Consider the following 72,089-nt stretch of genomic DNA (forward strand, 5'->3'; position numbering starts at 1 on the left):
AAACCAAGGCTGTTAAGTCTGCTGATAAGAATGCGGTGATTGACAGAGTCGAAAGCCTTGGCCAGGTCGATGAAGACGGCTGCACAGTATTGTCTTTTATCGATGGCGGTTATGATATCGTTAAGGACCTTGAGCGTGGCTGAGGTGCACCCATGGTCAGCTCTGAAACCAGATTGCATAGCGGAGAAGGTACGGTGGGATTCGAGATGGTCGGTGATCTGTTTATTAACTTGGCTTTCGAAGACTTTAGAAAGGCAGGATAGGATGGATATAGGTCTTTAACAGTTTGGGTCTAGAGTGTCACCCCCTTTGAAGAGGGGGATGACCGCGGCATCTTTCCAATCTTTAGCGATCTCAGACGATACGAAAGAGAGGTTGGACAGACTAGTTATGTATTTGTGTTTTCATGTTTTGAATGTTGTATTGTAGTAGGCCTAACCCTCACCAATTATTCTGGTGATGGAGAGAGACACCAGACAAGACACAGAGACAGCAACAGAAGAATAGGATATGATGGAGAGAGACACCAGACAAGACACAGAGACAGCAACAGAAGAATAGGATATGATGGAGAGAGACACCAGACAAGACATAGAGACAGCAACAGACGGCACAGAGAAAGTGATGGAGAGAGAAAGAGGAGGGGAGAGCACACAGCAGACTGTATCAGTAAGCTGCTATAGGGATTCTGATTACTGCATTGTGTGTGTGTGTGAGTGAGTGAGAGTGAGAGTGAGAGTGAGAGAGAGAGAGAGAGAGAGAGAGAGAGAGAGAGAGAGAGAGAGAGAGAGAGAGAGAGAGAGAGGAGAGAGAGAGAGAGAGAGAGAGAGAGAGAGAGAGAGAGAGAGAGAGAGAGAGAGAGAGAGAGAGAGAGAGAGAGAGAGAGAGAGAGAGGGTGATTTGGTACTGTGGGATTCTTTAATCAGTTTGGCTCATTAGACAGGTCAGAGTCTATGTTTGAAGTGGTGGAGTGGGTTTTGGCAATACAATTTAGATGTATTCATGGATTTAGCTGTTGAAATTCCGTCCCAGACCCCCCTACTGGCTGTAGGCTAAGCCACCAATGTCTTCAAATCCTAGGGGAGAGAGGAGCTGCTACCCCTGGGGGGAGAGAGGAGCTGCTACCCCTGGGGAGAGAGGAGCTGCTACCCCTGGGGAGAGAGGAGCTGCAACCAGGAGAGACTGTGACCCTGCTCTATAAGAGCTTAACGTTTGTTGATTGTTGTGGAACGTTTGTCAGGAGCTTCAGTGATGAAGACTGCTGCACTTGCTGATGTTTCACAATATGCCGTCTCAGTCACCAGGTCTCAACACAATAGAACACCACCATCCCTCCAATAGACTTCCAGACAGTTGTAGAATGTTTGCCAAGGCTCATTGTAAGAGCTGTAAAGAGAGAGGGACTCGGAGAGAGAACAGGTAGAACCTGATATGTAAATGAGCAGAGCAAACGAATGCAACTTTCGACGACCGAATGATCATTCAGACTCTGTTTCTATTGAGAGATAAAAGGTAAGACGACGATTGTCATGTGAATTAATATAGTTGATGATATTGTCATGTGTATTAATATAGTTGATGGTATTGTTATGTGTATTAATATAGTTGATGATATTGTTATGTGTATTCATATAGTTGATGGTATTGTTATGTGTATTAATATAGTTGATGGTATTGTTATGTGTATTAATATAGTTGATGATATTGTTGTGTGTATTAATATAGTTGATGATATTGTTATGTGTATTATTCATATAGTTGATGATATTGTTGTGTGTATTAATATAGTTGATGATATTGTTATGTGTATTATTCATATAGTTGATGATATTGTTGTGTGTATTAATATAGTTGATGATATTGTTATGTGTATTAATATAGTTGATGATATTGTTGTGTGTATTAATATAGTTGATGATATTGTTGTGTGTATTAATATAGTTGATGATATTGTTGTGTGTATTCATATAGTTAATTATATTTTTGGTGGACAGTGTTATAATAGTCCTACTCTCCTTAAAATGTTTTTGATATAAATTAGATCCGTGGGGTGAATTCGTTCTGTGCCCATCTGTGTGCCCCAGGGTGATCGCTCCTACACTATCTACAATCTAAAAGGGTTCTTTGGCTGTCCCCATAGGAGAACCCTTTGTAGAACCCTTTTTTTGGTACTAGGTAGAACCCTTTTGGGTTCCGTGGAGAACCCTTTCCACAGAGGGTTCTACATGGAAGCCAGAAGGGTTCTACCTGGAACCCAAAAGCGTTCTCCTATGGGGACGGCCGGAGGACCCGTTTGGAACCCTTTATTCTAAGAGTGTACTGTATCATAGGTCTATAGACTTGTCTTCTCAAAACAGGCTTAAAACACAACAAGTAACAAACAAACATGTTCTCTTTATAATCTACAGTTAACTCCTTTCACTCAGGAAGGTATGTTGTGTGAAAGAGAGACTAATAAATATTGTTCGAGAGACTAACAACAACTTACACTTCCTCAAAACAGTTTGTGCGTATTCATTAGTGCCCAGCGTAGCAAAACGTTTGGCAACAGAAACCGTTTAGGTGCAGTTGCTGTTTGAGGTGAAGAAACATTTGCTTTGAGAAGCTCCACAACTCATTAGTGGTGGTGCATTAAGACAATCAGAAATACTATCAGACATCCCCAAATGGGCACATTTATAGGCCTACATTTGCACACAGGCCAGGTAGACTAGTCCTACTTCTATATGTGTAACCAGGTAGACTAGTCCTACTTCTATATGTGTAACCAGGTAGACTAGTCCTACTTCTATATGTGTAACCAGGTAGACTAGTCCTACTTCTATATGTGTAACCAGGTAGACTAGTCCTACTTCTATATGTGTAACCAGGTAGACTAGTCCTACTTCTATATGTGTAACCAGGTAGACTAGTCCTACTTCTATATGTGTAACCAGGTAGACTAGTCCTACTTCTATATGTGTAACCAGGTAGACTAGTCCTACTTCTATATGGGTAACCAGGTAGACTAATCCTACTTCTATATGTGTAACCAGGTAGACTAGTCCTACTTCTATATGTGTAACCAGGTAGACTAGTCCTACTTCTATATGTGTAACCAGGTAGACTAATCCTACTTCTATATGTGTAACCAGGTAGACTAGTCCTACTTCTATATGTGTAACCAGGTAGACTAGTCCTACTTCTATATGTGTAACCAGGTAGACTAGTCCTACTTCTATATGGGTAATTAGGTGTGTGTCCTTACTCAACATTGACAGGAGTGTTTCAAACAAAAGACAATTAATAAATTGACAACAATCTTGCGGGGTCAGGTCTGGGTGGTCTGCCAGGGGCCGTTTCATTTAGTATCTGTTTGGGTCAGTTGGGGAATGATTGTATTTCCCCATAGTATGTTGTACCGAAGTTGACCGACTGAAAGGGAGTGTAACTTTATGACTATAATTACTGTTCCCTGAAGGAAAATAAATAAATCCTAAATCATTTCAGTTTGCTAAATCCAGTGGTTCTAACCAAGAGTCACCCAAATGGTCATTAATGTGGTTCTTCAATAATTACACATAATACTGTAGCTGTTTAGTTACAGTCACATGTTCAACTATCATCAGCTGATCCAGGAAATCATTTTCTGAATGACAAACATCATGACATGCAACAACAACCAAAGTGCTTCTTCATTCATTACTCTGGTAAAGACAGTTATGCCGTGCTCCACGTTGGATCCAACATCCCTAACAAATTGATGTTTATAATGTGTTATTGTCTGCTTGATTTACAGTAGGGTCTCGTTAGTCTGTTTGGACACAGAGATACTTAGCTCATAATGTGTAGAGAACTGTTCCTTGATGGATAGGCTATTGTTCAACACACAGAGCTATTTTCCTTTATTCAGGACATTTAGAATGACAACACATTACAGAGTAGCCTAGTGGGATTATTCACAAAATTATCTGGTGATCAGGTTATGAAATGTCATGACAAATACATTTTAGTTTCCATGTTTCACCTGAAATATTAAATGATTTATAGTCCTAGGTCTATGTTGTTGTTAGGTGAAGTTATGGGTCCTACAGTAGGTCTATGTTGTTGTTAGGTGAAGTTATGGGTCCTACAGTAGGTCTATGTTGTTGTTAGGTGAAGTTATGGGTCCTACAGTAGGTCTATGTTGTTGTTAGGTGAAGTTATAGGTCCTACAGTAGGTCTATGTTATTGTTAGGTGAAGTTATGGGTCCTACAGTAGGTCTATGTTGTTGTTAGGTGAAGTTATGGGCCAATTTGGCAAACAGTGTACAAACCCTCATTGTCAGGCTGATGAAAAAGCCAAAGAGCATTTTACTGGTTGAAGTGTTTTTTTAAGTACAAAGCGGTTGATTTGCGATGATGACACAAACATTATATTAAGCAGGAGATTCAAGCGAGCCTTACAATTATAATCCAAAGTAGTGTGAAATGAACTCATTAGCAACCTGGTAATGGAGGTTACTCCCCTGAGCAAAAATCTTTTCTCACCAGCAAACATAGAAAAGGGCCTCCAATCTTAGATGTTACTACTAATGTGAAAACAAGACAAAATATGACTATTGTTGCTCATTTTAAGACAAATGTCAAGTAATCATTACATTCATTACAGATGTCAATTGTTGTTCAACATCATGGCTACGCTGTTGGCATCACCTTTTACAGTGGATTTCTGCTGTTGTGGGCCTTTAACCATCTGTATGACTTTGTCATTCACACAGGAGAGAGACATGACTATAGTGGATCCTCTGGGGAGCCTCAACAACCTCATGATGCTGATAAGGCAGAGAAGAGTCTCTCCAGATCAGAACTCCTCAAGAAACACCAGCAGAGACCCACAGGGAAGAGAACTCACCGCTGCTCTGACTGTGGGAAGAGATTCACCTCATCAGCAGGCATTAAAATTCACCAGAGAACACACACAGGAGAGAAACCTTTTAGCTGTGATCAATGTGGGAAGAGTTTTACTCAGCTAATCAACCTGATAACACACCAGAGAACACACACAGGAGAGAAACCTTTTAGCTGTGATCAATGTGGGAAGAGTTTTACTCATTCAACCAGCCTGAAATTACACCAGAGACCACACACAGGAGAGAAACCTTTTAGCTGTGATCAATGTGGGAAGAGTTTTACTCATCGAAGCAGCCTGATATCACACCAGAGAATACACACAGGAGAGAAACCGTATATCTGTGATGAGTGTGGGAAGAGTTTTACTTGCTTGCGCAATCTGACTTCACCAAAGAAGACACACAGGAGAGAAACCCTATAGCTGTACTCAATGTGGGAAGAGTTTTGTTCAATCTGGCGAACTGAAGATACACCAGAGAAGACACACAGGAGAGAAACCTTATAGCTGTACTCGATGTGGCAAGAGTTTTGTTCAATCTGGCGAACTGAAGATACACCAGAGAACACACACAGGAGAGAAATCTTATAGCTGTGGTCAATGTGGGAAGCGTTTTGGTCAATCTGGCCAGCTGACATCACACCAGAGAACACACACAGGAGAGAAATCTTATAGCTGTGATCAATGTGGGACAAGATTTGCTTGGCTAACCAGCCTAGTATCACACCAAAGAACACACACGGGAGAAAAACCTTATAGCTGTGGTCAATGTAACAAGAGATACTCCGATAAAAGACATCTGATCAAACATCAGAAAATACATGAATGAGTTGTTTCATGATATCAATGATATAATCTCACAATGTAGAATGTTTTAACATTGTAGTAGGAGTATTTTAATGATGTCACAATGTAGAACCCTAAACGTTTGCCCCCTGTTCTATTGATTTCAACATGATATGGATATTAGCCTCAGGGGGAAAATCCAGGCTCTGAAATGGAAGAGTTACTATTTATGTGATTTAACAAAAAGTGACAAACACAAAAATAGTTTTACATTTACCATGTTGGTGACCCACTGGAATCAAAATGCAACACTTCAAAATGTAGCTAGCTGTTTTCTACAAATTGTCCTCTAACCAGGGATGTACACATTACTCCCAGATTCCATGTGGATTTTGAGCTGTTAGTTTAACAGGACGTGCAACCTCATCTCCCTCCTCTCACAAAAATGATTTCAACATGATATCGATGAGTTATGACAAATAAGTGTTGCGTTCCTTTGTTTAGCGACCCCTAAATTTAAATTCATCACTCCAAAATGTAGCTGTCTGTCTTCTGCAGGTTGTCCTCTAACCAGTGAGGTAAAATATATCTCCCATTTCCATGTGTTTTTTTAGTTGTGTTAGTTTCAACATCATGTACAACCTGATTTCCCCCCTAATCGATATCAGTGATTTATTGCTACTTGTCAAAACAACAGTGTTTCTGGTGCAGTTTATAAGGAGCTTGTTTAAAAAAATACAAGTAATATGATTATTGTGGCAGATGTTTGTGTACATAGCACATTTTATGTTTAGGTTTTCAATATATCACAAACTGTTTCTGCATATTGGTTATTGATTTAGACACGTTAAAACTGTGTTTTGACATTGGGGCTATCCCACCCAGCAAAATGTCATTGAAAAGCTGTTGAAAATAAGACGATGCAACCAAATATTTCATATTTACATTTCATGTAACATTTAGTAATGATATTTATGCAACCAACTGACAATTTTTTTGTGCAATTATATTGACATTCTTGCCCTGCTTTTAGAATATCAGGGTTCATTCTCACATGGGTAGGCAGTCAAAAAGTGTTGTGTTTTGCGTTTAGCCAGTGCGTTGCCATGGATCACAATTTATTTTGACGGCTTTTCCGTATTGGAGATGAGTTTTGTTTGGGCTCGTTCCAAGGAGACGAGAGTTCTAGAAGCTAGTGGGTTTTAGGAAGACGAGAGTTCTAGAAGCTAGTGGGTTTTAGGAAGACGAGAGTTCTAGAAGCTAGTGGGTTTTAGGAAGACGAGAGTTCTAGAAGCTAGTGAGTTTTAGGAAGACGAGAGTTCTAGAAGCTAGTGGGGGAAAAATATAAGGTTCTAGAAATATGTTTCTTCGTGTTTTTAATTGTTGACAGCCAGTAGACACCATGTTTATATTGGTGAAGGTGAAGCATTGTAGTTGATTATAATGTGAAATGGAAGTTGTTTTCTGTTGATGGTGAGCAAACTTCTAAAGTGTTATTCTTTGGTTTTTCCTTTTTATGTTTTGAGGTTGGACTTTAGCACGTATAGCGCGTTAGCACGTATAGCGCGTTAGCACGTCTAGCGCGTTAGCACGTCTAGCTCGTTAGCGCGTCTAGCTCGTTAGCACGTCTAGCTCGTTAGCTCGTATAGCTCGTTAGCACGTAGGACGCACTGATTGGTGTCACCTCGTTAGTCAGTATGTGTTACACCTGTGCTGGCTTGTCCATCTCGTTAGTGGGAAGGTGTTTCACCTGAGCTGGTCCAGGTTCTATTTAAGAGTGTCTGGCCCAGTGCTCCAGTTGTCTTGATACATGTGGAGAGTCAACACCTTTAGTTGCTCCACCTTTTTGGTTTACTTCCTGTCTTTAAGTTTGGTGTGGGTTTTTCTTTTGTTTGCCTCTTCTTGGGCAGATTTAGTGGGTCTCATGGTGGGTGTCTTTTAGGTCCTAGTTGTTGTTACTAGTCAACTTTCAGTGGACACTGTGAGAGCAAAATTGCAAGATTATGTTATTATACTTTTATTGCATCAAATGGTTGTTTTATGCAACAGAATAGAGGGTTCTTAGAACTATTGTGTCTGTGTGTTCTACTGAGGATGGGCCTCTGGGAGAAAACACTGACAGGAGATTTACAATGTCTTTTGGGTGATAAAACCTAAAGAGACCGCATTCCAGAGCATGAGTTAATGTTTCTGTTCTATATGGTACCAGGGAGAGATGACCCCAGGGCCAGACCCTGGTCTCTACACAAAGAGTACTGTTTCTACAGCAGATACTGTCTGCTGAGAATTATAAGTATCTTTCATACAAATCTTAACCTTGTGACCCGTTCTATACATCTGTTGTTGGTCATGTAGGTTGAAAGGGGTGCATCTTGGCTTTAAAAGACCTTTGTACTTTTGTCTCATGGCTCTCAACGAATCATCTGGGGGTGATTCATCTCTCAACGAATCATCTGGGGGTGGTTCATCTCTCAACGAATCATCTGGGGGTGGTTCATCTCTCAACGAATCATCTGGGGGTGGTTCATCTCTCAACGAATCATCTGGGGGTGGTTCATCTCTCAACGAATCATCTGGGGGTGATTCATCTCTCAATGAATCATCTGGGGGTGATTCATCTCTCAATGAATCATCTGGGGGTGATTCATCTCTCAATGAATCATCTGGGGGTGATTCGTCTACCAGCCATCATTATCGTAGAACACTCAATCGATTCACTTTGTATGTGTGTGTTGTATTGACCTGCTGCCTTATAAGTGAATAAAGATTTCGTTTTAGAGTAACTCTGACTTGTGTGATAAGTTTGTCTCCTCATTTGATATTAAAGAAATTAACCACCACATTTGGCGATGTGAATCTTGACTTGGTGACCGCTCCTGACGACCTGGGTAAATGGTGCAGCAGGGATCCCTCTAACTTGGGATCTCAGGGAGACCACACTTCAGGAACAGAACAAATGGACCCACCTTTGTTCTGAGAGGCAGCGAGCTGAGTGGATACCACATCTCCAACCTAGTTTAAAAAAGAAAGAGGTGAGCGAAGCACGCAAAGTGGAGTTTTTAGAAAATCCTCGTAGGCTCTGAGTGTGTATTCCTGTGTGAGGGGGCACCTTGGAGGCGTAAACAGGGCCCAGTCAGTGGAGGATGATCTGAGAGTCAGTCGACTCAGACACCTATCATTGGTCGGTTGCGGGCGACCTAGAGCTGTCCTGACACTGAATTGATCACAGTGGGGATTGGTCTGTAGGGGTGAGGGGCCAGGGTGACTGTGGGTTCTGTGTGAAACACGGTACCTGGTGAAACTCTATTGGAAGAAGGACCTCATTCTGAAAAGTGTCTGTGTGACTCTCAGAAGTGGTGAATTCCAATGATTTTAAACGTGCTGCCAGGTATGCCCTGGGTTCGGTCATTTAGCGTTAAATATCTAGAATCTGTGTGAACGAGATGACAACTAGAATCTGTGTGAACGAGATGACAACTAGAATCTGTGTGAACGAGATGACAACTAGAATCTGTGTTTACTAGTTAAGACCATTTATGATATAGTACAAGATAGTAAGGTGCACCTGTAATTGTTTTAAACATGTAATTATTTTAAACCTGGACCCCATTTCATATTTTCTGATATGAGAGTTGTGTGACTGTGATATGAGAGTTGTGTGACTGTGGTATGAGAGTTGTGTGACTGTGGTATGAGAGTTGTGTGACTGTGGTATGAGAGTTGTGTGACTGTGGTATGAGAGTTGTGTGACTGTGATATGAGAGTTGTGTGACTGAGTCATAATCTGATGTTTGGATAGTAACAGAGATCTATAGTTCCTCCTAGAGATCTATAGTTCCTCCTAGAGATCTATAGTTCCTCCTAGAGATCTATAGTTCCTCCTAGAGATCTATAGTTCCTCCTAGAGATCTATAGTTCCTCCTAGAGATCTATAGTTCCTCCTAGAGATCTATAGTTCCTCACAGAGATCTATAGTTCCTCCTAGAGATCTATAGTTCCTCACAGAGATCTATAGTTCCTCCTAGAGATCTATAGTTCCTCACAGAGATCTATAGTTCCTCCTAGAGATCTATAGTTCCTCCTAGAGATCTATAGTTCCTCCTAGAGATCTATAGTTCCTCCTGAGATCTATAGTTCCTCCTAGAGATCTATAGTTCCTTTAGAGATCTGTAGTTCCTCACAGAGATCTATAGTTCCTCCTAGAGATCTATAGTTCCTCATAGAGGTCTATAGTTCCTCCTAGAGATCTATAGTTCCTCCTAGAAATCTATAGTTCCTCCTAGAGGTCTATAGTTCCTCCTAGAGGTCTATAGTTCCTCCTAGAGATCTATAGTTCCTCACAGAGATCTATAGTTCCTCCTAGAGATCTATAGTTCCTCATATAGAAATATGCTTAATCAGATGATTGACATGTGGATAATAAGCTTTATTATAACGTTATAGTTCCTTTAGAGATCTGTAGTTCCTCACAGAGATCTATAGTTCCTCCTAGAGGTCTATAGTTCCTCCTAGAGATCTATAGTTCCTCCTAGAGATCTATAGTTCCTCCTAGAGATCTATAGTTCCTCCTAGAGATCTATAGTTCCTCCTAGAGGTCTATAGTTCCACCAAGAGGTCTATAGTTCCTCCTAGAGATCTATAGTTCCTCCTAGAGATCTATAGTTCCTCACAGAGATCTATAGTTCCTCCTAGAGATCTATAGTTCCTCATATAGAAATATGCTTAATCAGATGATTGACATGTGGATAATAAGCTTTATTATAACGTTATCTTGGGGTTCCGTTCCTTCACTGCCCATCATAGAAGATCACGGGGTGGTATTGAGAGGGGGATGATATTTTAGAAAGCAGCGGAAGGTCTATAGTTCCTGTGAGGCTTGATTTTGCCGTGGTCTCTGGGAGGTTAGAGAACCGTTGAGGATCCCATGGTCATTGTCCGGGAAACAAACGTATATTTTTTGGTTCCGTTGTGAGTATGTTTGGAGAGCTGCTTCGTTGCTATGGAGAGTCCTTGAAAAAGCAAATGGAATGGTTGTCGTGACTACCTGAGAATTTCTTACGTTTTATATGGATTCTGTGAATATATGAAAATATGATGAATTGTATGTGTGTATAATGATTAGTAGAGATTTGATGAAGTAATACTGGGAATATAATTAGATACAATTTAAACAACCCATATATAGACGAACGTAGGCTTTGAGTTGGTATCTTTAATGGATCATTTGATAAAGATGAGGTTTAAGCATTATTAAACTGTCTATAAAGTCTGGGCAGTTGTCTCAGAAACTGGAGTGAATCACAGGTAAACTAACAATATTGTAGACTTGATGCTAAATACAGATTTTTCAGCTTTAGTGTGTATATCGTATCCACTTAGTTATGTTAGGAAGTTTTCCATCTTTATGACCGGCCCTGGTAACTTCACCCCAACTTCTCTGATCCCCAGAACACAGTAACTTAACAACATAAGTGTTTTACTGACATTTTTGGGAAATTTAAGGGAAAATAAAAATCCAGCCGTAGCAGAGCTCCAAGTCCCATGGGGACGTCCTCGAGGGCCTGGATGTTCTCCCCATCAAAGGCCAGCGGGATTTCACTCTCATGGTGAAATGGATTTCCACCGATGTGCAGTAAAGAAGTGAAGAGCGGTGAAATCTGTGTCAACAAAAGTAAGAAAAGATTAATACACATACAATTAACAAAGAACATAACAAATGTTCAGCTGTAGTTTTATATAAGCATGCACACCTATGTTTATGAAGAAACAGATGATTGGTGCATAGACATACCTTGTCACGGACATAAAGGCCACTCGGGTCCTCATTGAAGAGGTAGGGCAAGAGCAGAATCGCTGCTGTGGTCTCCAGTCCTAGTAAAGTAAAGCAATGATCTTACTACACTTGATAATTTTATTACCAAATACATTAGAGAAAGGGAAGGAATAAGAGCAAATCCCTCTTCTGTATTGTCCTTCAGGGACTGTCAAAATAGCAGGATGATGTCCTCACCCCTGCCTCGCCTCTCTACCTCTGATAGTCCTTGAATTCTCTTTTTGTCTATATCCATTCCATGGACTTGATTCATTTCTGAGAAGATCTGAAAAGATCATTTGCACACATTTGTATGCTAATAGATTTCAGTTTGTATTGACTGCTATGTAGGTTAAATGTACACTTCAAATGCAGCTGTCCTACAACATATCTGTACCTTCTTCTTGAAAATGTGTCAAAGTCTTACAAGCATTAATATATATATCTATATATATATATATATATATATATATATATATATATATACTTTGTAATTTGTAAGTCGCTCTGGATAAGAGCGTCTGCTAAATGACGTAAATGTAAATGTACTACATCAATATTTAAAGATAAATGTCATCGACATACAATGTAATGTAAAATAGAAGAACATATTGGAGAAAGCACTAGCCAATACAGTACTGCCATACAGTAACAGTACTGCCATACAGCCCTAATATCACATTTCAAGATATCTTTGTACACAAATTGTTCAATATTTTATCAGGCTGACTTGAAAGATTATACGCAACATTTTGCTGCGTGGCAATACTGTGTCTGGATTCTGAAGGGCATTCATACAAAAGAGGTAGTCTAGACACTGTATTAATACCATTATGCATTTGAATCCCATCTACAGCTACCATCTAAGATATTAATTTCCCTCCACAAGGGGGCGGACATGTAACGTTTCCAAAATGGTATAGTATTGTACATGTAACGTTACCAAAATGGGATAGTATTGTACATGTAACGTTTCCAAAATGGGATAGTATTGTACATGTAACGTTTCCAAAATGGGATAGTATTGTCCATGTAACGTCTCCAAAATGGGATAGTATTGTCCATGTAACGTTTCCAAAATGGGATAGTATTGTACATGTAACGTCTCCAAAATGGGATAGTATTGTCCATGAAACGTTTCCAAAATGGGATAGTATTGTACATGTAACGTTATGCCTCCTTGTGAGTGTTAGGGTTTGACCAACTATTTGTTTGCATAACCTATATAATATAACAAAGAAGCTATGCTATAATATTAAGTTTATACTCTATATGATAAGAGCATACTGCTGTGTGAGAGGAAGGGGCTCATGGGATGTTGAGTCATATGGAAAGAATGCAGATGCTGTAAATCAGGGATATGGAAGAGCTTGTTAAAAGATAAGGGCAGGATATGGGTGAAATGTATATGCGGAGGGGTGTCGGGGTTTTAGAGAACTGTGCATTGTGCAGTCACAAGATAAATCGACTGCCAAAGATAATAACTACGCCCGGCAACAGGAGGCGTCTCGAGGTTGGGACCAACCTGCACGCCAACAAAAGGATGAGTAACTTTAAACCACGCTCATCCTCCCTCTGACAGGCCAGCAGTGAGCGGGAACTATCTCTGTCAGAGTATTTAATGAAAAGCAAAGGATGTGAAACTCAGTTCTCTGTTTTGCCCTGCGAGGTGTTACAGGGAGCCCGTATATACGAACCACCTATTTACCCTTCAAGTGTTTGCATTAATTAAAGTACAAAGAAATCAGAAGTTACTATGTGCTGACTATTTTGTTCTGATACCAGATTCGAATTGACGCGACCTAACATGGTGACCCCGACGTGATCTGGTAAAGGGACTTCGCTGAGTATTGATCAGCCAATTGGACATCGCTATCGTGGAACGGTGTGCTTCACAAAGAGTCCGGACAACTAAAAACAGGTAAGCAGACACCTATTGTTATAATAACTAAAGATCTGCATATTGGCTTTAACCAAATTAATTTTGTGAAGCACCTGTTCGATGTAAGTGAACAAAATTATGAATTATTATGAGTAGATAAGAAATATTATAGAGTCATAATTGTGAGTTCCAATTCCAATTTGTAAGTCGCTCTGGATAAGAGCGTCTGCTAAATGACTTAAATGTAAATGTGACATGCAAACCTGTGGTGAATGTGTTGTTAGTACCATGGTACCATAGAGTATTGGTCCACTGGAAAGATTTGTGAATACAAAGGTGCGGTTAGGTTCAGGGAGAATACTGAAATCTTTCGGCAAGATTCGTAACTTCGAGGGTACGATTAGGTTCGAAGATATAGGGAATAATTGGTTTAGTAATTGGTATCGGCAAGATTCGTAACGTAGGGTACGATTAGGTTCGAAGATATAGGGAATAATTGGTTTAGTAATTGGTATCGGCAAGATTCGTAACGTAGGGTACGATTAGGTTCGAGGAATTACCCCGGCAAGGATCGGGAAATTTTAGATAGAATACTGGGTGACCGGCAAGATCCGTAACATTAAGGGTACGGTTGGGTTCGGCGGAGTAATTCTTAGGAAAGGAGGTGAGGTTGTAGGTGAGATAAAAGGGGGCTAATAAATTAGGAACTTAAAGGCAAGGGAAGGATAGCATAATAGAAGTTTGAAGATAAAATTATATGTCCAAATTAGGTGTAGAATAAAGGAGATATTGCAACACATAGACACATTGGGAAGTTTCCACAGGGGTAAGAGGATAATTGCGTGTGAGATGGATAAGAGGGTCAAAAGCCATATACATGTGAGACCTAATGGATCTATCAAAAGTCATGAAAGAAATTATTCTGGGATCCTAGAGGAAATTACCAATAGGACATGGACAAAGGAAAATACAGCACACACATAGAGATCAATAGCAAGTACACACAGATTGTAATTGAATCATAGTTTTTAAAAAAACACATAGAATAAAATATAATTTAAGATTCATACGAATACTCCTTCTAAAAATTCTAGAGTGGGAAAAGGAGCAGAATAACTACGATAGTAATTTAACAAACAAACACCTTAAAGGAGGTGCAGGAATTAACGGGAGATGAGCGATACATGGAGTTAAATGATATAAAATAAATATTTATTTCGGTCCAATGTGGAGATGGAAGTTTGGATGTGGAAAAGTTGGTACTAATGGTAAGAAAGATGCATAAGGTATGTGGGGACAAGACAGGGAAACAGCATGTCGAGGGTTAGACATAGCCAGGGTGTGGCTGTCTGGACTCCGCAGAAGAAGGCAAGTGTAGAAGGAGAGAGAGGCAGAGTCAACGGTCGCATGGGAAACGCTTAGACGTTTACATTAGGGCAATATTCTGGAAATTGTATCGATAGTACGTGCCTAATTGTACGACTACAGACATTGATAAATAAGGTTATTTGCGAGGAGTGTCCATCAGTTCAATAGCGCGTTGGTGGTTCTGTGGTAGAAGTCTCGCCTGCCATGCGGGAGACTCGGGTTCGCTTCTCAGCCTATGTATCAGTGGATAAAAAATGTAGGTGCTGATTGTTATTCAACTGTTGGTGTGTTTTGCCTGGAAAGGTACGGTTGTTAAGGTATAAACCAAACGTTCTGATGGCTTGTTTAGTTTAAATTGAAGAGACAGTTACCGAAATCTAATGAATTATAATGAGCGGATAGGTTTGAAGGGAGTAGTATTAAGTTGTAGTAAGTATTTTATACATTTGGCAATTTACATGTTACATTTAAGGTCATAGACATTTCATAAGTGTGAAGCCGAACGAGAGATAAAGTTGTAACATTGGTATTAATCTTGCGATAGAGGAAAGGCAGAACGCTGTTTGAAAAGAGGTAATATTTTATTCCTATGAGTATGTGGCTGGAAGCGATTCTGGTCTGAATAATGGAATCGTAAAAGTTTTGTGATAAATTCTGGTTATTGAGTCGTGGTATTGATTGTTTAGTAACACCGGTGAATTGAACATTGCATGGAAAAATATCAAGTCATTAAAGTGAATTAAAGGTGGAGTTAATTTTATTTTTACAGGGACGGTGCACATTAAACACAGTTGTGTATAATGGCAGGGTATTCCAAGCAAACAGAATGGGCCGGTTTGCAGACAAACTGAAGGGGCTTTAAGGTTTTAAGCAATCTTGGGTTAAATTAGTCAAGTAGTACGTTAAAATATGGGGTTTCATAGATTGAAGTAAAATATTGTATTCATTTAAGTTTAAAACTAATGATTGGGGGGAGTACAATGGAATTATAAGTATCATTAGGTTTTATTGTAGTCAACGTTTGGGTTTTTGAATCGGTGTAGTAGGATGAAATGCTGACCAAGTGGTTGTATTTTCTGGAAAAAGGAGCGTTTCAAATTCCTAGGGACAGGATATCTTAAAGGGGTATACACACACATGGAATCTTAGAAGTTATACACCCATGGAATCGTTTTAATTAAACACGTGAAATTCTTTTGATAGGGAATGTCCTGGGAACATGGGATACAAAATGTAGATAAAGTTCTTAGCTTTCATTTGTCTAATGTAGTAAGAAACACGGTTCTGAAAGGGTGGTATGACTTTTGACCCCTCTAGTGGCTTCCCTGTGTGGTCTGATCAGCCACATTGAAAAGCCATTTGGATGGTGAATTTAAGGTCATTTGTGATACTGACTTTAAGGAAATTTGTAGAACTGATAATTATGATGGAGTTAAAGTTCTTAGACACAATTGACAATTTGAACCAATGAGAAGACAGAATGACGATAAGGGTACAATAATTTTTCTTTGTGGAGTAGTTTAGATTAATAATTTTGATCTGATTATGTTATGTGAATATCGTTTGATAATTAGGGGTACTTTTTACATTATCTAGATACGTTTATTTTCCCTTAGGAAGTCAGCTGTGGTTGAATTCAGTGGAAGAGATTTAACACAACAAGGCTGTGGAATTAATATAATAGTATTATTATATTTTGTTGTTGAATAAGTTTAATAATGGTAGACTTATGTCAAGTATTAGGATATATTCTAAGCCAACGGACCAGCATAGTTAAATTATAAACAGGTGAGGACAGAAATAATACTGGGACAGACAGAAAATACATAATAAGAATAGAAGATAGGAAGAGAATTTAATTTGGGTTGCTTAGTTAGGATATTAATTCATGGAGAGACTATCGGCTCCATTTGGCATGTATTTTAGTTTAGATTTTAAGTTTATGTTTGGTAAATTCGCTAAGAAGAGATATGACTGTTTACACAGACAAGCACATAGGCATTTAAAACCATACAAAGCAGCACAGATAAATCTTAAATAAGACACTTGACAGAGAATTGTTACAGGGTAGCTAAGGATGAATGCCCCAGGGAGAATTGGACATGTGGAAAATGAAAGGGGGCAATCCTACAAGAGAAGGGCTGACATAAGGATAATTTGTTTAGATAGGCAGCAATATTGATACATGGCTTGAGCCATGTATAAATAGGGGGAGTATGGTAGAGCAGGTGATAGAACAGGTTAGGATAAACAAGGATAATTACTTAAACAAAAACATTTTTTGTAGAATATCCATTCCAACATTTGGAAATGGACTTAGTGAACTATTCCGATTGACATTTACATTTACATTTTAGTCATTTAGCAGACGCTCTTATCCAGAGCGACTTGCAGTAGTGAATGCATACATTTCATTTTAGATTTGAGGGGAAGAAGGGGTGTTTAACAATAATAGATAAATATAGCAAATGGGTAGAAGCGTTCCCAACTTACTTGGTGGACATGATTATGGTAACTAAAAAATGAGGTCAAGATATTATCCCTAGAGTTGGTTTACTGGGATCTCTTTAAATGATGGATGACAGTTTAGCTAATCAGGTAGAGCCTATAGAATGCCAGAGTTAGGGAGAATAGAGATACCAGAACAGGTAGACATAGACGTTGAAGTAATACTAACAGACACATGAGAAGACTGTTTGTTAACCAAACCCGTATGTCCAAGATTTTGTGTCCAACAGGTGAATTACAGGAGAAGGTGATTCACTCAATCCAACCAGGAGACTGGGTGGGTGTGGATCCAGTCCCTGAGGAGAAAAGACTGGAAGCAGCCCCGTTGGGAAGGCCCATACCAGGTGCTGTTAAACCACTGCCTTTGCCATTAGAAAAGCTGAGAGAGTCACTTGGGTCCACGTTATCCACTGCAAGAAGGTATGTACACATATGAGCACTGCTGATCACACACACAGAGTTAGGAGAAGAACCGAGTACCAACAGGGTCCGGGGGTTACCTCCTTAACGAAGATTTCCTATCCCGACCGTTCATCACTGTGTGTGCTCCTAGAGGTGTGAGTATGGGGTGGTACCTAGCAGATCGACTAAGGGCAGGAGAGGGTTGGTGGTTTTTGGGAAGAGTAGAGACTCTGAGCTGCATCATAGTCTAATCTTTCTGATACATTCAGATCCACCACCTTCCGGTACTAATCATATGACACCGTTGTCATTTATAAGAATGAAAATATAAACTATATAATACACTGATGAGTGACATACAGAATAAGGAATCAAAGAAGATCAAGATGTAGAATTTAAGGTAAACATTAAACAATTTCCTGGGAAAGAAGACAACTGTACAGGAATTGGGGTTGGCCAGATTGAAGTACTCAGCCAACCCACCTCGGTTCACCTTAACTCCTGATGAGTACCAGTGTTATAGATACAAGAATGGCACCGAGAACTCATATGATTTTAATGGCTGAAAGTAATCGTTAATGTGACTGAATTAGGTTTGAAAGATGAATAGAAAATTCTTAACCTCACAGCACCTATAACTGATGAAGGGTGGGCTAGTACCAGCAAAGGACGCATACGACAGAAATGACCACAAAGGGTGGTTAGGAACTTGCGCCCTGGGTTTATTGGTCCAACCAGACTCTTAATAGGATGGGCAATGACTTTCTACTGACATTTTACTATTTTAATTTTATTGTGTCCTGTTCTTTTTTCCCCTTTGCTTTTTTAAGTGAGTTGTATTGATCAAGCGCCAGCATTTAGTGTTCAGTTAGGACCTGGCTTTCACTAGAATGTTCTGATCCAGATTATGACTCCATCTGTGGATGACAACAGCAATCTGTAGCATGCAGGTATGATTTGAGCCACATCTAAAATGTTATACCTTTTCTATATCCATATAGAAACACTAGCTACGACCTGCCTTATTTAGCTAGCTCAATGTGAAATTCTGATTGAGTCATCAGAGGCCAGTTATAGGAGGCTAAAGAAGGCACAGGATGAGTTTTGACCAGGATGGGAGTAGCCCTGTCTAGATGGATGCTATTGGCATCCTCAGGGAAGTTCCAGATAAATACAAAGCAATGAATCAAATATGTGAAGGCTTTAACACTACATTGTTTTGGTGGTTGACAATAAATAGAAATGTGGATTGGATTAATGACATTTTTTTATAATCAACAGAGAGTCATGAATGAAAACGGGGATGCAGTAAAGAGGTTCTCTGACCAATTATCCACCACCCCCCTCATGACCTGGTAAAATAGACTGACTCTCGATATGTTACTGGCAAAAGAGGATGGTGTAGGTAGAATGATTAGGTTCATTGCTGTACGTACATTTCTGATAATATAGCTCATGTTTGGGAAATGGAAAAGTGTTGTAAGAACTGTATTATGGGCTGCTTTCACCTGTATGAGTGTGTTTGGGTTGTGTGGTTGTTGTTTGGTCCCATGTGCGAGAGGTTTAATCACCAGAACTCTAGAGAGATGGATAACGGAGCAGATGGTGAGCTACGGACCGAGTCAAAGTTCAGACCAATGAGACGACAAGTACCTACCGCCGAGCAAGGTGGAGGATTCATTCAATTATGAGGAGCCCATGATAAGATGCGACCATCTTTAGAGTTTCCTGAATTAGTTTGATTTTGTGTGAAATTTCTGAATCCAATAAAAATAGATGTGTTATAATGTCTGTGAAATATTTAGCCAATCGGGTGGATGTAATGAAAGGTTTGACTAAAAGATTTCACTCAGAAACCTTATAACCTGTTGAAATGTATTGGAAATACAGCTATAATAATGGGTTAAAAACTATATTCCAATACTGTGTGAGTAAGACACTGTTACCAGAATGAGCAGGGCAGAGTTGATAAGACGACCTTGGGAACGGAACAGGAGAAGAAGCCTCCCTAAGTTAGGGAGAGTAACAACGGCCTGGGAACGGCTAGTGGGCAGGAGATTAGAAGACAGGTGGCAAGGTTGATAAGGAATGTATGTGTACTGTGGGAAAAATACAGCCGCCTAAAGCTGGGTTGAGTTCTTTACTGATGTGTGTGTAACAGAGATTTGTTAACTATACTCGCACTGCACTGACAGGTATGGCTGAGCAACTAGAGGCTACCACTAGAACCGCTAGACAAAATAGATTGGAGTTGGATATGATATTGGCTAATAATGGGGGGTGTATAAAACGTTTGGTGAACAATGCTGTACTTTTATCCCTAATAACACTAGCCCTGATGGTAGCATTACCAAAGCTCTACTGGGACTTGACAAGCCATCTGCTGAAATGAAGGGTGTAGCGGGGGAATACGAGGGGAATTGGCTGAATACCTTTTTTGGTAAGTACACATCTATGGTGGTTACTGGATTTCTGACCCTAGTGCTTGTGTTCCTATTATTGTTGTGTTGTGTTGCCTGTATAATCCCTTGCTTGAGAAAATATCTTACAGAAGTTGTCCGAGCAACCGGAATGATCCTTGGTTTGCTGTTGGGGAAGTGGTTGAATAAAGCTTATCCAAAATGTTCTCATATGTATTGAATGTAGTGGCAGGTGGATGTGAAGATTTTAAGTACTGGGACAAAAAGTCTGTCCCATACATGTTAGGTGTAGCCACTGTCGCAAAAAGGTCTTCTTTTTATACGTTTTTTAAATAATATGTTCTGAATTTATCCTGTGTACTATTTGTCTTTCCTTATGTGAAGGTTTGAAGTTCCTGGGTGGCTGGTAGTCAACCTAGTACAGGTTAGGTGTAGCTGGAGGACTGAAGGTTTTTGTTATTGTTATTGCCTATTAATAAAAGTGTTTGTATTGTATTTTAGTGAGTGACACCCTAGCGGGTGTCAAAAGGGGGAATCCTACATTTATCTGAAATGTCGTATTGTGGAATGTTCTTCGGGTGTGAAAAGGGGGATTGTTGGGTTTTATTTCACTTATTAGATGTGATGCATTACCATTTACAGTAGATGTAGGCCTAAGTATGAACGGACTGTAATGCACTAAGAGGTTTATATTGTATTAACATAGATTGAGCAACATATAATAGACATGACTAACTGGAGGGTTGCTGGCTAGTAGGAGTGTAGGCTGAGTAGACTCGTGACACACACACACAATGCCTGGTTGTGGGGCCGCTCATGGACAGGTGTATGTGAGGAACTGATAGAGGGGAGAATGACTGTGGCACAAGAACAGGCACTGTCCTTGGGTGTCTGACTCTCGGGTACACACATGAAGATAAGCTAGAAGACAACTATGCTTGGCAACAAAGATGCGTCTAGAGGCTGGGACCAGCCTGCACGCCAACGATAGGATGAGTAAGTTTAAACCACGCTCATCCTCCCTCTGACAGGCCAGCAGTGAGCGGGAACTATCTCTGTCAGAGTATTTAATGAAGAACTTATGATGTCATTTTCAGTTCTCTGTTTGCCCTGCGAGGTGTTACAGTGAACCCGTATATACGAAGATTGCATTTACCATTTATTCTGCTTGACTAATTCTATTAATAAACAGCTGAAAATATATTCAGTAGCCTAGTGGTAAATTTTGTTCTGATACCAGAATTGAATTGACGCAGCCCTAACACTAGCTCATCATCCCCAACATGTAGGATAAATTACCACTGGTCTGTATAGCTATCTCATCATCCCCAACATGTAGGATACATTACCACTGGTCTGTATAGCAAGCTCATCACCCCCAACATGTAGGATACATTACCACTGGTCTGTATAGCTAGCTCATCATCCCCAACATGTAGGATACATTACCACTGGTCTGTATAGCAAGCTCATCACCCCCAACATGTAGGATACATTACCACTGGTCTGTATAGCAAGCTCATCACCCCCAACATGTAGGATACATTACCACTGGTCTGTATAGCAAGCTCATCACCCCCAACATGTAGGATACATTACCACTGGTCTGTATAGCTAGCTCATCACCCCCAACATGTAGGATACATTACCACTGGTCTGTATAGCAAGCTCATCACCCCCAACATGTAGGATACATTACCACTGGTCTGTATAGCTATCTCATCATCCCCAACATGTAGGATACATTACCACTGGTCTGTATAGCAAGCTCATCACCCCCAACATGTAGGATACATTACCACTGGTCTGTATAGCTAGCTCATCATCCCCAACATGTAGGATAAATTACCACTGGTCTGTATAGCTAGCTAATCACCCCAACATGTAGGATAAATTACCACTGGTCTGTATAGCTAGCTCATCACCCCCAACATGTAGGATAAATTACCACTGGTCTGTATAGCTAGCTCATCACCCCCAACATGTAGGATAAATTACCACTGGTCTGTATAGCTATCTCATCATCCCCAACATGTAGGATAAATTACCACTGGTCTGTATAGCTAGCTAATCACCCCCAACATGTAGGATACATTACCACTGGTCTGTATAGCTAGCTCATCATCCCCAACATGTAGGATACATTACCACTGGTCTGTATAGCTAGCTCATCATCCCCAACATGTAGGATACATTACCACTGGTCTGTATAGCTAGCTAATCACCCCCAACATGTAGGATACATTACCACTGGTCTGTATAGCTAGCTCATCACCCCCAACATGTAGGATAAATTACCACTGGTCTGTATAGCTAGCTCATCACCCCCAACATGTAGGATACATTACCACTGGTCTGTATAGCTATCTCATCATCCCCAACATGTAGGATAAATTACCACTGGTCTGTATAGCTATCTCATCATCCCCAACATGTAGGATAAATTACCACTGGTCTGTATAGCTATCTCATCATCCCCAACATGTAGGATAAATTACCACTGGTCTGTATAGCTAGCTAATCACCCCCAACATGTAGGATAAATTACCACTGGTCTGTATAGCTAGCTAATCACCCCCAACATGTAGGATACATTACCACTGGTCTGTATAGCTAGCCCTGTGATTTGTACATAGTTACAGGCGATATTTGGGTTCTTTTCAAATTTAGAAAACCAGTTTTTGGAGCATCATATATTGATAATTTATACTCTTTATACTCCCTTTCTCTATGTTTTAGCCGGGGTCCTACTTCTGATGTTAAGGTCGTCACGGGGGTGTCAGTACTGAACAAATCCATGTTTTATTCATTTCTTCTTTAGAGTTTTCTGTGGTTTATCTCTCTTGAGGTTTCTTGTCGCTTGTAGTGTTCACAGGACAAGTCTAACACTTACTTATACTCAGGCAGACCTACCCCGGAAATGTATTTTTCATTCTGCAGATGGTCACAAGCTCACTACACACATTATTCAAACAGTTCAAATTCAGGCCTCCCCCATTCACTACAACAATAACCAACTGTTCCCAAGATCACCACACATCAATTATCAGGCCATTACTATTTACTGCAAACATTTGCTTTACTGCTGCACTATCGTGTTACAAAAGCACACCCTAAATAGCATGAGGACATCTGGACAGGATGTCCTTGAAAGGGCATAAACATAAGACACATAAATAGATCATCAATCACTTTCTGACACATACCGTCTACTATATTCTCTCTAGCTTTTAAATAATTTATTTTCAATCTTTCTTACCATTATCTGGGTACTTGCATTTCAATGCGAGTTACGCCATCATTTTTCTGTGGGATTGTACCATGTTTATTCTGGTGATAACTGGATCGCTGGCTGTCTCATGGAGTGTGTGAGGGTGTCATGGTCGGGATGGCCTGAACTCAGAGCCTGATAGAATACCAAGGAAATCACCAGTAACTTACAGCAAATTTGACCCTCCATTTTCCCTGAAACAGAAGGTAATTAACCAGGACACTTTGTCCCCAGATATAACAGAAGATAATTGAACCAGGACACTTTGTCCCCAGATATAACAGAAGATAATTGAACCAGGACACTTTGTCCCCAGATATAACAGAAGATAATTGAACCAGGACACTTTGTCCCCAGATATAACAGAAGATAATTGAACCAGGACACTTTGTCCCCAGATATAACAGAAGATAATTGAACCAGGACACTTTGTCCCCAGATATAACAGAAGATAATTGAACCAGGACAATTTGTCCCCAGATAAAACAGATACTAAGGCTGGTTTCAGTCTGAACTGGTCTTTGACCAAATGTGTAGCAGCAGTTTGTAATTGTATAGTAGAATAGCTGTGTACATAATCCTAATACTATGGACTACATTTAAACACTTAAACATTATCTTATTTTAGGGTGTGGTCAGATAGACTAGTGGTTAGAGTGTTTGTTAAGCCGTCAAGGTAAAAATCTGTCTGTGCCCTTAATTTAAGCAAGGCACTTACACCTAATTTGCTCCAGGGGCGCCGTACTACTATGGCTGACCCTGTAAAACAACACATTTCACTGCATCTATCATACTACTATGGCTGACCCTGTAAAACAACACATTTCACTGCATCTATCATACTACTATGGCTGACCCTGTAAAACAACACATTTCACTGCATCTATCATACTACTATGGCTGACCCTGTAAAACAACACATTTCACTGCATCTATCATACTACTATGACTGACCTTGTAAAACAACACACCTATCATACTACTATGGCTGACCCTGTAAAACAACACATTTCACTGAATCTATCATACTACTATGGCTGACCCTGTAAAACAACACATTTCACTGCATCTATCATACTACTATGGCTGACCCTGTAAAACAACACATTTCACTGCATCTATCATACTACTATGGCTGACCCTGTAAAACAACACATTTCACTGCATCTATCATACTACTATGGCTGACCCTGTAAAACAACACATTTCACTGCATCTATCGTACTACTATGGCTGACCTGTAAAACAACACATTTCACTGCATCTATCATACTACTATGACTGACCCTGTAAAACAACACATTTCACTGCATCTATCATACTACTATGGCTGACCCTGTAAAACAACACATTTCACTGCATCTATCATACTACTATGGCTGACCCTGTAAAACAACACATTTCACTGCATCTATCATACTACTATGGCTGACCCTGTAAAACAACACATTTCACTGCATCTATCGTACTACTATGGCTGACCTGTAAAACAACACATTTCACTGCATCTATCGTACTACTATGGCTGACCCTGTAAAACAACACATTTCACTGTATCTATCATACTACTATGGCTGACCTGTAAAACAACACATTTCACTGCATCTATCCGCTGTCTGTGACAATAAAACATTTTAAAAGCAAGCTAACATAGAAAATGACAGCATAGATTTTTTTTTAAATAATGACAACAGTTAATTTAACAATGCTGGTTATAAATCTTGTTGACATACATCCAAGGACAGCTTGACTTGCATTACACTCTCACTGCAGAAAAATATTCTCATGAAATCACATTTCATTTCTAGTTAGAGAAAAGGATTCCTGTAAACACGGCCTGCTACAAGCAGGAAACAAGTTATGGACGAACCAGAAATGTCACATGTCTGTTTGACAGTAACCCTGGATGATGAATGTGTGAACTATCTTGTCATCTCTTTGGGTAACCACAATGGAACATTCTAGTCTTCCCTGTGGCTCAGTTCTTAGAGCGTGGCGTTTGCAACGCCACGGTTGTGGGTTCGATTCCCACGGGGGGCCAGTGCGAAAAATAAAAATAATAATAAATGTATGAAATGAAAATGTATGCATTCATTACTGTAAGTTGCTCTGGATAAGAGTGTCTACTAAAATGTAAATGTAAGGACATGAACTGGCAGAACAGGTTTCAGAAAAGTATGGAGTCATTGTTTTCAGGAAGGTGTACCCATGGCCAGTGGTGTAAAGTACTTCAGTAAAAGTACTATAAAGTACTACATAAGTTGTTTTTTGGGGGGTATCTGTACTTTACTTTTGAATTTGTATTTTTGATAATTTTACATCACTACATTCCCAAAGAAAATAATGTACTTTTTAATCTATACATTTTACCTGACACCCAAAAGTACTCGTTACATTTTGAAAGCTTAGACAGGACAGGAAAATGGTCTAATTCACTTATCAAGACAACACATGGTCATCTCTACTGCCTCTGATCTGGCGGAGTCAGGAAACACAAATGCATCTTTTGTAAATTACGTCTTCGTTTTGGTATGTGCCCCCTATCCATACATTTTAAAAAACAAGATAATGGTGACACCTGATTTTCTTAATAGAAGGAATGAAACGATTTATACTTTTAATTTTACTTTTCATACTTAAGTATATATAGAACCAAATATTTGTAGACTTTTACTCAGGTATGACAATTGCGTACTTTTCCCACAACTGTCTATGATGATAGGAGAGACAGGAGGCAGACTAAGAGCAAGGGCAGCCACCTGAACTACTGCCCTAGAAATACAAGGAGCAGTCTACACAAACAGCCACCTGAACTACTGCCCTAGAAAAGACAAGGAGCAGTCTACACACACAGCCACCTGAACTACTGCCCTAGAAAAGACAAGGAGCAGTCTACACAAACAGCCACCTGAACTACTGCCCTAGAAAAGACAAGGAGCAGTCTACACACACAGCCACCTGAACTACTGCCCTAGAAAAGACAATGAGCAGTCTACACAAACAGCCACCTGAACTACTGCCCTAGAAAAGACAAGGAGCAGTCTACACACACAGCCACCTGAACTACTGCCCTAGAAAAGACAATGAGCAGTCTACACACACAGCCACCTGAACTACTGCCCTAGAAAAGACAAGGAGCAGTCTACACACACAGTGAATCTGAGAAAAATGGTTTCAAGTTTGTTTTTTAGTCCATGCATATCAACCATGACCACTGATCTGACCTATGACCCCTAAAACACAAAAGAAAAGTGTAATATCTAGAAATCTGAATGTGTTTATCCAGCTTTCTTGTTGTTTTTCTGTTTGATGGAACTAGTTGAGAGTTCTGTGTTATTTCTTATTTTATGTACCTTTATTTAACCAGGTAGGCCAGTTGAGAACAAGTTCTCATTTATAACTGCGACCTGGCCAAGATAAAGCAAAGCAGTGTGACACAAACAACACAGAGTTACACATGGGATAAATATCACGTCCTGACCAGTAAAAGGGGTTAATTGTTATTGTAGTTTGGTCAGGGCGTGGCAGGGGGGTGTTAGTTTTGTGTGTTTCGGGGTTTTGATGTATGTTCTATATTTTCTATTTCTATGTTTATTCTAGGTTTCTCTTTCTATGTTGTGTTTTTTTCAATGACCTCCAATTAGAGGCAGCTGGTGGTTGTCTCTAATTGGAGGCCATATTTAGTGTGTTCGTTTTCACTTGTGTTTGTGGGTGGTTGTTTCCGGTTTAGTCTGTGCACCTTACTGTACTGTTATCGTCGTTATTTTGTTTGAGTGTGTTTACCTTCAATAAATACGAAGATGAGCAATATACCCGCTGCATATTGGTCCGATGATTTTTCCTCTTCAGACGAAGAAGTTTATGACAATAAACAAATGTACAGTCAATAACGCAATAGAAAGGTCTATATACAATGTGTGCAAATGTAGTAAGATTAGGGAGGTAAGGCAATAAATAGGCCAGAATGGAGAAATAATTACAATTTAGCAATTAAACACTGGAGTGATAGATGTGCAGAAGATGAATGTGCAAGTAGAGATACTGGGGTGCAAAGGATAACAAAAATAACAAAATGGGGATGAGGTAGTTGGTTGGGCAATTTACAGATGGGCTATGTACAGGTGCAATGATCGGTAAGCTGCTCTGACAGCTGATGCTTAAAGTTAGTGAGGGAGATATGAGTCTCCAGCTTCAGTGATTTTTGCAGTTCGTTCCAGTCATTGGCAGCAGGGAACTGGAAGGAAAGGCGGCCAAAGGAGGAATTGGCTTTGGGGGTGATCAGTGAAATATACCTGCTGGAGCGCGTGCTACTGGTGGGTGCTGCTATTGTGACCAGTGAGCTGAGATAAGGCGTGGCTTTACCTAGCAAAGGCTTATAGATGACCTGGAGCCAGTGGGTTTGGCGACAAATATGAAGCGAGGGCCAGCCAACGAGAGCATACAGGTCGCAGTGATGGGTAGTATATGGGGCTTTGGTGACAAAACGGATGGCACTGTGATAGACTACATCCAATTTGCTGAGTAGAGTGTTGGAGGATATTTTGTAAATGACATCACCGAAGTCAAGGATCGGTGGGATAGTCAGTTCTACAAGGGTATGTTTGGCAGCATGAGTGAAGGATACTTTGTTGCAGAGTTGTATGGCATTGAAGGTCGTTTGGAGGGTTGTTAACACGGTGTCCAAAGAAGGGCCAGATGTATACAGAATGGTGTCGTCTGCGTAGAGGTGGATCAGAGAATCACCAGCAGCAAGAGCGACATAATGATGTATATAGAGAAAAGAGTTGGCCCGAGAATTGAACCCTGTTGCACCCCCATAGAGACCGCCAGAGGTCCGGACAACAGGCCCTCCGATTTCACACACTGAACTCTATCTGAAAAGTAGTTGGTGAACCAGGCGAGGCAATCATTTGAGAAACCAAGGCTGTTAAGTCTGCTGATAAGAATGCGGTGATTGACAGAGTCGAAAGCCTTGGCCAGGTCGATGAAGACGGCTGCACAGTATTGTCTTTTATCGATGGCGGTTATGATATCGTTAAGGACCTTGAGCGTGGCTGAGGTGCACCCATGGTCAGCTCTGAAACCAGATTGCATAGCGGAGAAGGTACGGTGGGATTCGAGATGGTCGGTGATCTGTTTATTAACTTGGCTTTCGAAGACTTTAGAAAGGCAGGATAGGATGGATATAGGTCTTTAACAGTTTGGGTCTAGAGTGTCACCCCCTTTGAAGAGGGGGATGACCGCGGCATCTTTCCAATCTTTAGCGATCTCAGACGATACGAAAGAGAGGTTGGACAGACTAGTTATGTATTTGTGTTTTCATGTTTTGAATGTTGTATTGTAGTAGGCCTAACCCTCACCAATTATTCTGGTGATGGAGAGAGACACCAGACAAGACACAGAGACAGCAACAGAAGAATAGGATATGATGGAGAGAGACACCAGACAAGACACAGAGACAGCAACAGAAGAATAGGATATGATGGAGAGAGACACCAGACAAGACATAGAGACAGCAACAGACGGCACAGAGAAAGTGATGGAGAGAGAAAGAGGAGGGGAGAGCACACAGCAGACTGTATCAGTAAGCTGCTATAGGGATTCTGATTACTGCATTGTGTGTGTGTGTGAGTGAGTGAGAGTGAGAGTGAGAGTGAGAGAGAGAGAGAGAGAGAGAGAGAGAGAGAGAGAGAGAGAGAGAGAGAGAGAGAGAGAGAGAGAGAGAGAGAGAGAGAGAGAGAGAGAGAGAGAGAGAGAGAGAGAGAGAGAGAGAGAGAGAGAGAGAGAGAGAGAGAGGGTGATTTGGTACTGTGGGATTCTTTAATCAGTTTGGCTCATTAGACAGGTCAGAGTCTATGTTTGAAGTGGTGGAGTGGGTTTTGGCAATACAATTTAGATGTATTCATGGATTTAGCTGTTGAAATTCCGTCCCAGACCCCCCTACTGGCTGTAGGCTAAGCCACCAATGTCTTCAAATCCTAGGGGAGAGAGGAGCTGCTACCCCTGGGGGGAGAGAGGAGCTGCTACCCCTGGGGAGAGAGGAGCTGCTACCCCTGGGGAGAGAGGAGCTGCAACCAGGAGAGACTGTGACCCTGCTCTATAAGAGCTTAACGTTTGTTGATTGTTGTGGAACGTTTGTCAGGAGCTTCAGTGATGAAGACTGCTGCACTTGCTGATGTTTCACAATATGCCGTCTCAGTCACCAGGTCTCAACACAATAGAACACCACCATCCCTCCAATAGACTTCCAGACAGTTGTAGAATGTTTGCCAAGGCTCATTGTAAGAGCTGTAAAGAGAGAGGGACTCGGAGAGAGAACAGGTAGAACCTGATATGTAAATGAGCAGAGCAAACGAATGCAACTTTCGACGACCGAATGATCATTCAGACTCTGTTTCTATTGAGAGATAAAAGGTAAGACGACGATTGTCATGTGAATTAATATAGTTGATGATATTGTCATGTGTATTAATATAGTTGATGGTATTGTTATGTGTATTAATATAGTTGATGATATTGTTATGTGTATTCATATAGTTGATGGTATTGTTATGTGTATTAATATAGTTGATGGTATTGTTATGTGTATTAATATAGTTGATGATATTGTTGTGTGTATTAATATAGTTGATGATATTGTTATGTGTATTATTCATATAGTTGATGATATTGTTGTGTGTATTAATATAGTTGATGATATTGTTATGTGTATTATTCATATAGTTGATGATATTGTTGTGTGTATTAATATAGTTGATGATATTGTTATGTGTATTAATATAGTTGATGATATTGTTGTGTGTATTAATATAGTTGATGATATTGTTGTGTGTATTAATATAGTTGATGATATTGTTGTGTGTATTCATATAGTTAATTATATTTTTGGTGGACAGTGTTATAATAGTCCTACTCTCCTTAAAATGTTTTTGATATAAATTAGATCCGTGGGGTGAATTCGTTCTGTGCCCATCTGTGTGCCCCAGGGTGATCGCTCCTACACTATCTACAATCTAAAAGGGTTCTTTGGCTGTCCCCATAGGAGAACCCTTTGTAGAACCCTTTTTTTGGTACTAGGTAGAACCCTTTTGGGTTCCGTGGAGAACCCTTTCCACAGAGGGTTCTACATGGAAGCCAGAAGGGTTCTACCTGGAACCCAAAAGCGTTCTCCTATGGGGACGGCCGGAGGACCCGTTTGGAACCCTTTATTCTAAGAGTGTACTGTATCATAGGTCTATAGACTTGTCTTCTCAAAACAGGCTTAAAACACAACAAGTAACAAACAAACATGTTCTCTTTATAATCTACAGTTAACTCCTTTCACTCAGGAAGGTATGTTGTGTGAAAGAGAGACTAATAAATATTGTTCGAGAGACTAACAACAACTTACACTTCCTCAAAACAGTTTGTGCGTATTCATTAGTGCCCAGCGTAGCAAAACGTTTGGCAACAGAAACCGTTTAGGTGCAGTTGCTGTTTGAGGTGAAGAAACATTTGCTTTGAGAAGCTCCACAACTCATTAGTGGTGGTGCATTAAGACAATCAGAAATACTATCAGACATCCCCAAATGGGCACATTTATAGGCCTACATTTGCACACAGGCCAGGTAGACTAGTCCTACTTCTATATGTGTAACCAGGTAGACTAGTCCTACTTCTATATGTGTAACCAGGTAGACTAGTCCTACTTCTATATGTGTAACCAGGTAGACTAGTCCTACTTCTATATGTGTAACCAGGTAGACTAGTCCTACTTCTATATGTGTAACCAGGTAGACTAGTCCTACTTCTATATGTGTAACCAGGTAGACTAGTCCTACTTCTATATGTGTAACCAGGTAGACTAGTCCTACTTCTATATGTGTAACCAGGTAGACTAGTCCTACTTCTATATGTGTAACCAGGTAGACTAGTCCTACTTCTATATGTGTAACCAGGTAGACTAGTCCTACTTCTATATGTGTAACCAGGTAGACTAGTCCTACTTCTATATGTGTAACCAGGTAGACTAGTCCTACTTCTATATGGGTAACCAGGTAGACTAGTCCTACTTCTATATGGGTAACCAGGTAGACTAGTCCTACTTCTATATGTGTAACCAGGTAGACTAGTCCTACTTCTATATGTGTAACCAGGTAGACTAGTCCTACTTCTATATGTGTAACCAGGTAGACTAGTCCTACTTCTATATGTGTAACCAGGTAGACTAATCCTACTTCTATATGGGTAACCAGGTAGACTAGTCCTACTTCTATATGTGTAACCAGGTAGACTAGTCCTACTTCTATATGGGTAACCAGGTAGACTAGTCCTACTGCTATATGTGTAACCAGGTAGACTAGTCCTACTTCTATATGGGTAACCAGGTAGACTAGTCCTACTTCTATATGTGTAACCAGGTAGACTAGTCCTACTTCTATATGTGTAACCAGGTAGACTAGTCCTACTTCTATATGTGTAACCAGGTAGACTAGTCCTACTTCTATATGGGTAACCAGGTAGACTAGTCCTACTTCTATATGTGTAACCAGGTAGACTAGTCCTACTTCTATATGTGTAACCAGGTAGACTAGTCCTACTTCTATATGTGTAACCAGGTAGACTAGTCCTACTTCTATATGTGTAACCAGGTAGACTAGTCCTACTTCTATATGTGTAACCAGGTAGACTAGTCCTACTTCTATATGGGTAACCAGGTAGACTAGCCCTACTTCTATATGTGTAACCAGGTAGACTAGTCCTACTTCTATATGGGTAACCAGGTAGACTAGTCCTACTTCTATATGCGTAATTAGGTGTGCGTCCTTACTCAACATTGACAGGAGTGTTTCAAGCAAAGACAATTAATAAATTGCGAGGTCGGATCTGGGTGGTCTGCCAGGGGCCGTTTCATTTAGTGTCCGTTTGGGTCGGCATGGGAATTGATTGTCTATAGTATGTTGTACCGAAGTTGACCGAATGAAAGGGAACAGTAGTTATAGTCATAACGTTACGCTTGTCATATGATGAACTTCAACTTAAATACTGGATCTTGCTGTCGGACAGTTTTTTTTAAATTCTGAAATGCACTCGAATTACGTATCATTTAGTGGCTCCTTATGTTATGCTGGGAAAACAGTTTTCGTGGGCACAGAAATACTGAATAATTTCAGAGTTTGCTAAATCCAATGGTTTTTAACTGAGATTCATCTTGTAATCCAATGGCGTGTTGTAAATGTTATGTTTTTTTCGTCTTTTTTAAAATATATTGCAATATATTTCAATCTTTTTTTTCCATTTTTAAATTAAATACACCTTCCGGCAACCCGCCTCACCCATTATAATACGGATCTGCTATTTTTTAGGCCTTATAGCTAGAACCTCCATCAGCAGCTAACCAGCTAATTAGCTGGCAGCTATTTAGTCATTGTTAACCACTGCTAGATGTCTTTACCTTTTTAGCTCAGATACCAGCCGCTTTTAGCCTGGATAATACCTGCCAGTCTGCACAGCGCGATATCAACCCTGAGCATATCGAACTGTTTTTCTCCACTACATCACCGTATTCCTGCCGTAAGCTCTGGACCATTACACCGGATAATCGCAGCTAGCTAGCTGCTACCGAGTGACCTAGCCTCAAGCTAGCCTTGAGCCAGGCCCATCTCCCGGCCTGCTCAGTGGACCCTAGGATCACTCAGCTACACAGCTGATGCCTCCCGGACTCTTCACTAAGACGACTAGAAGCCACTACATCACCGGATTCCTGCCGTAAGCTCTGGACCTTTGCACCGGAGTGGCTATAGTGGCTAACGCCCTTGTCCCGAAGCTAGCACCAGTTAGCCTCGAGCCGGGTGTATCTCCCGGCTAGCAAACAAAATTACTCCAGCTACAATACCTCTTTTGCCAATTGGCCTGGACCCTTTGTCGACACGGAGCCCCAACGATCCATCACGACTGGTCTGTCGACGCATTTCCGTCTGATGTGCCTTCAACTGGCCTTTGCCAGATGTCGGTGATGCCCTTGTCCCGAAGCTAGCACCAGTTAGCCTCGAGCCAGGCGCATCTCCCGGCTAGCGTAGTAATGACTACCTAACGGCTTCCCTGGTTCATATATTCCTGTTCACTGGACCCTATGATCACTTGGCTACATAGCTGATGCCTGCTGGACTGTTCATTAATCACGGTACTCTGTTTTGTTTATCTGTTGGCCCCAGCCTCGAACTCAGGCCCTGTGTGTAGTTAACTGACCCTCTGCCCATTCATCACCACTTTACCTGTTGTTGTTGTCTTACCCGTTGTTGTCTTAGCTAGCTCTCCCAATCAACACCTGTGATTGCTTTTTGCCTCGCTTTATGTCTCTCTAATGTCAATATGCCTTGTATACTGTTGTTTAGGGTAGTTATCATTGTTTTATTTTACTGCGGAGCCCCTAGTCCCACTGAACATGCCTCAGAGAACTCTTTTGTCCCACCTCCCACACATGCGGTGACCTCACCTAGCATAACTGGTGCCTCCAGAGATGCAACCTCTCTTATCGTCACTCAACGCCTAGGTTTACCTCCACTGTACCCGCACCCTACCATACCCCTGTCTGTACATTAGGCCTTGAATCTATACTACCCAGCATTCTGCTCCTTTTATTTTCTGTTCACAACGCACTAGATGAGCAGTTCTGATAGCCTTTAGCCGTACCCTCATCCTACTCCTCTGTTCCTCGGGTGATGTAGAGGTTAACCCAGGCCCTGTGTGTCCCCAGGCGCTCTCATTTGTTGACTTCTGTAACCGTAAAAGCCTTGGTTTCATGCATGTTAACATCAGAAGCCTCCTCCCTAAGTTTGTTTGACTCACTGCTTTAGCACACTCCGCCAACCTTGATGTCCTTGCCGTGTCTGAATCCTGCCTTTGGAAGGCCACCAAAATTCTGAAATTTCCATCCCCAACTACAACATTTTCCGTCAAGATAGAACTGCCAAAGGGGGAGGAGTTGCAATCTACTGCAGAGATGGCTTGCAAAGTTCTGTCATACTTTCCAGGTCTATGCCCAAACAGTTCGAGCTTCTAATTTTAAAAATGAATCTCTCCAGAAACAAGTCTCTCACTGTTGCCAGCTGTTATAGACCCACCTCAGCTCCCAGCTGTGCCCTGGACACCATATGTGAATCGATTGCCCCCCATCTATCTTCAGAGTTTGTTCTGTTAGGTGACCTAAACTGGGATATGCTTAACACCCCGGCCGTCCTACAATCCAAGCTAGATGGGCACCCTCATAGATATTATCCTGACCAACTTGCCCTCCAAATACACCTCTGCTGTTTTCAATCAGGATCTCAGCGATCACTGCCTCATTGCCTGCATCTGTTATGTGTTCGTGGTCAAACGACCACCCCTCATCACTGTTAAACACTCCTGCGAGCAGGCCTTTCTAATCGACCTTGCCCGGGTATCCTGGAAGGACATTGACCTCATCCCATCAGTATAGGATGCCTGGTTGTTCTTTAAAAGAAATTTCCTAAATAAGGATTTTCTTAAATTAGCATGCCCCTTTAAAAAATGTATAACTAAGAACAGATATAGCCCTTGGTTCACTCCAGACCTGACTGCCCTCGACCATTACAAAAACATCCTCTGGCGTACTGCACTAGCATCGAATAGTCTCCGCGATATGCAACTTTTCAGAGAAGTCCGGAACCAATACACACAGTCAGTTAGGAAAGCAAAGGCTTTTTCAAACAGAAATGTGCATCCCGTAGCTCTAACTCCAAAAAATTTTGGGACACTGTAAAGTCCATGGAGACTAAGAGCACCTCCTCCCAGCTGCCAATCTGCACTGAGGCTAGGAAACACTGTCACCACCGATAAATCCACAATAATGGAGAATTTCAATAAGCTTTTCTCTACGGCTGGAGATGCTTTCCTCCTGGCTACCCCAACCCCGGTCAACAGCTCCGCACCCCCCGAAGCTACTTGCCCAAGCCTCCCCAGCTTCTCCTTCATCAAAATCCAGATAGGTGATGTTCTGAAAGAGCTGTAAAACCTGGACCCGTACAAATCAGCTGGGCTAGACAAGCTGGATCCTCTTTCTAAAATTATCTGCCGCCATTGTTGCAACCCCTATTACTAGACTGTTCAACCTTTCTTTCGTATAGTTCGAGATTCCTAAAAATCAGAAAGCTTCCGTGGTCAACCCCCTCTTCAAAGGGGGTGACACTCTAGACCCAAACTGTTACAGACCTATATCCATCCTGTCCTGCCTTTCTAAAGTCTTCGAAAGCCAAGTTAATAAACAGATCACTGATTATTTCGAATCCCACCGTACCTTCTCCGCTGTGCAATCCGGTTTCCGAACTGATCATTGTTGCACCTCATCCACGCTCAAGGTACTAAACGATATCATAACCGCGATCGTTAAAAGACAGTACTGTGCAGCCGTCTTCATTGACCTGGCCTGTTGTCCGAACCTCTGGCAGTCTCTATGGGGGTACCACAGGATTCAAATCTCGGGCCGACTCTTTTCTCTGCATATATCAGCGATGTCGCTCTTGCTGCGGGTGATTCCTTGATTCACCTCTCCGCAGACGACACCATTCTGTATACATCTGGCCCTTCTTTGGAGACTGTGTTAACCTCTTGCTTCGAGATAGGATCCCGTTAACGGGATTGTTTGACAAAATAGCATGGCATGAAATTTTAAAACAACTAAATTCTAATAATTTCAATTTTTTAAAACATACAACTATTTTACACCATTTTAAAGATACACTTCTCGTTAATGCAACCACATTGTTCGATTTCAAAAAGGCTTTACAGCGAAAGCAATACATTACATTATGATAGGACACCACCAAAACAAGAAAAGCCACACAGCCATTTTCCTAGCAAGGAGATGCGTCACAAAAACCCGAAATACAGCTAAAATTAAGCACTAACCTTTGACGATCATCATCAGATGACACTCATAGTACATCATGTTACAAAATACATGTATGTTTTGTTCGATCAAGTTCATATTTATATCCAAAAACAGCATTTTACATTGGCCCGTGATGTTCAGAAAATGTTCACACACAATGTGCACACATATTACAGAAATACTCGTCATAAACGTTGACAAATTACATAACAATTATTTAAAGAATTATAGATATACTACTTTTAATGCAACCGCTGTGTCAGATTTCAAAACAACTTTACGGGGAAAGCACATTGTTCAATATTCTGAGTACAGAGCTCAGCCATCAAAGCAAGCTATACAGTTACCCGCCAAGTCATGGCGTCTGCAAAACTCCAAAATAGTGTTATAAATCTTTCCTTACCTTTGCTGATCTTCGGCAGAATGCACTTGAAGGATTCCCACTTCCACAACAAATGTTCATTTGTTCGATAAAGTCCATAATTTATGTCCAAATACCTCCGTTTTGTTGGCGCGTCCAGAACACTATTCCAAAGGCACGAGACGGGGGCGCAAATAAATAGACGAAAAGCTCAAAAGTTCCATTACAGTTTGTAGAAACATGTCAAACGATGTTTACAATCAATCTTTGGGGTATTTTTAATGTAAAAATGCGATAATTTTCCAACCGGACAATAGCGTATTCATTCCAGAAGGAAAAGAAGGAAAGGCGCGCATCACCAAGTCCCATGTCCTCAGACAGGCCACTCATTGACTGAGCTCCTGTTTTCTGCCTAGTAACAGGAGAAGGATGAAACCCCTCTGCAGGCCCCCCTGTGGCTCAGTTGGTAGAGCATGGTGTTTGCAATGCCAGCATGGTGTGTTATACATACTGGCCTTCCCCGTGGCTCAGTTGGTAGAGCATGGTGTTTGCAATGCCAGCATGGTGTGTGCAACGCCAGGGTTGTGGGTTCGATTCCCACGGGGGGCCAGTACAAAACAAATGTATGTATTCACTACTGTAAGTCGCTCTGGATAAGAGCGTCTGCTAAATGACTAAAATGTAAATGTAAATTTAAACCAGTTTCTAAAGACTGTTGACAGCCAATGGAAGCCTTAGGAAGTGCAACATGACCCCTTAGACACTGTAGTTTTGATAGGAATTCAAAAGAAAAACTACAATTCTCAGATTTCCCACCTCCTGTTTGAATTTTTCTCAGGATTTAGTAGATACAGTATGTAGATACAGTACGAGTTCTGTTATACTCACAGACATCATTCAAACAGTTTTAGAAACTTCAGAGTGTTTTCTATCCAAATCTACTAATAGTATGCATATCCTACCTTCTGAGTCTGAGTAGGAGGCAGTTTAATTTGGGTACGTTTTTCATCCGAACGTGAAAATACTGCCCCCTATCCCTAAGAGGTTTTAACAAACCTCCAAACGAGCTTCAATGCAATACAGCACTCTTTCGGTGGCCTCCAACTGCTATTAAATGCTAGTAAAACAAAATGCATGCTCTTCAACCGATCGCTGCCCGTACCAACCCGCCCGACTAGCATCACTACTCTGGACGGTTCTGACCTAGAATATGTGGACAACTACAAATACCTAGGTGTCTGGTTAGACTGTAAACTCTCCTTCCAGACTCATATTAAGCATCTCCAATCCAAAATTAAATCTAGAATCGGCTTCCTATTTCACAACAAACCCTCCTTCACTCACACTGCCAAACATACCCTCGTAAAACTGACTATCCTACCCATCCTTGACTTCGGTGATGTCAGTTTCAAAATAGCCTCCAACACTCCAATCAGCAAACTGGATGCAGTCTATCACAGTGCCAACCGTTTTGTCACCAAAGCCCCATATAGCACCCACCACTGCGACCTGTATGCTCTCGTCGGCTGGCCCTCGCTACATATTCGTCGCCAAACCCACTGGCTCCAGGTCATCTACAAGTCTTTGCTAAGGTCGCCTTAACTCAGCTCACTGGTCACCATAGCAACACCCATCCATAGCACGCACTCCAGGAGGTATATCTCACTGGTCATCCCCAAAGCCAACACCTATTTTGGCTGACTTTCCTTCCAGTTCTCTGCTGCCAATCACTGGAACGAATTGCAAAAATTGCTGACTTTGGAGACTTATATCTCCCTCACTAACTTTAAGCATCAGCTATCTGAGCAGCTTACCGATCGCTGCAGCTGTACACAGCCCATCTGTAAATAGCCCATCCAACTGCCTACCTCATCCCCATGTTTTTATATACTTCTTTTGCTCTTTTCCACCCCAGTATCTCTACTTGCACATCATCATCTGCACATCCATCACTCCAGTGTTAATTTGCTACATTGTAATTACTCTGCTACTATGGCCTATTTATTGCCTTACCTCCTTACTCCATTTGCACACACTGTATATAGATTTTTCTGTTGTGTTATTGACTGTACATTTGTTTATCCCACGTGTAACTCTGTGTTTGTGTCGAACTGCTTTGCTTTATCTTGGCCAGGTCACAGTTGTAAATGAGAACTTGTTCTCAACTGGCCTACCTGGTTAAGTAAATAACTAAAATCTTAACTTTATTGACAACACCCAAATGGATACTGTCATTAACGCGGTTCTTCAATAATTACACATAATTCTTAATGCTTTAGCAAACATATTAAACAGGACATTCAAATATCCTTACAATTATAATCCAAGGTAGTGTGAAATGAACTCATAAGCAACCTGGAAATGGATGTTACTCCCCTGAATTTTCCCCATTCACATTCAGAATACATTGTGAAAAACTAAAATCTTTGCTCACCATTTTTGCTCCAGGCAGATATAGTACATCCATAACTATCGCTTTCCTCATTAGCAGGGAGGAGTTTCTGCAATCAAATTGCCCTCGTGCTGCAATTTTAGCAAATACAGAAAGGGGCCTATATTGGAGACCAAAAGTTGTCTGGCACACTGCTTAGAGTTTCAACAACATTAATATCTTATTTCTAGCCTACAATCATCGATGTTACTACTAATGTGAAAACAAGACAAAATATGACTGTTCTTGCTCATTTTAAGGCAAATGTCAAATTTTTACATTCATTACAGATGTCAGTTGTTGTACAACATCATGGCTACGCTGTTGGCATCACCTTTTACAGTGGATTACCGCTGTTGTGGGCCTTTAACCATCTGTATGACTTTGTTGTTCACACAGGAGAGATATGGGACTATCTTGGATCCTCTGGGGAGCCTCAACAACATCATGATGCTGACGAGGCAGAGAAGAGTCTCTCCAGATCAGAACACCTCAAGAAACACCTGCAGAGATCCACAGGGAAGAGAACTCACTGCTGCTCTGACTGTGGGAAGAGGTTTGTTTCTCCAGGACATTTAAAATCACACGAGAGAATACACACGGGGGAGAAACCTTATAGCTGTGCTCAATGTGGGAAGAGATGCACCCAGTCATCAGACCTTAAAAAACATGAGAGAATACATACAGGAGAGAAACCTTATAGGTGTGATCATTGTGGGAAGAGTTTTGTTCATTCTGGGAAGCTGACTGTACACAGGAGAATACACACAGAGAAGCCTTATACCTGTGATCAGTGTGGGAAGACATTTGTTCAATCTCACCAGCTGACATTACACCAGAGAATACACACAGGAGAGAAACCCTATTGCTGTGATCAATGTGGGAAGAGTTTTACAAGATCTTGCGAACTGACATTACACCAGAGAATACACACAGGAGAGAAATCGTATAGCTGTGATCAATGTGGGAAGAGTTTTGCTGCATCTAGCAATCTGACTGTACACCAGAGAACACACACAGGAGAGAAACCTTATAGCTGTGGTCAATGTGGGAAGACATTTGTTCAATCTCACCAGCTGACATTACACCAGAGAACACACACAGGAGAGAAACCTTTTAGCTGTGATCAATGTGGGAAACGTTTTGCTTCATCTAGCAATCTGACTCTACACCAGAGAATACACACAGGAGAGAAACCCTTTAGCTGTGATCAATGTGGAAAGCGTTTTGCTGCATCTAGCAATCTGACTCTACACCAGAGAATACACACAGGAGAGAAACCCTATTGCTGTGATCAATGTGGGAAGAGTTTTACAAGATCTAGCAAACTGACATTACACCAGAGAATACACACAGGAGAGAAACCTTTTAGCTGTGATCAATGTGGGAAGAGTTTTGCTGCATCTAGCAATCTGACTCTTCACCAGAGAATACACACAGGAGAGAAATCTTATAGCTGTGATCAATGTGGGAAGAGTTTTGGTCGATTTGGGCAGCTGACTGTACACCAGCGAACACACACAGGAGAGAAACCTTATAGCTGTGATCAATGTGGGAAGACATTTGTTCAATCTCGCCAGCTGACATTACACCAGAGAACACACACAGGAGAGAAACCTTTTATCTGTGATCAATGTGGGAAGAGTTTTGCTGCATCTAACAATCTGACTCTACACCAGAGAATACACACAGGAGAGAAACCCTATAGCTGTGATCAATGTGGGAAGAGTTTTGGTCAATTTGGGCAGCTGACTGTACACCAGAGAATACACACAGGAGAGAAGCCTTATAGCTGTGATCAATGTGGGAAGAGTTTTGCTGCATCTAGCAATCTTACTCTACACCAGAGAATACACACAGGAGAGAAACCTTATAGCTGTGATCAATGTGGGAAGAGTTTTACAGAATCTGGCAGTCTGACAAGACACCAGAGAATACACACAGGAGAGAAGCCTTATAGCTGTGATCAATGTGGGAAGAGTTTTTCTGCATCTAGCAATCTGACTCAACACCAGAGAATACACACAGGAGAGAAACCTTATAGCTGTGATCAATGTGGGAAGAGTTTTACAGAATCTGGCAATCTGACAAGACACCAGAGAATACACACAGGAGAGAAACCCTATTGCTGTGATCAATGTGGGAAGAGTTTTATAAGATCTAGCAAACTGACATTACACCAGAGAATACACACAGGGGAGAAGCCTTATACATGTGATCAGTGTGGGAAGAGTTTTGCTGCATCTAACAATCTGACTCTACACCAGAGAATACACACAGGAGAGAAACCTTATAGCTGTGATCAATGTGGGAAGAGTTTTGTTCATTCTGGGAATCTGACTGTACACAAGAGAACACATAGAGGAGAGAAACCTCTTAGCTCTGCCCAGAGATAATCTGATAAAAGATCTCTGATCAAATATCAGAAAATACATGGAGTTGTTTCATGATATCAATAAATAAACTTCACAATGTAGAATGTTAACACATTGTAGTAGGACAATGTAGACACCTAAACGTTTGCCCCTTCAACAATTGATTTCAACATGATATGGATATTAGCCTTGGGGAAAATCCAGGCTCTGAAAGGGTTGTTACACTTACCACGTTGGTGACCCACTTGAATCAAAATGCAACACTTCAAAATGTAGATAGCTGTTTTCTACAAATTGTCCTCTAACCAGGGATGTACACATTATTCCCAGATTCCGTGTGGTTTTTGAGCTGTTAGTTTAACAGGACGTGCAACTTCATCTCCCTCCTGTCACACAAATGATTTTAGCATGATATCGATGAATAAGTGTTGTGTTCCTTTGTTTTGGGACCCCTACATTTAAATGCGTCACTCCAAAATGTAGCTGACTGTCTTCTGCAGGTTGTCCTCTAATCAGTGAGGTAAAATATATCTCCCATTTCCATGTGTTTTTTTAGTTGTGTTAGTTTCAACAGCACGTACAACCTGATTTCCCCCCTAATCGATATCAGTGATTTATTGCTACTTGTCAAAACAACAGTGTTTCTGGTGCTTGTACAGTTTATAAGGTGCTTGTTTAAAAAATACAAGTAATATGATTATTGTGGCAGATGTTTGTGTATATAGCACATGTTATGTTTAGGTTTTCAATTTATCACAAACTGTTTCTGCATATTGGTTATTGATTTAGACAGCCCACCAGACATTATTTCCTAAAGGACTTAATGATGAAATGCCTATGTATTTTATGTTGTGATTCTGAACTTGAATTATTTCCCTATTTAAGATAATTGTGATGCTTTTCGTACGATGTACCCAATGATTAATGAAAACTTGTCCTCATTGTGGTTTTATTTAATGCGTCTTATTTATACACTGTAGTGTTTGTGAAATGCTTGTTATGTTTGGTAGCACTTATTTATTTGTCCTTTGCCTCCAACCCCTTTCCATGCATGGAAAATATCCCACCCAGCAAAATGTAATTGAAAAGATGTTGAAAATAAGACTATGCCCAACATCCAATACACATTCAGTTTTAGTTGAAAGTGAAAGTTGAGAAGATGTAGTTTTTTTCATTGACTTGAAAACAACTTAAATTCAACGTCCTTGCAGCCTATACACATTGACTCAGTATAATAAATTGGTCTATAATCAATTGTATTAACAATCCTACATCACTCCAGCATTTATTGACAACATTCAAATTCTAATTGTCTTTATTCCACTACTGAAGAAGCATGACTCAAATCACCTCATATTTCAAACATTCAGCCTGACAAAAGATACGTGTTTTATTATTCCATGCGTCACCATTAAGTTAATTATTGCCAATACATATTAACAAAGGGGTGTACATTTGGTTTGATATTTCATATTTACAATTAATGTAACATTTAGTAATCAATGATTTATGCAACCAACTGACAATTTTTGGGTACAATTATATTGACGGAATATCAGGGATAATTTTATAATGTAATTTTATAATATCAGGGATCATTCTCAGATGTGCCAACCCAAATGTACTAGAGCATGACATTGGGGACTGGGCCCCGATCCAACAACATGCCTATCTAGTGAACCCTGAAAAGAGAGAGAAGCTCCGCAGTGAGGTGTGGAAAGTTACTATGGATATTGCAGGAGTTTCCTCTTGAAATCAGACATGTCTGTGGTGAGGACAACTTGGTTGCTGATTGTCTCAAGGGTGGGCAGTCAAAAATGTTTTGTGTTTAGCCATTGCGTTGCCATGGATCCCAATTTATTTTGACTGCACGTTTTTCCGTATTGGAGATGAGTTTTGTTTGGGCTCGTTCCAAGGAAGACGAGAGTTCTAGAAGCTAGTGAGTTTTAGGAAGACGAGAGTTCTAGAAGCTAGTGAGTTTTAGGAAGACGAGAGTTCTAGAAGCTAGTGGGTTTTAGGAAGACGAGAGTTCTAGAAGCTAGTGGGATTTAGGAAGACGAGAGTTCTAGAAGCTAGTGAGTTTTAGGAAGACGAGAGTTCTAGAAGCTAGAATTTTAGGATTCTATAGAAAGAAAAAGGATTAAAAAAATTATACGTGTAATAAATAATTATTATTTTGTTTTCTTGTTTTTATTTGTTGATTGTATATTATTATTTAGAAATACGTGTTTTTTCTTGTTTTTAATTGTTGACAGCCAGTAGACACCATGTTTATATTGTAGAAGGTGAAGCATTGTAGATGATTAAGTGAAATGGAAGTTGTAGAGATACTCTGAATGATCGGCTATGAAAAGCCAACTGACATTTACTCCTGAGGTGCTGACCTGTTGCACCCTCGACAACCACTGTGATTATTATAATTTGACCCTGCTGGTCATCTATGAACATTTGAACATCTTGGCCATGTTGTGTTCTAATCTCCACCCGGCACAGCCAGAAGAGGACTGGCCACCCCTCATAGCCTGGTTCCTCTCTACCCGGCACAGCCAGAAGAGGACTGGCCACCCCTCATAGCCTGGTTCCTCTCTACCCAGTACAGCCAGAAGAGGACTGGCCACCCCTCATAGCCTGGTTCCTCTCTAGGTTTCTTCCTAGGTTCTGGCCTTTCTAGGGAGTTTTTCCTAGCCACCGTGCTTCTACACCTGCATTGCTTGCTGTTTGGGGTTTTAGGCTGGGTTTCTGTACAGCACTTTGAGATATCAGCTGATGTAAGAAGGGCTTTATAAATACATTTGATTTGATTGATTGATTGATTGATTGTACAACTGAATGCATTCAACTGAAATGTGTCTTGGGTACATATTGGTGTCGCCTGGTTAGTCAGTATGTGTTACACCTGTGCTGGCTTGTCCATCTCGTTAGTGGGAAGGTGTTTCACCTGAGCTGGTCCAGGTTCTATTTAAGAGTGTCTGGCCCAGTGCTCCAGTTGTCTTGATACATGTGGAGAGTCAACACCTTTAGTTGCTCCACCTTTTTGGTTTGCTTCCTGTCTTTAAGTTCGATGTGGATATGTCTTTTGTTTGCCTCTTCTTGGGCAGATTTAGTGGTTCTCATGGTGGGTGTCTTTTAGGTCCCAGTTGTTGTTACTAGTCAACTTTTAGTGGACACCCCCATAGTGTCTTTCAGAGCCCCTCCTAAAAAACAAGCTTATATTTTGGGTTGGATGTTGCATCCAATTAATATTTTAATCAATGGATTTTCCTTAGAATGCTAATCTGTCTTTCAGTTGTTAATCTTATGTTTGTTGTGGTAAATATTTCTGTTTATTTTCATTGTTTTATTTTTTTTCCTGTGAAGCATCCATGTCTGAAATGTGCTGTATAAATAAAGCTTGATTTGATTTGAACATATTGCAAAACTAATGAACCCAATGACTGACCAATCAACAAACTATTGGTCCACCTTAGTATGAAAAACTATCAATCCCACGTTTCCAGCCTGCTGAAGGCGTGGTGGAGTGGTAAACACCACCCCCGGCTCTACCAGGGGCTTGAGGTGGTCTCCCACAGCTCTGCTTATGTCATGTTCTGTGGCCTTGCTGTTCCATTTCTTGACTGCACCTGCAACACAGAAACACATTTAGTCATATTATATAAACCACTCAAAGTAATGGATATGGAGCATCTATGGCCTCAGTTACACCTGGCACCTAAATGTGACTTCTGTCATCTGATCACTCCAAGTTGCATTAGGTTCAGATCTACCAGGATGGGCCTTTGACATAGTCTGGATGCAGTCAGGCCACTGAATATGCATAAGCAATGTATAGAGATGGGGTGAATGAGGGGAAAAGTACATTTGACACAAATGACCTTCATAATATCAAAGAACAAATGTGTGTCTGAGGGGAAATTAACTTCATACAGCCAAAAGGGGTGAGAAATTACACCAATATCAGTGAACAATTTGCACTAATGTAAATAAACATAGATGATGGAACATATTACCTTTTGCTGACGTGATGAACCGCTAAGGGGACATAAATATTTAACATCTAAACCATGTGTGACCTCTCACCTCTCTGGCTGTAGAAGTGTTCTTCCTAACCAGTCCCTCAACAGCTCTCTGACTGAGCTCCACCCTCACTGGGTCTTCAGAGGAGAGGAAGGCTGAGGAGGGATGGAAGGATGAATGGATCAGTCACTCAATAAAGTGTAGAGCTGCTGTCTGACAAAATCACTATTTTAGTAGTTCATTAAAGTAAATAAGGCTTTATGACTGCTGAATACCAACTATCAATCACTTAGATCATGTATTTCCAGGTAGAGATACATCCTTGGGACGTCCATAGCCCGTTGAAGTTGACATTTAAAATGGTTAAGGTAGGGGATAAGGTTAGGGTTTAGGATAGGGATGTCCCAAGGATCCCAGAAAGCATTGACCATCGTGCATTATTCTGTCTCTTTTACATAGCAGGTGTAAAATAAACACAGACAAGACAAGTAGGCACGCAGTGCATTATGGTCATTGTAGTTTAAAAATAGCATCTAATTATGTAGGGTGACCATACGTCCTCTTTTTCCCGGACATGTCCTCTTTTTGGACCAAAAAAAATGCGTGCCTACTTGTCTTGCTAACGGGTTCCCTCTAGATAACCCAATCACACAGTACATGGAAAGGTGTGGTTAACGTTTGCAAGCTTGAGCTAGATATCAACCTAGTGTGACCTTCCTGGTCCCGTCTCTCAAGTCAGTGAGTCAACACAGGAAGGAGCAATGAATGGATAGTTCATTTATTTCCAAAGCTGAAATGATGGGACACACACAGTATGGATGAATGATCAGTAGTGACGGGATATAAATAGCACTCCCACAGCAATTCTCCATAAATCTGCCCTATAATATACTAACAAAAAACTATCAAGATGTCTGTCAAAGTTATTGTGATCATATAGTGGATTTAACAATTCCTAATAATTCCTAATTTACTATAATAAAATAAATACATAGTTTCCATGTGTAATCTCATATTCACAACATCAGAATAAACTGTCATCCATTTTAGTATCAAAATATATCAAATTAACCTGAAATATTACTCGATGTCCCCCTCTGGTGGTGAAGAAGTATAATCCACCTAAACTAACAGAACCGGGCTGATAAACTGGCTGGAGTTCATGAGTTTATAAAACACATACTTTATACATGTCATAAATTACCTGCATTGATGAGACACACAGTGTGGATGAATGATCAGTAGTGACAGGATATAAATAGCACTCCTAAAGAAGATGCAGTGTGGATGAATGATCAGGATATAAATAGCACTCCTAAAGAAGATGCAGTGTGGATGAATGATCAGGATATAAATAGCACTCCTGAAGAAGATGCATTTTCCAGTTTGCTACCAACTTGATAGAGGGAACTTTAGCATAAAACCCACATGGAAAACTGAGATTCGGCAAATAACATATAAAGAGAGGCCAAACCAACAACAGAAGTTACTAAAACATAAATTGCTAATTTATGATGTAAAAGGTGGATTTTATGATGTAATGTCAACTTTATACATTTCTATCCCAGGACCACCCAATTTTCAAATTCTCCATAAATCTGCTGTGGATTACCCAGAATCCCATACCTTTATCACTGAATGTAATGTAAACACACGAGCAGCAGTCTAAGGTCCTGCATCTCAGTGGTAGAGGCATCACTACAGACCCGGGATCAAAACTACAGACACGGGTCTGTTATTGTAAATAAGAATTTGTCCTTAGCTGGTTTGCCTTGTTAAATAAAGGTTAAATAAATGTTTTAAATGTAACTTCATTACACCGTTACACTGGCATACAAACTCGGTAGCATAGAGTTGATAATACATATGACGTTGGGAAATAGTGCATTGTGGGTAGTTTAGAAGATTTCCAGAAATAAGTTCATACATTTGTAATAATGCAAAAACATAACTGTTTGTCCTTATAGGGAACCAGATCGTGACTACAACTAGCTTACTAAGTCTTTAACCACACTGTGTTGTTACACTGGTGAGTAAAAAAATCTTCCTACAATCAAACTTGTCTGAAAATAAAGTATACATTTTACTCAACTGCGTTACCCACTCCAGTCAGCAGATGGCGGTCTGGGAATTTAAGGTAATGCTGTTGGTGTGACGTATAATGTAGTGGACGGAACTCTTCTTTCAACAGCAGCAACAGTTATTCAGCCACCTCGGTAGCTTGCTAGACAAAATAGCCGAACCAATAAAGCTCTTTAGATGCTTTAGTGTATATTAGCCACTGTGTTTTAAACCCACTTCTGTCGTCTAGTTAGTTATCCGTTTTAATTTCATATTTACGGTGTTTTTGTTATTGATCAGCTAGCGGGCTGGTTAAGTTAGCATTAGCCTAGCTAACATCCCCGACCATGTGCTCACTAAGCTACTCTCCTCCTGCTAAAGAAGAGGTCTGCTGGACGGAGAAAGAGGGACTGTGGCTGAACGTTTTCGTGAAAGAGGAGAAGGAAGAGGAGGCTGTTTCAATACAAAAACAAGTAGAGGGTGAGGCTGTAACTGTGAAAGAAGAAGAGAAAGACGTTTCAGTGAAAGAAGAGGAAGTCGCGTTCAGAGTGAAAGAGGAGAAAGACGTTTCAGTGAAAGAAGAGGAAGACCCGTTCAGAGTGAAAGAGGAGGAGGATGCTACTGTAAAAGACGAGGAGGAAGAGAAAGAGGAGGATGCAGTTTATGGGGTGAAAGAGGAGGAGGGGGAGATGACTGTCACATTGGAAGAAGATGAAGAGGAGGAAACTGGACATCTGGGCCCGGTTTCCCAAACGCATCTTAAGGCGTCCAATGGTTCTAACGGTGAACTTAGCCATAAGATGGTTTTGAGAAACCGTTCCCTGATTAACACTAGTAAGTACTGTCTTAAATACAGAGGCACAAACTCTGCAGTTGTTGAACTGATGTTTGGTGTTAAAGGGGAAATATGCAATAGCTACATCCATATTTAGACTTTTTACATTATTTATTTATAGCCATTGATTCTTGAAGAATATAACACATGCCTCATGAGCTTAGTTCAACTGTTGTACCCCATCATAACCCTAAATAAGCTTTTTTTACTCCAATGTTTAGAAACAATGTAAATCAACACTGTATAGCCTCAACATGGTTAAAACTATAATGTTGATATCATGGATGGTCAGTCCTTGCATCCGCAGGTCTGTCTATGAATTTGAGAGTAGTTACATTTCTCCAGCCCCATAATCATCTTATTACCAAACTAGTGGTGGAATGACAGCTTTGTTATTGTTTCAACTGCAGATTGGTTGATAGATGTGTGGCTATTTTATAGGGATAACCTAGGATTTAAATAGCAAACAATTATCAGCCCAGAGGCTGATATAAGGTGTTGGCTTGACAGTCGCTGGACCTGAGTCCAGCTTAGGGCTACCCCCTGAATTGACTACACTATAAATACAAGGACTGGCCATCCATAAGGTCAAAATGATAGTTTTAACCAGATTTCACAGCTATACAGTGCTTGTTTACAAACAGTGGCGTTATACAAGCTTATGTTTTGGTTTCTGGTGGGGTAATACAGTTTGAGGCATTTATAATTTATATTCTTCAAGAATCAATGGTTATATAGTAAATGGGTCTTTCTATAACTGCCAGTGAAGATTTCCTGTGGGGGTCAAATTGTTAACCAGGTAGGCTAGTTGAGAACAAGTTCTCATTTGCAACTGCAACTGCGACCTGGCCAAGATAAAGCGTAGCAATTCGACACATACAACAACACATGGAATAAACAAAACATACAGTCAATAATACAGTAGAACAAAAGAAAACAAAAGGTCTATATACAGTGAGTGGAAATGAGGTAAGTTAAGGCAATAAATAGACCATGGTGGTCAAATAATTACAATAAAGCAATTAAACACTGGAATGGTAGATGTGCAGAAGACGAATGTGCAAGTAGAGATACTGGGGTGCAAAGGAGCAAGATAAATAAATACAGTATGGGGATGAGGTAGGTAGATAGATGGGCTGTTTACAGATGGGCTATGTACAGGTGCAGTGATCTGTGAGCTGCTCTGACAGCTGGTGCTTAAAGCTAGTGAGGGAGATATGAGTCTCCAGCTTCAGAGATTTTTGCAGTTCGTTCCAGTCATTGGCAGCAGAGAACTGTAAGGAAAGACGACCAAAGGAGGTGTTGGCTTTGGGGGTGACCAGTGAGATATACCTGCTGGAGCGCATGCTACGAGTGGGTGGTGCTATGGTGACCAGTGAGTTGAGATAAGACGGGGCTTTACCTAGCAGAGACTTGTAGATAACCTGTAGCCAGTGGGTTTGGCGACGAGTATGAAACGAGGGCCAACCAACGAGAGCGTACAGGTCGCAATGGTGGGTGGTATATGGGACTTTGGTGACAAAACGGATGGCACTGTGATAGACTGCATCCAGTTTGTTGAGTAGAGATTTGGAGGCTATTTTATAGATGACATCACCGAAGTCGAGGATCGGTAGGATGGTCAGTTTTACGAGGGTATGAAGGATGCTTTGTTGAGATATAGGAAGCCGATTCTAGATTTAATTTTGGATTGAAGATGCTTAATGTGAGTCTGGAAGGAGAGTTTACAGTCTAACCAGACACCCAGGTATTTGTAGTTGTCCACGTATTCTAAGTCAGAGCCGTTCAAAGTAGTGATGCTGGACGGGCGAGCAGGTGCGGGCAGTGATCGATTGAATAGCATGCATTTAGTTTTACCTGCGTTTAAGAGCAGTTGGAGGCCACGGAAGGAGAGTTGTATGGCATTGAAGCTCGTTTGGAGGTTAGTTAACTTCTCTAGGGCCAGTGGGACGATTTCGTCCCACCTACGTAACAGCCAGTGGCGCGTTATTCAAATACCTTAGAAATGCTATTACTTCAATTTCTCAAACATATGACTATTTTACACCATTTTAAAGACAAGACTCTTGTTAATCTAACCACACTGTCCGATTTCAAAAAGGCTTTACAACGAAAGCAAAACATTAGATTATGTCAGCAGAGTACCCAGCCAGAAATAATCAGACACCCATTTTTCAAGCTAGCATATAATGTCACATAAACCCAAAAGACAGCTAAATGCAGCACTAACCTTTGATGATCTTCATCAGATGACAACCCTAGGACATTATGTTATACAATACATGCATGTTTTGTTCAATCAAGTTCATATTTATATCAAAAAACAGCTTTTTACATTAGCATGTGACGTTCAGAACTAGCATACCCCCCGCAAACTTCCGGTGAATTTACTAAAAATGTACTAAATTACTCACGATAAACGTTCACAAAAAGCATAACAATTATTTTAAGAATTATAGATACAGAACTCCTCTATGCACTCGATATGTCCGATTTTAAAATAGCTTTTCGGTGAAAGCACATTTTGCAATATTCTAAGTAGATAGCCCGGCATCACAGGGCTAGCTATTTAGACACCCAGCAAGTTTAGCACTCACCAAACTCAGATTTACTATAAGAAAAATGTTATTACCTTTGCTGTTCTTCGTCAGAATGCACTCCCAGGACTTCTACTTCAATAACAAATGTTGGTTTGGTCCCAAATAATCCATAGTTATATCCAAATAGCGGCGTTTTGTTCGTGCGTTCAAGACACTATCTGAAAGGGTAAATAAGGGTTACGCGCCCGACGCGTTTTGTGACAAAAAAATTCTAAATATTCCATTACCGTACTTCGAAGCATGTCAACCGCTGTTTAAAATCAATTTTTATGCAATTTTTCTCGTAAAAAAGCGATAATATTCCGACAGGGAAAGCGTGTTTACGTTCAAAGAGAGAGAAAGTAAAAGCATGGGATCCCCTCGTGCACGAGCCTCAGTCTGATGGCCCTCTGATCGACTTCCATCCAAACGCGCTAAAGTTTTTCAGCCAGCGGCTGGAATTACATCATTCAGCTTTTTCCCGGGTTCTGAGAGCCTATGGGAGCCGTAGGAAGTGTCACGTTACAGCAAATATCCTAAATTTTCTTTAAACAGAGCCAAGAAGCCCAAGGAATGGTCAGAGAGGGTACTTCCTGTTTGGAATCTTCTCAGGTTTTTGCCTGCCATATGAGTTCTGTTATACTCACAGACACCATTCAAACAGTTTTAGAAACTGTAGGGTGTTTTCTATCCAAAGCCAATAATTATATGCATATTCTAGTTTCTGGGCAGTAGTAATAACCAGATTAAATCGGGTACGTTTTTTATCCGGCCGTGTAAATACTGCCCCCTAGCCCTAACAGGTTAACACAGTGTCCAAAGAGGGGCCAGAAGTATACAGAATGGTGTCATCTGCGTAGAGGTGGATCAGAGACTCACCAGCAGCAAGAGCGACATCATTGATGTATACAGAGAAGAGAGTCGGCCTGAGAATTGAACCCTGTGGCACCCCCATAGACTGCCAGAGGCCCGGACAACAGGCCCTCCGATTTGACACACTGAACTCTATCAGAGAAGTAGTAGGTAAACCAGGCGAGGCAATCATTTGAGAAACCAAGGCTGTCGAGTTTGCCAATAAGAATGTGGTGATTGACAGAGTCGAAAGCCTTGGCCAGGTCGATGAATACGGCTGCACAGTAATGTCTCTTATCGATGGCGGTTATGATGTCGTTGATGTAGTTAGTATGCCAAAAGTTCCCGGATGTCGTACTAAATTCGCCAAAATATGACGTATACACGCAGTACTTTAGGGCCCATAATGCAATTCTTCAGGAAATGGACGTAGCTTCACATCATTTTCAGATTTGAAGAAAATGGCGGAAAATATGCAGCCGAAGTCCAACGAGAGCCGATACAAATTCATTGCTTTAACTAATTATGACAAATGTTAAGAACATGTTAAGCAATGTAATAAAGACATTTCTTTTCAAGTAAGTTACCTTACACGATATTTTGGCTGACAATTTGCTTGCATGTTATTACAGCAGTATGTACCGGCATGTTAAAACCTCTCTGGGGTAGGTGGGACGCTACCGTCACACCTCGCCAACAGCCATTGAAATAGCAGGGCGCCAAATTCAAAACAACAAAAATCTCATAATTCAAATTTCTCACACATACAAGTATTATACACCATTGTAAAGGTACACTTCTCATTAATCCAACCACAGTGTCCGATTTCAAAAACACTTTACGGCGAAAGATTATGTTAGGACACCACCTAGACAAGAAAAACCACACAGCCATTTTCCAAGCAAGGAGAGGCGTCACAAAAACCAGAAATATAGCTAAAATTAATCACTAACCTTTGATGATCTTCATCAGATGGCACTCATAGGACTTCATGTTACACAATATATGTATGTTTTGCTCGATAAAGTTCATATTTATATCCAAAAACCCCATTTTACATTGGTATGTAATGTTCAGAAATGTTTTGCCTCCAAAACCCCCGATGAATGAGCACATCAATTTACAGAAATACTCATCATAAACGTTGATAAAATATACAACTGTTATGCATAGAATTAAAGATATACTTCTCCTTAATGCAACCGCTGTGTCAGATTTCAAAAAAGCTTTACGGCGAAAGCACACTTTGCAATAATCTGAGTACAGCGCTCAGACACCAAAACAAGCCATACAGATACCCGCCATGTTGTGGAGTCAACAGAAGTCAGAAATACCATTATAAATATTCACTTACCTTTGATGATTTTCATCGGAATGCACTCCCAGGAATCCCAGTTCCACAATACATGTACGTTTTGTTCGATAAAGTTCATGTTTATGTCCAAATACCTCCATTTTGTTCGCGCGTTAGGTTCACTATTCCAAATGCAGAAGGCGCGCGCACTAAAGTCCAGACGAAAAGTCAAAAAAGTTATATTACAGTTTGTAGAAACACGTCAAACGATGTGTAGAATCAATCTTTAGGATGTTTTTATCATAAATCTTCAAAAATATTCCAACCGGATAATTCCTTTGTCTTCATAAAGGAAAGAGAACTGAGCTTGTGCTCATGGCTGCGTGCGTAACTAAAATAATGGCTGACGGCCAGACACCTGACTCAATCAGCTCTTATTCTCTCCCCATTCACAGTAGAAGCCTGAAACAACATTCTAAAGACTGTTGACATCTAGTGGAAGCCTTAGGAAGTGCAATATGACCCCATAGACACTGTATATTGGATGTATATTGTGTGTTAGATAGGCAATCACTTGAAAAACTACAAACCTCAGATTTCCACACTTCCTGGTTGGATTTTTCTAAGGTTTTGCCTGACATATGAGTTCTGTTATACTCACAGACATTATTCAAACCGTTTTAGACACTTCAGTGTTTTCTATCCAAATCTACTAATTATATGCATATTCTAGCTTTTGGGCCTGAGTAGCAGGCAGTTTACTCTGGGCATGCTTTTCATCCGGACATGAAAATACTGCCCCCTACCCCGATGAAGTTAAGCATTTCCAATCCAAAATGAAATCTAGAATCAGCTTCATATTTCGCAACAAAGCCTCCTTCACTCACGCTGCCAAACATACCCTCGTTAAACTGACTTTCTTGCCGATCCTTGACTTCGGCGATGTCATTTTCAAAATAGCCTCCAACACTCTACTCAGCAAACTGGATGCAGTCTATCACAGTGCCATCCGTTTTGTCACCAAATCCCCATATACCACCCACCACTGCGACCTGTATGCTCTCGTTGGCTGGCCTTCTCTACATATTCGTCGCCAAACCCACTGGCTCCAGGTCATCTATAGGTCTTTGCTAGGCCACCTTCACTCAGCTCACAGGTCACCATAGCAACACCCACCCATAGCACGCACTCAAAGAGGTATATCTCACTGGTCATCACCAAAGCCAACACCTACTTTGGACACATTTCTTTCCAGTTCTCTGCTGCCAATGACTTGAACGAATTGCAAAAATCGCTGAAGTTGGAGACATATATCTTCCTCACTAACTTTAAGCATCAGCTATCTGAGCAGCTTACCGATCGCTGCAGCTGTACACAGTCCATCTGTAAATAGTCCATCCAACTGCCTACCTCATCCCCATGTTTTTATTTACTTTTTTGCTCTTTTGCACACCAGTATTTCTACTTGCACATCATCATCTGCACATCTATCACTCCAGTGTTCATTTGTTAAATTGTAATTACTTCGCTACTATGGCCTATTTATTGCCTTACCTCCGTACTCCATTTGCACACACTGTATATAGATATTTGCACACACTGTATATAGATTTTTCTATTGTGTTATTGACTGTACGTTTGTTTATTCCATGTGTAACTCTGTATTGTTTGTGTCGCACTGCTTTGCTTTATCTTGGCCAGGTCGCAGTTGTAAATGAGAACTTGTTCTCAACTGGCCTACCTGCTTAAATAAAGGTGAAAAACAAAATGTAATTAAAAATACATTTAAAAAATCATAACTTTATTGACAACACCCAAATGGATACGGTCATTAACTCGGTTCTTAATAATGTAGCAAACATTATATTAAGCAGGACATTCAAGCGAGCTTTACAATTATAATCCAAAGTAGCGTGAAATGCACTCATAAGCAACCTGGAAATGGAAGTTACTTCCCTGAGTTTTTCCCCGTTCACATTCAGAATACATTGTGAAAAACGAAAATCTTTGCTCACCATTTTTGCTCCAGGCAGATATACTACATCCATAACTATCGGTTTCCTCATTAGCAGATATACTACATCCATAACTAGTGGTTTCCTCATTAGCAGATACACTACATCCATAACTATCGGTTTCCTCATTAGCAGGGAGGAGTTTCTACAACCAAATTGCATGTGCATCGCCCTCGTGCCGCAATTTTAGCAAACACAGAAAGGGGCCTATATTGGAGACCAAAAGTCGTCTGGCACACTGCTTAGAGTTTCAACAACATGAATAACTTATTTCTAGCCTACAATCTTAGATGTTACTACTAATGTGAAAACAAGACAAAATATGACTGTTCTTGCTCATTTTAAGACAATTGTTAAATCATTTTAACATTCATTACAGATATCAATTGTTGTATAACATCATGGCTACGCTGTTGGCATCACCTTTTACAGTGGATTACCGCTGTTGTGGGCCTTTAAATCATCTGTCTGACTTTGTTGTTCACACAGGAGAGATACTTCACTATCTTGGATCCTCTGGGGAGCCTCAACAACCTCGTGATGCTGACGAGGCAGAGAAGAGTCTCTCCAGATCAGAACACCTCAATAAACACCTGCAGACATCCACAGGGAAGAGAACTCACTGCTGCTCTGACTGTGGGAAGAGATTCACCTCATCAGGCATTAAAATTCATCAGAGAATCCACACAGGAGAGACATCTTATAGCTGTGGTCAATGTGGGAAGAGTTTTGTTCAATCTGGCCAGCTGACATTACACCAGAGAACACACACAGGAGAGAAATCTTATATCTGTGATCAATGTGGGAAGAGTTTTAGTAAGTCTGGCTCTCTGACTTTACACCAGAGAACACACACAGGAGAGAAACCATATAGCTGTGGTCAATGTGGGAAAAGTTTTGCTGCACCTAGCACTCTCACTCGACACCAGAGAACGCACACAGGAGAGAAACCTTATAGCTGTGATCAGTGTGGGAAGCGTTTTGGTCGATCTGGAGATCTGACAGTGCACCAGAGAACACACACAGGAGAGAAACCTTATAGCTGTGATCAATGTGGGAAGAGTTTTAGTAAGTCTGGCTCTCTGACTTTACACCAGAGAACCCACACAGGAGAGAAATCTTATAGCTGTGGTCAATGTGGGAAGAGGTTTACTCAGTCAACCAGCCTGATATCACACCAGAGAACACACACAGGAGAGAAACCTTATAGCTGTGATCAATGTGGGAAGGGTTTTAGTATGTCTGGCTCTCTGACTTTACACCAGAGAACACACACAGGAGAGAAACCTTATAGCTGTGGTCAATGTGGGAAGAGTTTTGCTGCATCTAGCACGCTGACTCTACACCAGAGAATACACACAGGAGAGAAACCTTATAGCTGTGATCAGTGTGGGAAGAGTTATGGTCGATCTGGAGAGCTGACAGTGCACCAGAGAATACACACAGGAGAGAAACCTTATAGCTGTGATCAATGTGGGAAGAGTTTTAGTAAGTCTGGCTCTCTGACTTTACACCAGAGAACACACACAGGAGAGAAATCTTTTAGCTGTGATCAGTGTGGAAAGAGTTATGGTCGATCTGGAGAGCTGACAGTGCACCAGAGAATACACACAGGAGAGAAACCTTATAGCTGTGATCAATGTGGGAAGAGTTTTAGTAAGTCTGGCTCTCTGACTTTACACCAGAGAACACACACAGGAGAGAAACCTTTTAGCTGTGATCAGTGTGGGAAGAGTTTTGGTCGATCTGGAGAGCTGACAGTGCACCAGAGAATACACACAGGAGAGAAACCTTATAGCTGTGATCAATGTGGGAAGAGTTTTGGTCGATCTGGAGAGCTGACAGTGCACCAGAGAATACACACAGGAGAGAAACCTTTTAGCTGTAATCATTGTGGGAAGAGTTTTGGTCGATCTGGAGAGCTGACAGTACACAAGAGAACACACACAGCCTTATAGCTGTGACCAGAGATAATCTGATAAAAGACCTCTGATCAAATATCAGAAAATACATGAAGGAGTTGTTAAATGATATCAATATATTTTAATGATGTCACAATGTAGAATGTTTTAACATTGTAGTAGGAGTATTTTAATGATGTCACAATGTAGAACCCTAAACGTTTGTCCCCTGTTCTATTGATTTCAACATGATATGGATATTAGCCTCAGGGGGAAAATCCAGGCTCTGAAATGGAAGAGTTACTATTTATGTGATTTAACAAAAAGTGACTAACAAAAAAAGAGCTGTGTTACATTTACAGCATTGGTGACCCACTTGAATCAAAATGTAGCCAGCTGTTTTCTACCAGTTGTCCTCTAACCAGGGATGTACACATTATTCCCAGATTCCGTGTGGTTTTTGAGCTGTTAGTTTTAACAGGACGTGCAACCTCATCTCCCTCCTCTCGCACAATTGATTTCAACATGATATCGATGAGTGATGACAAATAAGTGTTATGTTCCTTTGTTTAGTGACCCCTACATTTAAATGCATCACTCCAAAATGTAGCTGACTGTCTTCTGCAGGTTGTCCTCTAACCAGTGAGGTAAAATATATCTCCATTTCCATGTGTTTTGTTGTGTTAGTTTCAGGAGCAGGTTCAACCTGATTTCCCCCCAAATGGATATAAGATTTGTGTTTTGTGTTTAGGCAGTGCGTTGCCATGGATCAGAATTTATTTTGACTGCACGTTTTTCCGTATTGGAGATGAGTTTTGTTTGGGCTCGTTCCAAGGGGACGAGAGTTCTAGAAGCTAGTGGGTTTTAGGAAGATGAGAGTTCTAGAATCTAGTGAGTTTTAGGAAGAGGAGAGTTCTAGAATCTAGTGAGTTTTAGGAAGATGAGTGTTCTAGAAGCTAGTGAGTTTTAGGAAGACGAGAGTTCTAGAAGCTAGTGGGATTTAGAAAGACGAGAGTTCTAGAAGCTAGTGAGTTTTAGGAAGACGAGAGTTCTAGAAGCTAGTGAGTTGTAGGAAGACGAGAGTTCTAGAAGCTAGTGGGATTTAGGATTCTATAGAAAGAAAAAGGAGAAACAAATAATCCTATTGTATATTATTATTTAGAAATACGTGTTTTTTTCTTGTTTTTAATTGTTGACAGCCAGTAGACACCATGTTTATATTGTAGAAGGTGAATCATTGTGGTTGATTATAATGTGAAATGGAAGTTGTTTTCTGTTGGTGGTGAGCAAACTTGTCCAAAAGAAATATAGGATATATTTGTTGTCTTAAGGTGTTACAGGCTTTGGTTTTTCCATTTATGTTTTGAGGTTGGACTTTAGCACGTCTAGCTCGTTAGCACGTCTAGCTCGTTAGCACGTCTAGCTCGTTAGCATGTCTAGCCCGTTAGCCCGTCTAGCTCGTTAGCACGTCTAGCACGTCTAGCCCGTCTAGCTCGTTAGCACGTCTAGCACGTCTAGCTCGTTGGGCGCACTGATTGGTGTCACCTCGTTAGTCAGTATGTGTTACACCTGTGCTGGCTTGTCCATCTCGTTAGTGGGAAGGTGTTTCACCTGAGCTGGTCCAGGTTCTATTTAAGAGTGTCTGGCCCAGTGCTCCAGTTGTCTTGATACATGTGGAGAGTCAACACCTTTAGTTGCTCCACCTTTTTGGTTTACTTCCTGTCTTTAAGTTTGGTGTGGGATTTTCTTTTGTTTTACTCTTCTTGGGCAGATTTAGTGGGTCTCATGGTGGGTGTCTTTTAGGTCCCAGTTGTTGTTACCAGTCAACTTTCAGTGGACACTGAGAGAGCAAAACTGCAACATTGTTATAATACTTTTATTGCATCAAATGGTTGTTTTATGCAACTGAATAGAGGGTTCTTAGAACTATTGTGTCTGTGTGTTCTACTGAGGATGGGCCTCTGGGAGAAAACACTGACAGGAGATTTACAATGTCTTTTGGGTGATAAAACCTAAAGAGACTGCATTCCAGAACATGAGTTAATGTTTCTGTTCTATATGGTACCAGGGAGAGATGACCTCAGGGCCAGACCCTGGTCTCTACATAAAGAGTACTGTTTTTACAGCAGATACTGTCTGCTGAGAATTATAAGTATCTTTCATACAAATCTTAACCTTGTGACCCGTTCTATACATCTGTTGTTGGTCATGTAGGTTGAAAGGGGTGTATCTTGGCTGTAAAAGACCTTTGTACTTTTGTATCGTGGCTCTCAACGAATCATCTGGGGGTGATTCATCTCTCAACGAATCATCTGGGGGTGATTCATCTCTCAACGAATCATCTGGGGGTGATTTGTCGACCAGCCATCATTTTCGTAGAACACTCAATTGATTCACTTTATATGTGTGTTGTATTGACCTGCTCCCGTATTAATAAGTGAATAAAGATTTAGTTTTAGAATAACGCTGACTTGTGTGATAAGTTTGTTTCCTCAATTGATATTAAAGAAATTAACCTCCACATTTGGCGATGGGGATGTGAATCTTGACCTGACTCCTGACGACCTGGGTCAATGACCTGACTCCTGACGACCTGGGTAAATGACCTGGCTCCTGATGACCTGGGTAAATGACCTGATGACCTGGGTAAATGACCTGGCTCCTGATGACCTGGGTAAATGACCTGGCTCCTGATGACCTGGGTAAATGACCTGACTCCTGACGACCTGGGTAAATGACCTGACTCCTGACGACCTGGGTAAATGACCTGACTCCTGATGACCTGGGTAAATGACCTGACTCCTGATGACCTGGGTAAATGACCTGACTCCTGATGACCTGGGTAAATGACCTGACTCCTGACGACCTGGGTAAATGACCTGTCTCCTGATGACCTGGGTAAATGACCTGGCTCCTGATGACCTGGGTAAATGACCTGACTCCTGACGACCTGGGTAAATGACCTGACTCCTGATGACCTGGGTAAATGACCTGTCTCCTGACGACCTGGGTAAATGACCTGACTCCTGATGACCTGGGTAAATGACCTGACTCCTGATGACCTGGGTAAATGACCTGGCTCCTGACGACCTGGGTAAATGACCTGGCTCCTGACGACCTGGATAAATTACCTGACTCCTGACGACCTGGGTAAATGGTGCACGAGGGATCCCTCTAACTTGGGATCTCAGGGAGACTTCGGGAACGGAGCAGATGAACCCACCTTTGATCTGAGTGGATACCACAACTCAAACCTAATTTTAAAAAAAGAATGAGGTGAGCGAAACACGCAAAGTGGAGATTTTAGAAAATCCTCGTAGGCTCTGTGTGTATTCCTGTGTGGAGGTGTGAACTGGATGAAAACTAGAATCTGTGTTTACTAGTTAAGACCATTTATGATATAGTATAAGATAGTAAGGTGCACCTGTAATTGTTTTAAACCTGGACCCCATTTTAGAAGTATTGAGAGATGTAAATGTATGACTTACATTATCCTAGGAACTAACCATGAGATAGAAATGTGAAAATATTCCTGCAGGTTAAAATATTGTTGAAAAACAACTAATTGATTAGGTATGTTTGGGAATAGCATTGTGTGACTGTGATATGAGAGTTGTGTGACTGTGATAGAGTTGTGTGACTGGTATGAGAGTTGTGTGACTGTGATATGAGAGTTGTGACTGTGATATGAGAGTTGTGTGACTGTGATATGAGAGTTGTGTGACTGTGATATGAGAGTTGTGTGACTGTGATATGGGAGTTGTGTGACTGATATGAGAGTTGTGTGACTGTGATATGAGTCTTAATCTGACGTTTGGATAGTAACATAGAAATATGCTTAATCAGATGATTGAAATGTGGATAATAAGCGGGATGATATTTTAGAAAGCAGTGGAAGGTCTATAGTTCCTGGGAGGCTTGATTTTGCCGTGGTCTCTGGGAGGTTAGAGAACCGTTGAGGATCCCATGGTCATTGTTCGGGAAACAAAAGTTAATTTTTTGTTCTGCTGGGAGTATGTTTGGAGAGTCCTTGAAAAAGCAAATGGAATGGTTGTTGTGAGTACCTGAGAATTTCTTACGTTTTATATGGATTCTGTGAATATATGAAAATATGATGAATTGTATGCGTGTATAATGATTACTAGAGATTTGATGAAGTAATACTGGGAATATAATTAGATTCAATTTAAACAATCCATATGTAGACGAACGTAGGTTTTGAGTTGGTATCTTTAATGGATCATTTGATAAAGATGAGTTTTAAGCATTATTAAACTGTCTACAAAGTCTGGGCAGTTGTCTCAGAAACTGATGGGAGTGTGTCCACTTTAGGTTAAGTTACCCTAACGATGTAACTATAAAACGCTAATTGGATTTTCTCCATCCAGGTACTACATTTGAAATAAAACTGCCCTTAAGGCCTGTGGGGGGGGGGGGGGGGGGGGGGGTTCTTCCCAGTATGAGAGGAGTTGCTAGATTTATTGAATAAACCTTTTTCCATAAAGTTAGAGTGAACCAAGGTGGCTGACTAGCTGTTGATGCTGAACAAGCGTCCTGTCCACTAGATTATACGTCACAGTGGCAGAATCACCTGAAAGACGCACATCGCCATCTGCTGACTGGAGTTGGTATCGCAGTTGAGAAAATACTTTCAGACAAAAAGCTCAAAAGCGACTGCCACTAAAAACCAACGACTCCCTTTGAAAACGGATGATGTGGCATCATAAACATTTATTATAGTGTAAAAATGTACTACAAGTGTAGACAAATAGAATAACTTTGGTCATACCTACTCAGCACGTGACGTCCAAGGATGTTGAATTATGGTCGATATCAGGTCTGTCTGTTGTGGCCGCTATTTCGCCCTAAAATAATCATCCCAATTTGGGCTGTGTATAACTATGTAAATGTCTCTCGGACAAGGTGACTTTTATCAATATACACTCTAAAAAGTAAAGGTTCCTGGAGTATCCTTTAGGGGTTCTTCAAATTGAAACTGTGGGGGAACCCCTAAAAGTTATTTGAAGAACCTTTTGTGGGAACCTCTAAGTTCTTTGAAGAACCCCTTATCATGGTTCCTCAAAGAACCTTTTGGGGTTCATTTTTTAAACTCCCTGTCCACCCTCCCTCCATTATAAAAACATATTTTAATATTAATAATAGCAATATTGACAGTATTGATTTAAATAATTCATTGTTTATTTAGTGGCACCACAAATGTAAATTCATATTAACAAAACACATTACAAAATTGCAACATTTCTGCAGGCATGTCAGACCATAATACATTTACTTTGTATAGTGCTTTTCATGACATTTTTTTTACATTTTACATTTGAGTTATTTAGCAGACGCTCTTATCCAGAGCGACTTACAGTAGTGAATGCATACATTTCATTTCATGCATTTTTGTTGTTGTTGTACTGGCCCCCCGTGGGAATCAAACCCACAACCCTGGCGTTGCAAACACCATCCTCTACCAACTGAGCCACAGGGGAATACATGACATGACATTTAAAAAATACAACTAATGATGTACAATAAAAACAACATTAAAGATGAATCATAGGTAAACTAACAATATTGTAGACTTGATGCTAAATACAGATTTCTTCAGCTTTAGTGTGTATTTTCACGTCCTGACCAGTAAAAGGGGTTATTTGTTATTGTAGTTTGGTCAGGGCGTGGCAGGGGGTGTTTGTTTTGTGTGTTTTGGGGGTTTTGGGTGATGTTCTATGTTATTCTATTTCTATGTTTAATCTAGGTTGTCTATGTTGGAACTATTTGGGGTTGGTCTCTAATTGGAGGCAGATGAATCTTGTTGCCTCTGATTAGAGACCATATTTAAGTAGGGGGTTTTCTCATTGTGTTTTGTGGGTGATTATTTTCTGTTTAGTGTTTAGTGTACCTGACAGTACTGTTTGGCTGTCGTTTTTCTTGTTTTGTTTAAATGTTCGAATAAATATTTAAATATGAGCACTCAACCCGCTGCGCCTTGGTCTACTCCCTTCGACGGCCGTTACAGAACCACCCACCACAAGAAGACCAAGCAGCGTGGACTGGAGCACCGGGGAGAAGGATCGACATGGAAGGAGGAACGATGATTCTGGGAGGACAAATTAAGGGAGCTACAGGAGCCTGAGAGGCAGCCCCCCCAAAAAATGGGGGGGGGGGGGCACACAGGGAGTTGGGGTAAGTCAGGTTGGAGACCTGAGCCAACTCCTCGTGCTTATTATGGGGAGCGACGGATCAAGCAGGCACCCTGTTATGCTGAGTTACGCACTGTGTCGCCAGTGCGCAGCTATAGCCCGGTGCGGTCGATACGGGCTCCTCAGCATTGCCGTGCTAGAGTTGGCACTCAGCCAGGGAGAAGTGCGCCGGCACAGCACATCTGGCCACCAGTGCGTCTCCTAGGTCCAGCCTACCCTGCGCCTGCTCTACGCACGGCAGCCATCATTCCCCAGCACAGCCCAGTTCGCCCTGTGCCAGCGCTCTGCCCGTGCCGGGCTATAGTGACCATCCAGCCAGGACGGTGTGTGCCAGCCCTGAGCTCCAGATCTCCGGTACGCCTCCATAGCCCAGTACGTCCTGTTCCTGCTCCTCGCACTAGCCCTGAGGTGCGTGTCACTAGTCTGGCGCCTCCAAAGCCAGTCCCACGCATCAGGCCTCCAGTGCGCCTGCCCAGTCCAGTATGTCCTGTTCCTGCTCCTCGCACTAGCCCGGCGCCTCCAAAGCCATTCCCACGCATCAGGCCTCCAGTGCGCCTGCTCAGTCCAGTACGTCCTGTTTCTGCTCCTCGCACTAGCCCTGTGGTGCGTGTTACTAGTCTGGCGCCTCCAAAGCCAGCCCCACGCATCAGGCCTCCAGTGCGCATTCCCCGTCCAGAGCTTCCGGCGACAGTTCCCCGTCCAGAGCTTCCGGCGACAGTTCCCCGTCCAGAGCTTCCGGCGATAGTTCCCTGTTCGGAGCTTCCGGCAACAGTTCCCCGCCCGGAGCTTCCGGCGACAGTTTACAGTCCGGAGCCGGCAGAGACGGCCTACAGTCCGGAGCCGGCAGAGACGGCCTACAGTCCGGAGCCTGCAGAGACGGCCTACAGTCCGGAGCCGGCAGAGACGGCCTACAGTCCGGAGCCGGCAGAGACGGCCTACAGTCCGGAGCCTGCAGAGATGGCCTACAGTCCGGAGCCTGCAGAGACGGCCTACAGTCCGGAGCCGGCAGAGATGCTCCCCAGCCAGGTGTCTGCAGCGACGCTCCCCAGCCTAGAGTCTACGGAACGGGAGCTACGCCAAGAGCCACATCCGTGGGGGGAGGATTGGGATGGGGGGGTGTAGCACAGGAACCGTCGGTGGCCACCCTCCCTTTCCTCCCTTTAGGTTTGGGGTTGTTTTTGTGTTTTTTTTTAGTTTGAGGTGCATTTCGGGGTCTGCACCTTTGGGGGGGGGGGGGGGGGGGGGGTACTGTCACGTCCTGACCAGTAAAAGGGGTTATTTGTTATTGTAGTTTGGTCAGGGCGTGGCAGGGAGTGTTTGTTTTGTGTGTTTTGGGTGATGTTCTATGTTTGTATTGACTGCTATGTAGGTTAAATGTACACTTCAAATGCAGCTGTCCTACAACATATCTGTACCTTCTTGATCACCAATTGCATTGTGTCCATGTTCTGTCCTATAAGAGTTTCAAAGGAAGAGAAAATGTGTCAAAGAATAGTCTTACAAGCATTAAAACATATATATATTAAATAAATATTGAAAGATAAATATTGAAAGATAAATGTCATCAACATACAATGTAATGCAAAATAGAAGAACATATTGGAGAAAGCACTAGCCAATACAGTACTGCCATACAGTAACAGTACTGCCATACAGTAACAGTACTGCCATTCAGGCCTAATATCACATTTCAAGATATCTTTGTACACAAATTGTTCAATATTTTATCAGGCTGACTTGAAAGATTATACTCAACATTTTGCTGCGTGGCAATACTGTGTTTGGATTCTGAAGGGCATTCATACAAAAGAGGTAGTCTAGACACTGTATTAATACCATTATGCATTTGAATCCCATCTACAGCTACCATCTAAGATATTAATTTCCCTCCACAAGGGGGCGGACATGTAACGTTTCCAAAATGGGATAGTATTGTACATGTAACGTTTCCAAAATGGAATAGTATTGTACATGTAACGTTTCCAAAATGGGATAGTATTGTCCATGTAACGTTTCCAAAATGGGATAGTATTGTACATGTAACGTTTCCAAAATGGGATAGTATTGTACATGTAACGTTTCCAAAATGGGATAGTATTGTACATGCAATGTTTCCAAAATGGGATAGTATTGTACATGTAACGTTTCCAAAATGGGATAGTATTGTACATGTAACGTTTCCAAAATGGGATAGTATTGTACATGCAATGTTTCCAAAATGGGATAGTATTGTACATGTAACGTTTCCAAAATGGGATAGTATTGTACATGTAACGTTTCCAAAATGGGATAGTATTGTACATGTAACGTTTCCAAAATGGGATAGTATTGTACATGCAATGTTTCCAAAATGGGATAGTATTGTACATGTAACGTTTCCAAAATGGGATAGTATTGTCCATGTAACGTTTCCTGAATGGGATAGTATTGTCCATGTAACGTTTCCAAAATGGGATAGTATTGTACATGTAACGTTTCCAAAATGGGATAGTATTGTACATGTAACGTTTCCAAAATGGGATAGTATTGTACATGTAATGTTTCCAAAATGGGATAGTATTGTCCATGTAACGTTTCCAAAATGGGATAGTATTGTACATGTAATGTTTCCAAAATGGGATAGTATTGTACATGTAACGTTTCCAAAATGGGATAGTATTGTACATGTAACGTTTCCAAAATGGGATAGTATTGTCCATGTAACGTTATGCCCCCTTGTGAGTTAATAGTATTGCATGCTGTAGCAGGCTATATAAAGAGGAAGACCTCCATTGACGATTTAGTTCGTTGTAACATCTCGTCTGGACAGGTCACCGTCCTTAGTTAGTTAGTTAGTTAGTTAGTTAGTTAGTTAGTTAGTTAACGAAGCTAACGTTAGCTAGTTCATTATCACAAAAGTGAGAACTGCTCTAGATTGGAAACTTACGTTAATGAGTGTAAAGCCATGTTGGCTTTATGGAAACGATATACAATATATGGGAAAGAATATAGTTGAGGAAATAATCCAAACCTAGTTGTGCCTAGTTAGGACATAACGTTAGCTAGCTAGCTAACGGTACTGTACTGTAGCTCATACAACGCCGACGGTCAAACCCGGCTTTCTAATATTTACGTTCATTAACTATAGTAACGTTATGGAAGATATTCACAGAAAACCATCATTGTCTTCGTTATTCATTATTAGTATGTTATATTATTATAATAAATTATTTCGAGACATATTCAGAGCCAAACATCAACACAACTTTACCTTTTTAACTGTTGTCGCATCCAAACTTGTCACCATCGTTTTCAGTTGTAATTGCGAAGTTCCCGGAAGAAGTCCAGCAACAACGGAGGTTCCTCGATGAACCCACCTTCTAACAAGTTCTTTGAAGACACCTACCACACCCACCACCACCACAACTACAAAACCAACCATCACCAAACCTACCTACCACAACTACCACCCCTATCTACCACAACTACCACCCCTATCTACCACAACTACCACCCCTATCTACCACAACTACCACCCCTATCTACCACAACTACCACACCTACCTACCACAACTACCACACCTATCTACCACAACTACCACACCTACCACCACCACAACTACAAAACCAACCATCACCAAACCTACCTACAACAACTACCACACCTACATACCACAACTACCACCCCTACCTACCACAACTACCACACCTATCTACCACAACTACCACACCTACCACCACCACAACTACAAAACCAACCAACCATCACCAAACCTACCTACAACAACTACCACACCTACATACCACAACTACCACCCCTATCTACCACAACTACCACACCTACCTACCACAACTGTCACACCTACATCACACCTAACATAACCACACCTACCATCACTATACCTACAAATACACCTACCATCTCACCTACCATCACCATACCTACCATCCACACACCTACCATCACCACACTTATCACACCTACAATCACCACACCTATCCCACCTACCATCACCACAAATACAATACCATAATTACTTCACCACATCTACCATCAGACCTACCATAACCACAACTACCGTGTTTTTCATGGTGATTAATTTTTACATATAGCCTGCAGTAACGTCAAGTAATGAAATGCGATTGTGTTATTTGAAATCGTAAACAAAACCAAATGATTATTTTTGCGATAGCATATATGAAATGTTTTACACTGTTAGAATGTTGCAGTCAAAATGACTGCTCATCAGCTTGATGGGGGGGTCTTGAGGCCCAGCGGTTCCAGTGTTAACAGAGATCCTGAATCAGGAAGCTTGACTCTGAATCATGTGCAGTGTGACCACTGAGACTGAAGCCAACTCAATATGACTCCTGAGATCGACAGTTAATCAATTATAGTGTCTGTGAAAACAAACTCACGATAAACGTTCACAAAAAACATAACAATTATTTTAAGAATTATAGATACAGAACTCCTCTATGCACTCGCTATGTCCGATTTTAAAATAGCTTTTCGGTGAAAGCACATTTTGCAATATTCTAAGTAGATAGCCCGGCATCACAGGGCTAGCTATTTAGACACCCACCAAGTTTAGCCCTCACCAAAGTCAGATTTACTATAAGAAAAATTTTATTACCTTTGCTGTTCTTCGTCAGAATGCAGTCCCAGGACTTCTACTTCGATAACAAATGTTGGTTTGGTTCAAAATCATCCATAGTTATGTTCAAATATCCTCTGTTTTGTTTGTGCGTTCAAGACACTATCCGAATGGTAAAGAAGGGTGACGCGCACGACGCATTTCGTGACAAAAAATGTCTAAATATTCCATTACCGTACTTTGAAGCATGTCAACCGCTGTTTAAAATCAATTTTTTATGCCATTTTTCTCGTAAAAAAGCGATAATATTCCGACCGGGAAAGCGTGTTTAGGTTCAAAGAGAGAGAAAATAAAAACATGGGGTCGACTCGTGCATGCGCCTCAGTCCCATTGTCCTCTGATAGAGCACTTACCAAAGGCGCTAATGTGTTTCAGCCTGGGGCTGGAATTACATCATTCAGCTTTTTCCCGCCTTCTGAGAGCCTATGGGAGCCGTAGGAAGTGTCACGTTACAGCAAAGATCCTCAGTTTTCAATAAACAGAGTCAAGAAGCCCAAGGAATGGTCAGAGTGGGCACTTCCTGTACAGAATCTTCTCAGGTTTTTGCCTGCCATATGAGTTCTGTTATACTCACAGACACCATTCAAACAGTTTTAGAAACTTTAGGGTGTTTTCTATCCAAAGCCAATAATTATATGCATATTCTAGTTACTGGGCAGGAGTAGTAACCAGATTAAATCGGGTACGTTTTTTATCCAGCCGTGAAAATACAGGTTAATAATTCTACAAGTTTTCTGTGATCAGAAGCCTGATTCTACTCACTGTGGTAGTGTGGAAGTGTTGAGCTGTATTATTTGGCCTGTGGTCCTGTTGTCCCCAGTCCCAGTGGTGAAGATAATGTCTTAATTGAGCTTCTTGTCTGTGACTGAGATACGTAATCTGCACATTTACTAAAACGTCAGCTCTCATCTCTCCCAATGTTCTCAGTGTCAAACGATGAAGGCCGGGAAGTTTTTTTTCATGATTGCAACCCAGGTCATTTTAGTCGGCTGGCCCTCGCTACATATTCGTCGCCAGACCCACTGGCTCCAGGTCATCTACAAGTCTATGCTAGGTAAAGCTCCGCCTTATCTCAGCTCACTGGTCACGATAACAACACCCACCAGTAGCACGCGCTCCAGCAGGTACATCTCACTGGTCATCCCCAAAGCCAACACCTCCTTTGGCCGCATTTCCTTCCAGTTCTCTGCTGCCAGTGAATGGAACGAATTGCAAAAATCACTGGTTGGAGACTCATATCTCCCTCACTAACTTTACACATCAGCTATCTGAGCAGCTAACCGATCGCTGCAGCTGTACATAGTCCATCTGTAAATATCCCACCCAATCTACCTACCTCATCCCCATATTGTTTTTATTTACTTTGCTGCTCTTTTGCACTCCAGTATCTCTACTTACACATCATCATCTGCTCATCTATCACTCCAGTGTTAATCTGCTAAATTGTGATTACTTTGCTACTACGGCCTATTTATTGCCTTACCTCCTCAAGCCATTTGCACACACTGTATATAGACTTTCTTTTTTCTTTTGTGTTGACTGTACGCTTGTTTATTCCATGTAACTCTGTGTTGTTGTTTCTGTCGCACTGCTTTGCTTTATCTTTGCCAGGTCGCAGTTGTAAATGAGAACTTGTTCTCAACTGGCCACCTGGTTAAATAAAGGTGAAAAAAAAGATCCTATATCATAATGAATCAGATTACATGGAGAGGGGGAACCTGATCCTAGATCATAATGAATCAGATTACATGGAGAGGGGGGGACCTGATCCTAGATCATAATGAATCAGATTACATGGAGAGGGGGGACCTGATCCTAGATCATAATGAATCAGATTACATGGAGAGGGTGGACCTGATCCTAGATCATAATGAATCTGATTACATGGAAAGGGGGGACCTGATCCTAGATCATAATGAATCAGATTACACGGAGAGGGGGACCTGATCCTATATCATAATGAATCAGATTACATGGAGAGGGGGGACCTGATCCTAGATAATAATGAATCAGATTACATGGAGAGGGGGACCTGATCCTAGATCATAATGAATCAGATTACATGGAGAGGAGGGACCTGATCCTAGATCATAATGAATCAGATTACCTTCCCTATACTCCACTCCTCTCCCCTATCTTCCCTATAACCCCCCCCCCCCCCCCCCCCCTATTATGTTGGACCATCATGTTTATTTGTTTGAATCTTGTCTTTGTTTGTGATCAGGTCAGAAGAGAATGACTCCACAACCCAAGAGGCCATGGAGCAGCTGTGATCAGGTTAGAAGAGAATGACTCCTCAACCCAAGAGGTCCTGGAGCAGCTGTGATCAGGTTAGAAGAGAATGACTCCTCCACCCAAGAGGTCCTGGAGCAGCTGTGATCAGGTCAGAAGAGAATGACTCCTCAACCCAAGAGGCCCTGGAGCAGCTGTGATCAGGTTAGAAGAGAATGACTCCTCAACCCAAGAGGCCCTGGAGCAGCTGTGAGAGAGCAGCAGTGTGGAAGCATTTGGGGAAATTTAAAGAAGGTTTCCTGGAAAAGAGGATTGACTGTTATGTAAAGGGTCAGAGCCCCTGAGTGGACAAAATATTAAGGATACCTTCCTAATATTGAGTTACGCCTGGTCAGTTTGTCATGGAAAGAAAAGTGTCCTTAATGTTTTGTGTTAATTACATAATAATTATACATTTATGGATTGTTTTATGTAGCCTATTGTTTTCTTTTTATTCAACCTGCCATCTACCCACCTGGGGACTGAGGGTTATGAGAGAACCCCCACATCACTAGCTTCTCTTTATTCAACCTACCATCTACCCACCTGGGGACTGAGGGTTATGAAAGAACCCCCACATCACTAGTTTGCATGTTCTGCAGCCTTGTAAAGATAAGGAGGGGACGACTGGGAGGCAGGTTGGCATTTATTGTCATGAATCTTGTTCTGGAGGCAGGTTGGCATTTATTGTCATGAATCTTGCCCTGGAGGCAGGTTGGCATTTATTGTCATGAATCTTGCCCTGGAGGCAGTTCATCAAAGTGGTTACTAGCTGGCACAGGCACAAAGTAATACAATCCGATTTTAATCCTAACCTCAACCCTAACCACACTGCTAATCCTTCCCTTAAATTAAGACCATAAAACAAAATTATTTTCCACAGCCAATTCTGACTTTGCAGCTGACATATCTAGAGGAAATCGCACAGTTCTGCCTCCAGGTCAAGATTCATGACAAACGTCAACATGAGACAGGGAGAGGCAATGTAAAAATCAATAACAAAATTGTTTTCACAATTAACATGCTTTTTCTTGTTTCAAGTATGTTTTATTATGAAAAGTACAATATAACCATGTATACTTGTACAACTATGGAGCGTATGTCCACATATAATTGTACAATTTGTTTTTCCAACATAAAAGACAAGAAATGATCACATTGGTATTTTAACGGTGTTATTGTAAGAGTTTAAATGTTTAAACAGAGGATACATCTAAAACAGGATAAAACAAGTGCAGTATGTTGTGAGAATGTTACTTTAACGTCGACTCATAACATCACACTATAACTTCATGGGAGTCTTGTGGAAAGACTGCATGTTGTTTTGGGTGGATTGAGTGACGTCTTCAACATTTTGCAGAATATTCCGGTAATATTTTCACCTCTTGTCGGCTGCAGACATTCATAAGGAGTTCCAGTAGTTTATTTGCCATTTGCAGGTATTAAAAGTAATACATACATTGTAATTCCTTGTTGGAGCTGTCTCACATACAGGACAGTACATACCAGAGGAGGCTGCTGAGGGGAGGACGGCTCATAATAATGTCTGGAACAGAGTGAATGAAATGGAACACATGGAAACCACGTGTTTGATACCATTCCACTTATTCCACTCCAGCCATTACAAGCCTGTCCTCCCTAAATAAGGTCCCACCAACCTCCTGTGGTACAAACACAAACAGTAAAATATATCATAAAAAATGCAAAGTGGTAAAAGATCAGAAAATATTACAAGCCTGTCATGTGTGAGTGTTCAGTGTGTGTTTGTCCATTGTGTGTGTTCAGTGTGTGTGTGTTCAGTGTGTGTGTGTTCAGTGTGTGTGTGTCCAGTGAGTGTGTGTGTGTGTCCAGTGAGTGTGTGTGTGTGTCCAGTGAGTGTGTGTGTGTGTAAGTGTGTGTGTGTCAGTGTGTGTGTGTCAGTGTTTATGTGTGTCAGTGTGTGTGTCCAGAGTGTGTGTGTGTCCAGTGAGTGTGTGTGTCCAATGTGTGTGTATCCAGTGTGTTTGTCAAGCATGTGTGTGTCAAGCGTGTGTGTGTGTGTGTGTC

At 41.1% G+C, this 72,089-nt stretch overlaps 1 protein-coding gene and 1 long non-coding RNA gene across 2 annotated transcripts; both read left to right on the forward strand.

Annotated features, from left to right (window-relative positions):
* The first annotated feature begins 12,660 nt into the window (after positions 1 to 12,660).
* On the forward strand, positions 12,661 to 21,251 carry LOC145875792 (uncharacterized). Its single transcript, XR_014391338.1, has 2 exons — positions 12,661 to 19,296; positions 19,962 to 21,251. It is a non-coding gene; the product is annotated as an uncharacterized LOC145875792 (long non-coding RNA).
* Positions 21,252 to 36,998: 15,747 nt separating this feature from the next.
* On the forward strand, positions 36,999 to 44,286 carry LOC145875782 (uncharacterized). Its single transcript, XM_082971596.1, has 2 exons — positions 36,999 to 37,035; positions 39,400 to 44,286. Exons 1-2 carry the CDS (start codon positions 36,999 to 37,001, stop codon positions 41,394 to 41,396), a joined length of 2,034 nt encoding a protein of 677 aa, XP_082827722.1. The 3' UTR covers positions 41,397 to 44,286.
* The last annotated feature ends 27,803 nt before the right edge of the window (positions 44,287 to 72,089 follow it).

Source organism: Salmo salar, unplaced genomic scaffold (assembly GCF_965601325.2).
Source record: "Salmo salar unplaced genomic scaffold, fSalSal1 ptg000357l, whole genome shotgun sequence".
NCBI lineage: Eukaryota > Metazoa > Chordata > Actinopteri > Salmoniformes > Salmonidae > Salmo > Salmo salar.

Bases quoted from the DNA above. Each gene is read 5' to 3' on its own strand.
- LOC145875782 (XM_082971596.1), top strand. From the start codon at position 36,999: ATGAAACCCCTCTGCAGGCCCCCCTGTGGCTCAGTTG. The intron at 37,036-39,399 runs GTAGAGCATGGT...TTGTTCACACAG, and splicing joins GCCCCCCTGTGGCTCAGTTG to GAGAGATATGGGACTATCTT.